Here is a 60,948-nt window from a genome sequence, read left to right as displayed (position 1 = left end):
CACTCACCACTACACTCACCACTTGTACACTCACCACTACATACCTATTCTTAGCTCTTTCGGTAAAGTCACGTTGAAGGGAAACAATAAAATAATAAAATATATAAAACAATAAAAATTCTCACGACGTTTTGACGACGTTTTGACGTCGTGAGAATTTTTATTGTTTTATATATTTTTTATTATTTTATTGTATCCCTTCAACGTGACTTTACCGAAAGAGCTAAGGATATGAATTACTGCAGTCACGAAAGCTTTAAATCAAAATTCACTACATACCTGTCAACCCCTTATCAGTGCCTTCCTTATTACAAACCAATTCTGACCTTACTGATCACCCGTGCCCTTAGAAATCTCAACGTTTATCCTACAAAGTCTCATCACAAGCGAGAAACACAATCAAATAGACAAAACATGTTTTTGCTCGTATTGAAACGGCTGTACGCCGTATGGACCTGAAAATCAAATATCTCTGTAAAAGAATACGGGGTTATAAACCGTTTATCCTCAATCTTGATTTGAAGCTTTCGTGACTGAAGGAATCCAAACTCTTTGGTTCTTTCGGTAAAGTCACGTAGGTTTAAAATAAAATAAATCACGACGTTTCGGGCGCAACACAAGGGTGTTGCGCCCGAAACGTCTTAATTTATTTTATACCTACGTGACTTTACCGAAAGAACCAAAGGGTACGTTTATCCTCAGTTTAACACGTAGGCTTTCGCGACCAATATCATCCATAATAGAGGTTACACGATGTTTATCAGGTATCCCTGTTACAGAGAGCTAAGTTTGAAAGCCACGTGCCCGCCGGCTTTTGATTTTCCCGCCATTTCCTCCTCCCCCCGCCCACGCGCCCACGCCCCCCCAACGCCCCGCCCCCCCCGGCGCCCGCGGTGACGTCACGGCACGAGACGAGGCCCGTCTTGATCGGAGGAGCGCGCTTGTGAACGTTTAAACAGAGACAAATATAATTTTTGTTGTTAAAGACAAAGGTATCGCACGTACAAGACGAATTACGCCACGCGGCACATTTTTTTTACTTTCTGTCAAAAGATTTATGAGGTTCGTGTAAAAACGCGGTGCATTTTGCGGTAAGGGTTCAATCGGCGTTTCGTGAATTAATCATCAACGCGAATAAACTAAAATACCACAGCAAAAGTCATTGCCCGCAACTTTTTTTAGCTTTATCGATTAACGCGTTGAGTGTTTGTTTATAAAGTGTGATTGCTTCTGCGGCACTGTCAACATAATTACAATTTTAGTGTTGTCTTTTTTTGTTTTAATGTCTGAGGTAATTTTGAACAAATTCGTCGATAAAACGACACTAAAATACGGGAAATATGTTCACGGGTGTTGTGGGGATATTTTCGTATGCCACGATGGGAAATTTTGTCTTGGAAAATATATTGCAGCAGTGTTTTACTGGTAGGAAAACCTCCTGGTTACACCACCAGCCCACAGGGGATTATTGTGTCCGTCCGTCGTGCATCCAAAAATGGGAGGGTGGGGCTGGGTGGGGAGGGGCTGGGTGGGGAGGGGCTCGGTGGGGCTGGGTGGGGAGGGGCTGAGTGGGGAGGGTGGGGCTGGGTGGGGAGGGGCTGAGTGGGGAGGGTGGGGAGGGGCTGGGTGGGGAGGGTGGGGAGGGGAGGGGCTGAGTGGGGAGGGTGGGGAGGGGAGGGTGGGGCTGAGTGGGGAGGGTGGGGAGGGGCTGGGCGGGAAGGGTGGGCCTGGGTGGGGGGTGGGGCTGGGTGGGGAGGGGCTGGTCACCCCGTGGTGCCCTTATAAAACTCAACGTTTAACCTACTCACGCCGGCTTGTGCCCGCCCTCACAGTCGGGCATATTGTGCGGAAATACACCACGTGGTGCCGCCGTTGACCCTGGCCATTGACCGAGCAACCCAACGTTCCTACCAGCTCCCTCCGCAGGAATCTGTTTGTTTGTGACGGGCAAAGGAAATGCTGGATTGCATTACAGTATTCATACTTATGCATCACGATTATAAAAACATTTTTTTACGATCTACGTGTTTTTCTCATCGCGGTTTTATTTATTTATGTACATGTTTACAATGTACGTTTAAATATAGACGCTATTTTTACACCGCAATTGGACTTCAGGGCGCGGTTGAGCATTGAGAAATACTTTGAAGTTTAATATTTTTGTGTTAAATTAAAACCCTTTGAGAATATTTCATAAATACTGAGTTTTGTTTTGTTAATACAGCGTAAACATTTTTAAATAACTAGTCCTTTGGATGCAACTCCGATTAGCACGGTTCTCGTACACTGGGCTATCCATGGGAACGTGTAATTTCCACCACTGCCTCTGGGTGGCGCACAATTGGAGATGAGAGCACCAACAAAAGACCAAAGTATTTTAAATGTTAGTCCTAAGACGATGCTGTACGTTAATGGACATTTTCTTCCACAGGTGACATGGATTCAAGGGTAGCTGAGATAAAAGGTAAACCAACGTTGTTTACGTTCACAATGACCTTCATATGTGAGGGGTTGTTCAAAGATTTAAGAGGCCACAAAAATGAATGTGTGTGGGAAATACTTAATGAAATGGCCTCGTACAAAATGTGTGGTGTCAGTAGTTCGTAGGGTAGGTGAACTACAAACGTCATTGTGCGACCCATGATTTTGACCTATAATTTGACCAGTTCCACGGTATATTTTCATGAAAAGTAAAAGAGTTTTCTGCTACATGTATGCTCAGAAACGCACTCTGATTTGCATTGAGGGTTGAACATCAAAGTTCCCATAATGTGGTAAAGTTTCATAGTTTCCATCAGTGGTGTAGGGTGACTGGCATGGGCCCTGGTGCAAGGAATTAAATGAGGGCCCCCTGTCGACCTTCCCTCTCTTTGTAACTCAGTGGCCTTGGCCACTCCAGCCCTTGGGTCCCCCGGTGCAGTTGCACGGCCTGCACACTTGCTTGTCAAACGTTTATTTACCCAGATGAACACTTGTTATGGATACGCATTTTTGCAATGTTTAACACGTCGGCTTTCGCGACTAATATCCACAATAGAGGTCATGTGAACAAAACATGCCAATTTGTTTTATATTTTTATTTTATTGTTTCCCTTCTACGTGACTTTACCGAAAGAACCAAGAATATGAATTTCTGCAGTCACGAAAGCTTTAAATAAAAATTTATTTATTTTCTCGTTCAGTACACCAGTGTGTTGGAGGGTAAACCCACAACATTTACAATGGTAAATGTTGTGGGTTTACTTTCCAACAAACCGGTGTGCTGAACTTGTAACGAATTGGCACGTTTTGTTTACGTGACAACCCTTATTAATTGGCTGTGTCGGATGGTGGCGGATTTAATGACACATTTACGCGATCTAACCCAAAAACCTCATGGATAATATTGATCGTGAAAGCCGACGTGTTAAACATTGCATCTCTAATTAACTGACCGGGTTTGTACGTATGGGTGGTTACAGACCTGATTTCCAGATTGACTGGCACTGACAAACAAGAGAGTGCAGACAAAGATATGATCACATGCAGACTCCTCAGCATGGTAGAGACTCTATCCAGGGCCGAAACCAAGCTGGACAATGCCGACGAGGTAGTGGCTTGGCTTATTTCATCCTTTCACTTGTTTGTAATCGTGTCTGGCCTTGCTAATCTAGAGATAAGCTGTCGATGATGAGGATAGTAATGGTATAGTTGGAGGTATAGATAGAGATGATTTAGTTGGAGGCATATATTAATGGTGGTTGAGATGATACTTTATGTTGAAGATGGTAATATTCTTTCGTATGGCTGATGTAGTTGCAGAGCAACGACTACAATGTCACATTCAGGTGGTCAAGCCCAGATAACCGCGTCAGGAGTAGCTGAGTGTATCGCTGTGAAGTCTCCTTCGTATTTGTAGATCGGGAATTGGGTCGTTTATGTTGTACGGTCTGTTTTGAATGACCACAGTAGCACACTGGAGCGTTTTACATTTTACATTTGTGCATCAGGTACTCGCATCTGCCATGGTTTGTGCAGTAGATGCGGTTTAGGGTGGACCATGAGCTTCGTAGAAGATAACACTCAGGGATCTTCAACGTTGGGTTTTTCACAAGGTGTTTGTTTGTGAGTTCCGTAATGATGTAGGTGGAGTCATGTGCGGTGCAGCTGTGGAACTGGGTGGTGGCCAAGAAGATGGGAAATCAGATCTCGGAGGAATGCAATGCAAAACGTGAACCCCCTGCACATTCCATTGTTTTAATAAAACGTGTTTAATCGGCCATATTTCTGAGGTTAAAGAGAGACAAAACAATATAGATAATGAGAGACCTGGAGATAAGAGCAATTTAGCAGTCACATGTACATACGGTATAAGATCACAATGCCAAATTATGTTATAGTGTATACATGTCACGTGCCTCGCCGGCATACACCAGTAGTATGTGGTCTGCTGGAATATACAGTTGAAGGCCTTACAGTAACACGTCCTTCATACATTACACCACACTCAACTGCCACACATTTAAATCCACCTCTGTGAAGGGAATGGCTGTGTTTGTGAATTTTTGTCGTGTCTCTAACATCAGCCTCTTCCCTCCCATTGTCTCTGTCCTGTGAGTTCGGCACTCGGCCTGCAAGCTCATTTGCCTCATTGAGACGTCCACCCTAAGCCCCACCACAATCCAGCGTCAAATTCTGGTGAGAGGAGGAGGGGTGGTGGTGGTGTCGCGAGGTTCCTGTGCATTTGCTTAGTCCCGTACAGTATGGAACAACCTGCTATGCATGATGGATACCCTTCCAAGAACTATGAGATCAGAGTATTTTCTGGATGTGAAACAGATGGCTATGAAGACCGCTCACAGTTGGTTGGACTGCAAGAAATTCAACCTTTGTGAGGAGTTTCTGGACTCCGCCGAGAACGTAGGTTTGCACCCCTAAAGAAAAAGTGGAGATGTCCGTATGCCAAAGACATTGTTAGTAGATGTGGGTGAAGCCAATGCTTAATCAGAGTGGTGTCAGTCTCCCTACTAGCAACAGATTTCATCCTTGGGTCATATGTATATACGCGCATAGTGTGGAGCGGTGGTACAGTGGTTAGCGCACTGCGCTAAGAACCCGAAAACCCGAGTTTGATTCCTGTTCACAGACAACACCAGTGATGATAATCTGAACCGGTCCTGGACTTGTAGCTCGGCTCAGCCTCAAATTAGTACTTGGTGCAATGCGTAAACATCGCCACTGGGGAGACAAAGGTGCCTGTGTGTGGTGCTGACTACACCACCCCTTCGTGCACCATCATGCCAACCTTAATAGATATGCGTTAAAAGCGCCTGCAGCAAAAGTATCTGTAGGATATATTGGGGATCTTTGTCTTAATGTACGTATCGTGTGTGCTTGTGCATGTGTAGTGTGATAGGTCTCTTCTTCCTTCTACTCGAGGCTTGTGTGTGTGTGTGCGGGTGGCGAGAGTCGCGCACACACTCAGTCGGTTACGAGGTAGTCGCAGGAGGCACCGTCCTTCCCTTTTATTGTGTTCACGCCACCAACACCGGCCCCCTCTCTCACGATCACGCTGCCGTACGACCCGGCCCAGACACGACCCATGTCCGTATTGCATCGACGGCGTCGACCGAGACAGCCAACTACTGTCCGGACGCGCAATGATCGGCGAAGGTGGTAGCGACGAAAGCGGCGATGACGACATCGACGACGAGACGAGTCCACTCCCAGAACAGGCAGCCCGGAGCTCTCGCTCTCCGCTGCTTATATTCCCCTTGGCCTCTATTCTCGAACCCACCATAGGGTTCCAGGGGCTTCCCCACGAGGTCTACCGTGACCCTTGACCCAGTTCCTCCGCCCTGCTGGCACACCCTTGCAGTTGCAGCTGCTGTAAAACAGTCAGCACTGTCACTACACATGCCTTCATTTATATGTGTGCGTGAACTTGCAGAACGTTGGTCACCTGATGAAAGCAAATGGCGTGCTGCCGGCGGACAGCCCTGAGCGGGTGGATGTGCAGATACACCTGTTCAAGGTCCACTGCCTGCAGGCCGAGCTAGTCAGTTGTGTTCAACCACGACACCATTACTCAAGCCTGCCACACTCACACTCACTCTGACAGGAGTCCAGTGTGGAGCAACCATTTGGAATGCAATGATTCAGCACTTCAAATCATTACGCGATTTCATAAAATTACACGACTTGCAGTTGTTGGTTCGATTAAATAACCAATTATTTTTCTGTCTCGTTTGAGTTATCAACATCACATGTTCTACCTCATCCGTTCTCGGTTGTGTATTGCATTTGGCATAGAAGTAATAACAGCATTTAATTATCATTAATATTACGCATATGTTTTTGTTAATTGATGATTGATACGTGTTTTTTTTTTTCTTTATTGTTGCCCGGCTCGAGTAGGCAGTGAGCCGGGGGCAGCACGAGAAAGGCAGTGCTCTCTTCTTCAGGTGTAGGGACATGCTCCTGAGCCTTCCCCAAGAGGTACCATGTCTGCAGTGGAGCTTATCCTGGGAATGCCAATTGGTTTGCTGATCAAGCTGTGCGGCAGATATTGAGTGTTTTCCCTTCACATGATATGTATCCTTCATTTCTTTCTCACACATATATGTACATAAACACACCTGCACTCGTACACACACACACACACACCTATACATATGGACACACAAATAACCACACGTACATCTACGCACACATACACCTACAATATGTATACACATGCACACACACAGACGGCGTATCTGTCCATGTTGTGCTACAACTTTGGGATTGAGACATACGAGCAGAAACATTTTGAAGAATCCATCTTCTGGCTCAGGTAAGCTTTCTGCAAAATGTGGTGATGATGATTGAAGAGGTGGCCAAGTGCCTCAGGGAACTAAGACTACATCACTAGACTTGATAATGTCTTGGTTTGAATTTTAGGTTTCAGTCGAACATGATTAAACCGAGTTCTCACGTGTAGCGAGTAGTAGGTCTTATACTGGTCACCAATGAGCCTATCATTTAAAATATGGTATTTCACTCGATGCATCTTCTCCCAGCTCAAATAATAAAAATGTGATAAATAATCTTGCAGGGCATATGAAAGGTGTGCCCCTTTTATTCTCAGTGACATAACATGTGTTTTTATTATATATATTTATATGCACTAAAGCAGAAACTTTATCGCAAAAAATAGCAATTGAATGCTGTTGCTCTGCTATTTTGTGCAGGAGGTGAGGGTTATTATCTTTATAATTTTGCAGACAAAGTTATGACACTGGCAAGATGAACAGCAAGTACAGTGCCAGCTCTACTCACCAGGTGATTTGTGTTCCCACACACACCCCTGTGTTTATTTAAAATGTCAGTTTGCCTCCCTGCTCAAATGAGCATGTGCATGTAGTCCTTTTGTCAATCCACTGCTGGATGAGGGCCACCCAACACCGTGCGGGTTTTGGGGGGTAGTTGACCATACTTCACACTAGTCAGTGTGGGTTGGCATGGGAGCACGAGTAGAATTATTAATATTGCAACTGGCTTTTGCTGCCCACAACATAGCCCCATAGCCTATAAAACGTGTTTGGCCATGATTATCACCTGTCCAAGCAATGTCCAAGCTGTAAACTGATTAGCTTAACAAATCAGACAAGTTCTGGCGCATTCTGGTTATTTGCTCATAGGGCACTGGACTATTGCTTGTATTTAATCAAATGCCATTTACTGATTTGCCAACTGACTGAACATGGATGTCTGTGCTCAGGCCAAGTCACTGCGGTTGCTGGCCAAGGTTTATATGGACTGGGATGCGATCAAGTACTCAGAGAAGGCCCTACATGCCCTGGAGATAGCCACCACTGTGAGTGCATGCTGATATGGTTGGGAAGGAAAGAGTAACAAACTACATTTTTATTGGTGATGGACCATGGATGCAGATATTACAGAGCTACCACTGTAACCTCTGGGGGGCAGCACGTTACCACCCACCTACTACCGAGAGTAAAGATCATCGCATGACAACCAGACTGATATTTTTTACGCAGTCAATTGTAACTTGTTTTATTCATGGGCGATGATGTCTATGTGGGCAGGAAGAACCACACTGGGAGGGTCTGCTCTTAAAAGTGAAGATTCTGACTCGATGCAAAGCATCAGAGACCGCCATTCTCGAAGGTGATTGTATCTGCATTCATATTGTGCATCTGATTTATAATACAGTACATATCTGGTCATTGGTAGAAACATTTATTATAAATCCAGCATGTCCTAAATGCTCCAAATTGTCAAAAATTATTTTCATTAACAATGTATAGTCATTGGAAAAGAGGCTAAAGGGTCTGTATTCTTAATATAAATGTTGTCAGCATTTTGTTATGGAATAATAATTGAGCTATCATTCCATGATATAGTTATTTCAATTACGCCTAAACTCTTAGGAAATAGGTTCGCTAATTTTGATCCAACAGCTGGTCCCACTAAATTGACTATGTTGACAGTCATTCCGTCTGGTCTGAGAGCCTTCCCGTTTTACATTCTGCAAAGTGCAGTGCTTCTTCAAGCTTGACATCTGGAACCTTCTTATCTTCATCTGCAAAAAAAAGTAAATGTTTGATACATATTTTTTGTTGTAGAAATCAGCACATAATTCCTCCACAAGTATCATGGTAATGTTTGTATTGTGTTTTATGGATTCCATCTTGTTGCCTAAGAGCTACTATTTCTGATTTGTCCATCGTAAACCGCATTTGTTCTGCTTTCATGTCCACATTGCTTTTTATGACATCTTCCATCATTTTTGTGTTGTGCTCTCAAAATGTTTCGTCGCGTTTTTTTCGTAGCTCGTTATATATTATCTCGTTAGGAAATTTCATCAATTTTTAGACCTTCATTTTTCTTCAAGACACTTTTATGCTTTCAGATAGTTTGCTCTCTGTTTTCTTTTTAACAGTGCTCCCATTTAAGGTGCACCTGCCATTGCAGTGGTAGTTTGCTTGTTATTGAAAACATTAATTTAGGTACGGTATTGCATTAACTGAATGTCAGCTGCTTGAATAAGGCACATTGGAACAGATGGTCATTGTGCTGTTCGTTGTGCTGGTGATGTTTTAACAGCTGTGGAAGACCTGTTTAAGCAGGATAAACCGGTAACGCATGCACTGGCTGCCTTGAGAAGTCTCTTGCATGACAACAGGTACTTGCAGGCATCATTAATATATCGTGAGAATTATCATTAGGGATGCAACGATTAATCAGTTCTTACACCCCTCGTGTTCATCAATGCTTTGAATGATATTGAGTGACAGGAAGCGGAATGCTTTGATAAAAGAATAAACACAACGTAAAGATATGATATTGAATTATTAATGTAAATGGGCTTAGACAGGGCATGTTGCTTGAAGGGATTATGGATAGTGGTCAAGTCTGACGATGGGCCTGGACAGGTTTATTTGAATGTAAACCTCTCGCGTGCAGGGAGTCACTGTGTTCTAGCTGCCTGGAGAGGCTGAGCAAACATACGCAGCACAGCCTGGAGTTCGGGCAAATCCTTCTCTTCAAGCTGGAGTTCCTGTTACATTTTGGGCACGAGTCACTGGCAAGGCAGCACGTGGAGGATTGCATTACAGGTGACCCATAGAATCAAAGTTGCCCTTAGATGGCTGGGTGACTCATAATGACTGTGTCAGAGGTACTGAGCTGGCACCACTGAGGTCCTGGGTTTAAATCTGGGTTTCAACCACCCCTGATTAAAGTGGGTACTCAATTTTTATAATAAATAATTATGATCATTAAAACCCAGGCCGCTGCCTGGATTTCAACGCAGGATCTCAGCGGTTCATTTTAAAAGTTGAAAATGTGGTGGTGGTGTCAATGTATAGGTCACTACACGGGCAGGTCTCTCTCTGACAGCGTGAAGAAACTCTTCCAAGCCATGATTTGGGAGCAGGCGGCAAAGTTCTATGAGGTGTGACCATCATCGTCGTCATCATCATCATCATCATTGTTAATATGATTATTGGCATCATTATTGTAATCACCATTGTCATCACCTTAATTGTCACCATCGTTATCACATCATGATCGAGGAACAGGCAGACAACTATTTTGAGGTAATACCATCATCATCTTTGCCATCATTGTTATATTTCTTAGCAGTATCATCATCAGCTATGGCAGGAACAATATTCCATCAGCTACCCCCTCATGATTATTGTCATCTGCAGCATTTGTCACACAATTTTAACATGTAATGTATCATTTTTATTACCATCATTAGAAACCTCATCTTTTTATTAGATGTTTCATTAGTCTTACTTTGGAAAATTATCAGATAAAATCAGGGGATAGAACGCACGATACTTTGGAGACCAATGACCTTTTTTCTCTACGTCTTCATGTAACCCGCTCTACTTTTCGATTGTCCCCTTTGTCTCCCATTGCATCCCTCTATCTCTGTGCCCTCCTTTGCCTTCCCCGTGTTGTCTTGTGCCTTATTTCGTTTCACTTTACCTTCTCGATTCTTCCTCTGCCCTTCTCTGTCTCCTTGTGTCTCTCTGTGCCATGTGTCTTCTCGTAGTTCCAGGTCTCTTTCTCTCTCTGCCTCCTTGTAGTGCCTTGTTGTCTCCCCCATGCCTCCCTGTGTCTCCCTGAGCCTCTGTAAAAAAATAATGCCGAATCTTTGCCGTTTGCGTGTACGTTCAGGCCACCGACTATGCCACCGCGCTACAGTGGTACAACTGCTCAGCCAGTCTATATTCACCGGGCTCCAATGACGGGAACCTGGGACGTCTGCATCGTAACCGAAGTATCTGCTACCAGCACATGCTGCAGTATGAGCAGGTGTGTGGACGACACGTGCCAGCGTGTACCATTGTTCACCGACACATGCCTGGTGTGTGCCAACATACTTAATAAAAAAAACATACTAATGCTGGCAACATGTGCCAACCTGGGCCAATGCATAGTTGTGTGTAGAAACTCATACCAGTGTGTACCAACAGTATGTGCAAACATGTGCCAGCATGTGCCACCATACAAAAGTGTCTCAATGCGTAATTTAGCATCTTTACATGCTAACATGTGCAATTTTATACCAACACAAACTTGCATGAGATGGCGTGTCAGTTGTACGTAAACATGTGCCAACATATTAAGAGGGTGCCAACATGTGTTGGCATACGCCAACTTGTGTAAATCACGCCACCGTGTGTCAGTGTGCCAGAACATGTCAATTTTTGTGCCAATACATTTTACATTTTTATTCAGCGCAATTTGTGCATTTACATTCCACCCCAGCCCAAGCACATAAGCTTAGGTATTTACTCTTTCTATTTGGTCATGTGCAAACACATTTTTACCTCAGGTCTTGGGTCTGATTTTGGATTGGCAAGCTACAATAATGATTATGCTGCACATTCGAAAACAGTTTGATCAGATGTCCCGTTCACCAATAAAATGTTGACTCGGCTTACTTGTAAACTATTTTTCCCACAATGACTAATAAAATCCTTTAGATATCAAATTATTTGGTTCTTTCGGTAAAGTCACGTGACTTTACTGAAAAAAGCAAAGAATATGAATCCCTGCAGTCACGAAAGTTTTAAGTCATAGATATCAGATGCAACTTGTGATATCTGCTTCTGCAGGCCATTCTCAAATACAAGGGGTTGCACTGCACTGCGAGAGATACGTGGATACTTTGGCTCATGATGTAACACCAATATAACTATTTGGAGAAAATTGGAAAAATTATAATGTATTTTTGCATGCGTTTTGTTATTTTGCAGGCCATGGAGGCAGCCAAGGAGGCCCAACACTGTGATCCAGACTCCATCAACACTAATTTTGTAATCTACCAACTCACTTTGTCCACAGGGAACATTCAGGGTGGTCAGTGACGTCCGTTATTGTTTTAAAATAGATTTGCACGTGTTGTTACACAGCTTAGTTTCACCATTCACCTTGTAGCACTCGACTGATGCCACTCACCACTTACCAGACACTCACCTGATATGACTCTATTCACCAGGCACTCACTATTCACCAGGCACCACTGACCAGACAACACTCACCAGACACTCACCATGCAGCACACACCTAGTCATAATGGGTTGACACGGGAGAGTGTCAAATCAGCCATTTTTTAAAATTTCACACTGGACATAAAAGTCACTCAAATCAATTCTATATATTTCATAAGTCACATTAGTATCTGTCCAAAGGCTCCAAACAAAACATTACATTTCCTACCTCGCATCATATCCTTTCTGTCAGCCACCTTGCGCATTCAAGTGAATTTTGGCAAGCCGAGGGTGCGGCGCAGGTCACGTGATGTTTAGGGATGATGGACCAATACTGGGGAATGTTCTGATTGGTCAATGATGAAGGGCAGATGAACAGTAGCATTTTAATTTGTAGATATTATGAGCATATGATTTTCACATGCAAGTTTCCACATCCACTGTTGATCTGAGTATGGATTACCGGGTTGCTCTACAACTTCAGGAGTTGAATGAGGGGAAATAATTAAATGCCTGAAGATTCCCACAGCAGTGCGTGGAAAAAGCTTGAGAGAAGAAATGCTCAGCAAACAGCTTAATCCTGAAAGCTGTACTTGCAGTGGTCTAAATCCCATAAATTGTATGCATCGATACATTGTTACTTGACGACAATGCATGCTGGGAGACACTTTGCATTAATCTGCCAAGTAGACAGGAGCCACAATATGACACACAAAGTGCCATTTTTTTGCAATTTACAGAAGTTGATTTAAACTGCTCCATTGTCTTGGATATTGTTAGAATTAATAAAATATCTTCTAATTGAATTTAGGGTTCTGTCTGGAAACAGGAGATGGCGCTCTGAATTTGTAGAGTGTTTATGATTTCAAGTTCTCGAAAACAAATTTAGCATAATTTAATGACAACTTTTTTCAAGAGTCACCTATTTTCAATGGTTAGCCAAATCCTTGTGAATTCATATTTACGTGTGGGAGAGAACTGGTGTACAGTGATCTTGGTGATAATAACGGTGGGTCCTGCTACATTGGGATGTTTGGCCAAACCATTAATAAACACTGCCTAGGTTTTCTCGGTTGTGCTGGATGGCTCTCATATGTGTTTTCAGGTTGTACTGCGTGTTATTCAGCATGATACCCGATGTTTCACCTCACCTGCTTGGAGCTTCTTCAGGAACTGAATTGAAACACGTGAAATGCTTACTTGCTGTAAAAGCTCCCGGTACGTGGAGTGAAACGTCGAACGTGTCACACAACACGTGGTACATTCCAAAAACAAATTGGAGAGCCATCCGTTAATGTATTCAGCTTCATTTGAAAGGAAATCAAAGAAGCTGGAGCAACCCACCATTTATAACACTTTAAGCTTACAACCCAAAGCTACAGTAACGTAATGTGATTTCCTAAACAGCCTACTCCACCTGATGATCATGATGTTAATGATGGCATAGTTTGACCATATTGATAACAGTCACAGTTACTGATGATCATGATGTTAATGATGGCGTAGTTTGACCATATTGATAACAGTCACAATGCTGATAATCATGATGATGATGACAGTAATGATGTCCAACAGCCACAGAGGCCCTCAGCAAAATGGAGATGCTGAGCAAGTCAGTTGAGAATAAGGACTTGTGCCTGGAGCCAAACTCCCTCTCGGAGCTGCTGGAGCTTGCAGCACAGCTCGCCCTAGAGGTAGGAGCTATGTGTAAGGCATGGGTAATAAAATCTGGGAGAGCCCTGGGTTTGACTCCCAGCCATGGCAAACATGGATGAGTGATATATGCATCGGTCATGGGTATCTGGTGCAATGTGTAAACATCACTAGGGATGACGGTTGCACACTGCACCAGCCGCATCTGAATGTCATTGGGCCGATGCGCACATTTCCTTTAGAAAATGTAACATTAAAGACAAGCCACAGTGTGATTGTGGACATGCAACCCAAACTGTGAATCAAAGTGAGACATAAGTCTGCGCTCTTTCAACGGAGGAATAGAAAAACTACAAGAACTCTCCTGAAGCCCTCTTGTGGAAGCAGACCTCAACATTGGCATTCAACTTCTAATCATATTTCCATACACAAGAACAGCTCACTAGGTAGACAAAGGTGGCTAGGCATGGTGCTGCCCTTAACACTTTGTAGTCCACTGTACTCACTAATAGCACTTGTCCCCAATAGTTTGTTGAAGGCTAAATGGGGGATCTCTGCCTGTGTTTGTCTCTATGATAAGTGTTTTTATGTTTGTGTCTATATATGTGTGCGCTTGTGTGGGAGCGGTAGTGTAGTGATCATGTAGCCCGCATGCCCAAGCAGTTTGTGTTTGGTAGCATAGAGGGGGGCTAAACGGGCACGACATGCGCTGGAGAAAAGATGGACTGATGCGGTACGGGAGGATGTGGAGGAGGCTCGTGAAAGACGCTACTGGGCAGTTGGAGGCAGTCGCCCTCCAACAACAACTGAGGGCAGAGGAGCGATGCTCACAACAACGAGCGGAGCGCCGGGTGGCTAAAATACAGCAAACTGCCACAGTAGGGGATACAGCTGGTACACCTGCCAGTCATGTCAGTCGGCCAACCCATGGCACCTTTGTCCCGTGACCTGTCAGCGAGCCTTCCATACTTCACGTGGTCTCAAAGCGCACCTAGCCTGACACAGGCGCCGTGGTGACGTCAATATCACTTAGTGGCGAATGGCGGGTGTTGGTAGCGGTTAGCACACTGCAATAAACCCGGCGAGCCGAGGTTTATTTCCGCTCCCAGCCAACACCAGTAACGAATATCTGAACAAGTCCTGATCCTCCCCTAGGTCGACTCAGCCTCAAATGAGTACCTGATGCAGTGTGTAAACATCGCTATTCGGGAGACAAGTGGCTGGCCATTGTGTTGGCCACCCACCCCCTCGTGTGCCGTGCCAGCCTTTATATGTGCTCGCTAACAGCACTTGCCCCTACAGTCTGTTAAAGGCTATATGGGTATCTTTGTTTTGTGTGTGTATCCACAGTACAAACAGAATAAGTTGGCAGCAAAGGCCCTGGAAATCTTCTCTTCAACTTCTAGTGATATTAAGAAAAACCTGCACGCTCTGAAGTAACCATTTGTGTCTCATCCTATGCACTTGTACAATTGTCACATTACGTAGTATGTTTTTTCGATTAATATTTTGTATTGTAATGGGGTCATGTGACCCCTTCAGCCACTAGTGACCGCTACATTCATTACAACGGTACAAATAATTAAGTAATCAAATCGCTGATGTGGGAGGGGGTGAGATGTGGCATCTCTGTTATTCTCTCATATACAGTATATGGTGGTGGAACGGTGGTGCAGTGGCTAGCACACTGCACTATCAACCCAGCAACCTGAGTTCAATTCTTGGCCATGGTTAACATCACCGATGAGTGATATCTGAAACGATCCTGGGCCCCACTTCGTCAGTCCGAATAGACAAGCATGGTCAAGTATAGTCAAATAACTCCCCAAGACTGACACGGATTGACAAAGGGCTATATGTAAATACACTGCATGGGTTTTCTTAGGGTACTGTGGTTTCCAAACGAAACAGTGTTTCTCCCTCAGACTCCGTGAGGCTGTTGAATGTTATCGATTGCGCATGCGCCAACGCGTGTCGTGTGTAGATGCTTAGTGAGGCTGAGAATAACGAGTGATGAAGAGGAAGACAAGCTGTAAGTGGACTTTTTTATATTCATTTTACTTTTGCAAGAAGGGTTGGTGAATCACAAAGAGATTATCACGCATGTCTGACTCCCATGTTGCAGTGTTACGAGGTAGCATGTAGAAAGTAGATCAAAAAGTAGGCTGCTGGTCTAGCTGTTATTATTTTTTTCGAGTGTCCATGGGTTCTCCCTGGGTCTCTACAATTTATTGGAAAGTCAACTTTAGAAAATATATATTTATTATTCCAGTAAGACCTAGAGCTAGAGGGAGACTGAATGTTGGTTTGTTGTGGGACGTCTACACTTGCATTCCTGCAATGATCACTAAAAAACACTTAACCACACGTGGTGGAGGAGACGTGCTACATTTGGATATTGAATCTTAACCGTAGTTCAAACCTTAACAGATATGTGCACGGGACATCATGGAAGATGATGCCCAGCTGGTGTTTATTGCGTTAATGTCCTTTATTTATTCGGGATAGACTTGCTATCTCAAAACTCCTTTTCAGGAGCTTCCTTCATTGCAATGTTTGATCAATTTCATGAATGTTTGCATGTGAAAGTACTCAGATAACTAATGTGTGTGTTGGGGGGCATAACGCTCAATTTCGCACAGATGGACGCAATAATCATTTTGCTTGGAGTATCACAAATTTCTACATTATTGACCAACCCTTGCCTCTAAAGTGCTGGATCATAGGCTTGTACCACAGACCAGCTATGTTTGTAATTGTTTTATTGACTGTTTTATTTTTTTGTGTGTGGTAAAATTTTCTGACCCTGCGAGCCACATACCAAAACATTAATATGACCGAGAGCCACAAGACAGACACGACTAATGGATTATCTAGTCGCTGAGTGAGCCACGTAGTCGCATGGGGTGATCACGCACCCAGTTCGTTCGCGCTGGTTGACTGGAGGTTTGAATCTTGACTTAAAGCTTTCGTGACTGCAGAAATTCATATTCTTTGGGTCTTTCGGTAAAGTCACGTAGATAGGTTCAAAGAAAATATCAAAAAAACTACGACGTTTCGATTGCAACAAAAGCGGTTGTCTTCAGGAAAAAGACTCAAAGAATATGGAGGTTTAAATTTAGAAATCCCTTGTCTGGCTCCGTTGCAAGGGACTAATGTACTTGGCCACTATCACTTCCACATATTTTTTTCGGTATTCATTTTCTATTGAAAAGCAACAACTATTCAGTTACATGTGAAATTTATCAGGCTGCACTTGAACTGTTCCGTAGATGTGGTTCATTCCTGAATTGCATAATAAACATGATGATGAGTGCCATGCGTGGGTTGAACAGGTTACGCATGTAACCTTGTTAGTCATTGTGCTGGTCGGATGTCGTAAAACCACGTCCGTTGGTTTTACATATTTTCGTGTCTGTGTATGTGTGTGAATGGGGGTTTGGACATTAGTAACATCAATTTAATCTGGCACCTTACACAAGATAAGAGGTGTGGCATGGAATATACATGCCTGTTCAGCATTGTCTCTTCATGCCAAGAATGAAACATCTTTACACATGCTACCCATTTAAGGCTGAGTCGATCTCACGGAAAACCAGGCCAGGTACAGATACCAATTTCCACTGGTGTGCACAATGGCCATTGATGGAATTTTGGTCACCAGGAACATAGCCCTGAGTGTTGTAGCTGCAGCCTTTGTAGATGCTCACTCATAGCACTTTCTCCAATAGTATTTGCAGATTATTGGATATTTGTTCTTTTATTTAGAATGTTAATAATTCATTTTAACTATCATTTGTATTTAGGAAAATGTACTGTATTTACAGAGTCTCAACATATATTTAAAGATTACCCTACGGGGATACATTGTGGGCAACAGATGGCAGTGCAACAACATCCATTGTTGTACGGTAGAATGCTCCAATGTCTTTGCTCCTCAGTTTAACCGACCTGCAGTGATCATCCTGGTCAAGCACGTTCAAGTATCCCCCTCGATCAACACAATGGGAGGATGCAGTAATCCTACAGTGGATTGAAAAAGGGTTGTGTGTACATATACATCCTTGGGAATGTGTTGTCAATGCCATATTAATTATGTCATGTTGGGGGAATGCTGGGTAAAAGGCCAAAAGTAAGTCACATTGAAGAATCCATATAAGTAAGTCAGAAACTAAACAGTGGGTCTTGGCACGTTTGTGTGCATTACCACGTTAACTTTGTTATGCCTTTGTGTGCGCACATGCATGATTGTTTTTACAGGATAAAGGACATGGTCCCGATGATCTCCTATCAGCAAACAGGTGAGATGCAATGTTCCTTAGGTTTAAATATTATTGTTGTCTTTTTTCCCAAATTTTGTCGGATTATGCTATTGGTCTCATGTCATCATACCAAGTATCAATTCGGATCTCTCACATTGCAATCGTTTATGTTGTAGCAAGGCTGACGGAAAGGAAGTTGGAATTTATCCAATTTATGTGTAGAAGCAAATGTATTGTTACGATTTTATGTGTGCAATCATTGGTGACCACAGACCATCAACTCACCACACTTGAAAAAGATTGTTTAATCACAGGCGGCTAAAACCTGGATTCAAACCCAGGATATCAGTGGTGTGAACTTGGCACTCTGACCTCTGAGCACATTGTGTTTCAAGTCACATGATGCACATCCCGGTTACAACTCAAAAACATTCAATAGCAAAACTTCGAAACGTTCCTACTTTGTGTGTTTTCTCATATCGCCCATTTTTATACTGTAGTCCAAAACACATCCATTGACGCCATTACAATAAAATGCTCCCTGATTTTGAGTATGTCTTGTAATCCACGTGTTCCTTTTCCTGTCACAGTGTACTTTTCAAGCATGCATTCTTCATGTGTTATTGTACACGTTTAGGTTTTTGTACCATTTTCTCTGTCAAATAAATATTTTATCATGTACTTGTCAATGATTATGTCATTGAATCTTTGGTTACATACTTTTACTATGCACAGAAAATACCCCATCAAAGTTATATCAGAAATAGTTATGTGATATCACCTTGTTCACTGCATTGCTCACTACCGTGCTCTAAGAGTTCCAAAGCACAATGTCGATTGTAGATTTGGAGAATAATTGAGGGGAAAAGTATTTCTATTACACGTTTAAATGTTTTGTGTTGTTTCAGCTCTAGATAAACTGAAGGACTGTGATGGCAAACTTACAGTTGAAGAAAGGAATGCTGATGCAAACTGGTTTAAAAGTATTGGTGAGTCTTTTTGAAGGTATAATTTATGGCAATACAATACAATTTGTAAAGTGTACAAATGTGAATGAATCTCAAGCCCTATACAAAGTCTCTAGCCCCCATCAGTGACTGCTTTATCATTTTATGTTGTGAATGAAATGGTCTGTTTTTCCCCTTTTTTCATTGGATTATGAGTTCGTGTATTTGTTGCTTGTTTTCCCAGCTTGGAACTTTGCATTGGATAGTGAGAATGGTCCTAAAAATATGGAAACATTTTTCATGCTGTCATATCAGGTGAGTTTTAAGCATTTAATGTGTGTGTACCTACACATTGTATGTATTAAGATCATGTTTGTATTTATCATCACTCATTGTCATCATCACAGCTGTCGTCGTTAATGACAATTTACATTGTTATCTGGTGATGCCATGATAAAAATCGTCATAATTATCACTTTTATCACTTTTAACATCAGCACCAGGAGAAGTGATGGGTTGTCTCAGATGGTAGAGCATTGTGTCGGCATTGCTGAGATCCTGGGTTTAAATTCAGGGAGCTGCCCATGATTAAACCAGGTTCTCAAGTTTAGTTATTTAATGGTCTCAACCTGGTCACCAATGACTAGACAAAATAATCATCATTTAATATTTTTTCTGCAGCTCTAAGAATAAGAAATATTGGTTTGATTGTCATGTGACGAACACGTCTTTTTTAAATACCTGGGTGAGTAAACAATTGGTAATTTGAAGAGCCTTCAGAAGTAGTTCTGTGAGCAACCATTTCCGTGGTCTCTTCTGTAATGGGGTGATGCACTGCCACGAGAGAGTTCCTAATGGGTTATTCATCTCACGATGTGATGCCGATAGCACAATTGGGAGAAAATTTGGGGGGGAAATTCCAAAATTATCAAAATCATCAGCATTAACGTGTAATAATAATTGTGCATTTATTAATTTGGGAAAGCCATACTCAGAATCTTTATTTATCCTGGAGGTATCCGATGAGCTATGAAGATTTTTTTGACAAATTTCCAGTTAGCCTCACTGAGTCTTGGAACTTTTGGCAATTTTTTTTTTATCGTCCATCATTATTACCATTACCCACCATTCACCACTAAGTGACGGTGATGTCACTACAGTGCCTATGCCAGGCCAGGTGCACTTTGAAGCCACGTGAAGTGTCGAAGGCTCGCTGACAGGATGTCACGGGAGAGACCCAGGTGCGATGAGTTGACTGACTGAGATGACTTGCAGATGTATCAGCTGTGCCAACTGAGGCACACAAACGCGCACTGTCACCACAGCCATCATCTCCTGGCGCACGCGGTTAAGTTTAGAAAGTAAAAATAAAGTTACCCACAAACCATTTAACAAATCAGCGGCCAAAAATTCCAAAAATTCACAAGCTGCGCAGATCCCGTCAGTTAAGCAAGCCTGCGTGAGAGAAGCACCACCTCTCCTCGGTGTGTGCGCATTTGTGTGCCTCAGCTCTCACGGCTGTGTGTCGAGGACGTGCCCCAACTCCTCGCCCAGAAGACCTGCCTGGTGATGGCAGCAGGGGCGGCGCTGCAATTAGGAAGAGAGAGCACGGGCGACGAACAGGTTTTGTTAACGCAAAGTTGTAACCATTGAAATTGTTTTTTTATTATTAAACAAGAGCCCGGTACAGAGCGCGAGCAATGGGGAGAAAGAGTACAAGCCTGAGGCCAGATGACCTTGGGCAGGGAAAAGGGAAATATGGTTGGGCTCACTGCCCTACTCATATACAAAAAGGGGGGGGGGAAGAGAATGTCCTCAAACAGAACCATAAATAAAATAACATACATGCACAAAGTGAGCCTGTCATTATTTTGGGTCCAGGATTTTATTCAATCATGAAAATGAAATGACTAAATGAATCCACAGACTAAGACTCAATCAAGCATTTGCAGGTGTTCGTTGACTAGACTAAGATTAATGAGACTAAAATGCTGACTGCATTAAGACTGGTGCTGATGGCTCGAGTTATTTTTGTGTCGCATAGTTGGCTCAGCTCACAAGGGTGCTGGAGCACACCGAGGCGTGCCGGGAGGTCGATGCCAGATTGAGGACAGAGGTTAAAGGTGAGAGTCTGAGTGGGAAGTGGCTGAGTGGGCTCAGAGGGCAAATATCACGTTAGAGTTATGTATGTGTGCACCCGCACATGTGTGTGCATGAGTGCTTGTGTGGGGAGCGGTAGTGCAGTGGTTAGCATGCTCCGCTACGAACCTGGCGACCCGGGTTCGATTGCAGCTCACGGTCAACACCAGTGATGATTATCTGAACCGGTCTTGGTGGCCCCCTAGGTCGCATCAGCCTCAAATTAGTACCTGGTGCGGTGTACAAACATCGCCACGTGGGAGACAAAGGCAGATGGGCGTGGTGCTGGCCACCCACCCCCTTCGTGGGCCGTACCGGCCTTCATAGGTGCTCGCTAACAGCATTTGCCCTGCCGACACACCCGCTCACATGCTCACCAGCGTGTGTACTGTTTGTCCACCACAGTTGCCGCTGCTGGCCACCAGCTGGCGCTATTACACTACATATGTATGTATATTATTTGGTTCTTTCGGTAAAGTCACATAGATAGAAAAATAATAAAAATAAAGTGAATAAAAATAATACTGTAGCCTGGTTCTTAATCAGAGTGAGTGTGCTGGCAATCTCTAATGTAGAATGTAGCCTAGTCTCCATTATAGACTGCTAGTACGCTCACCGAGGTTGTATACATTATAGACTGCCAGTACATTCATCCAGCTTAATAACTATTGCTACAGTCTACATTATAGACTGTCAGTACACTCACTCCGATTAAGAACCAGTATTTTTTTCTTTTTTATTCACTTTATTTGTATTATTATTTTTCTATCTACGTGACTTTACCGAAAGAACCAAAGAATATGAATTCCTGCAGTCACGAAAGTTTTAAGTCGAAGTATGTATGTTGAACTTCTTTCTCACCATACAAAGCCAACCTTGCCAATCTGAGATGTGGGGAAGGACGGCAAACTAAATATGAAAAGCAGTTTTAAAGAAATTAGTTTTTCAATCTAGATTTAAAAGTGCATAGCTCCAGTGGCTTCCTAACATTGGAAGGACGAGCATTCCAGACCTGTTGCTATTTTTAAGAATTAGCACCAAGGAGACAATGGCAGCAGGCTACCGTGGTGTTCGCCACAACACCCCCTCGTATGCCATGCCTACTGTAATAGCTGCCTGCTAACATCACTTGCCCCAGCAGTCTGTAGGGTTGTACGAGGATACCTTCATTTCTCTTGTATGCGTGTGCATGCACGTGCTCGTACTTGCGTACACTTGTGTGTTTACGTGTGCATTTCTGGTCTGGAAGTGGGGCAGCCCCAGCGAGACCCGTCCAGTGCCCTAATGCGTCTCTACGAGCTGGAAGCAAAAGCCAAGCTGTGCAGCCTTGAGGGTGAATGCTCTGACCGCACAAGTGTGGCAAGCCCAAGGTTAGAGGAGGCCCTGCAGTCCCTGTTCGATTTGCCTGACGTGGAGCCCCATGCTCTGGAAACTGCAGCAGGTAACAATGAGTGTACAGCACCAAATGGCATTGCACTGCATGACACTCGGTTGCACTGTACTGTTTTTTTTCCCCCTGTACTAATTTGTAGGCGTGTTATGATTCACCTAGCCTTAAACCAGATCACCCAGAATGTGCCTAGTCTTATCAGATCTCAGAAGCTAAGCAGGTATGGGTCTGGCTATTGATTGGATGGGTGGCCACCACGCATAACAGGTTGTTGTATGCTGCTGTGATGGGTAGCAGAGGGCAGTGCAACAAAATCCATTGTATTACCATCCTCTATATTTCATGATGAAGATTGTTATAATGGTGATTGTGATTGTGTCTGCAGCACTGCTGATGGACCCACCTGCCCACTACCTGAACCTGAGCAAGAAAGCCCTCCGTTTCGCCTTCTCTATGCACCTCAAACGAACTCCAGTGAACACAGAGACGTGCAGGTGCATGTCCGTCCATTACCTCTATGGTTACTGTGGTACCACAGTGTACTTCTGTTATTTCCTTCAGTTTGTATTATCCTCACTTATCCAACAAGCTGGTGTCAGCTGATCTTGTGGTTTGGATGATTTTTTTAAATGTATACAAGAGCTTCATAGCTCATTGGATTCTCCAGGATAAATAAAAAATCTCCATCTTATAGAATAAAAACTTAAATGTGAAAAAGCACGGAGAGGTACATCATTAAATTACACAGATAGAAAGAGGAACACATGGTTCAGGGAACATACACAAGTCAGAGGCGTCATTTTGAGTGTTAGAAAAAGTAAGTGAGCTTTGGCAGGAAACATCGTGATAAGGGATGATTATCTGTGGTTGAAGCTAACAAAACCACAATGTATATATGTTGAACTTCTTTCGCACCATATACGATTTGGAGATATTGGACGGAACGTACTTGAGGCGAAGTCCATCGTGAAGGTAGAGCAATTAGATGTGAAGGCGCTCGATGTATTGTTGCATCACAAGACAGTGTGAGATGGTGACAACTTGGGGAGCCCCTCGTCTTGACTGGATAGACCATGGTTGATAATTATAATTATGATTTAAAAAAAATATTCCCAATTCATATTGCATGTGTATAGCACTATAAAGTACATTTTATAAATTAATACCAATGTTGTACATGCACCACAATGTCAAAAATAAATTGATGTGTGAGTCAAAGCGTGAATCCAAATCATGACAATTGAATTGAGAAGGAAGTCTATCATTATATGCATGATTATCATCATTACCAATGTCACCACTATCATTGCTGCATTTAGCCATCATCCATAAGTGGATTGGTCAAGGATGATGATGTTGAATAGGACTTGTCATGTGTGTGTTTGTATGAACAGTAAGATCCTACACAGCCTCATACAGGCATCCTTGCCCCGTGGGGTCATGGAGGATCCCGATAGCGATGAAGAGGCATGGGGCTACTTCCAGGACGCCCTCTTCCTGCTGGCCGACAAGGTACCAGCCCTCACCATAGCCTTAACCAATACACCAGCCCTAGCCTTATCCATAAAACCAAGGTGATAGGCCTAACATAATGGTTGAAATAACCAATGCACAAGCCCTAACCATAACCAAAGTGATAGACTGAACCTTAACCAGGGTGATAGCCCTAACCCTGACAACAATTCTAACCCAATATTGTTTGTTTCAGAACGTGTGTATGTGTGAGGAGCACTGGCACTTTATTTCAGGTCATGGCTATCATCATTGGCAATTGATATCCAAACTGGCATTATGCCTTCGACCTACTCACCCTCAAATGAGTACTGGGCCTTATGCTTGTGCTGGTCATTGCACCATGCCCAGCGACCACACTGTCATGCACCATGCCTATCTAACTAGGTGTTTACTGACAGCACTGACGCTATCAGTCTATAAGTCTACACGTGGGGCTGGTGGTGGGGGGGGGGGTTTCTGTGTGTGGGCGATCGATAGCAGGACGGCTACCCCGAGCTGCAGGTGCTGTGGCTCTTGACGACGGCGTGGAACCGCGGCGTTGCCGTGCTAACCTACGGACGCGCCTCGAAGGTGGCGGAGCGATGGTGCAGCCTGGCCATGCGACTGCTGACGCACCTCACCTCACTGAGGTCCAGCTATCAGCAGAAGGTGCCAGAGATATTGCCTGTAGTCATTCACTTGCTCGCTCGCTCACTCGTTCACCTGTTTTATATGTGCATGTGTGGCACTTTTTGTCATCGCACTGCTGGAGGAGGATCACTCCACCGTGGCATTTCGAGAGTAACATATATAAACGTGTAACGGTTCTCTTGCCGTCATTCAATTAATATCGACGATTTAAAGCAAAAACTGATTATTTCTGTTCTATCCCATTTGAGTTGTTTGATGGCGATTTTGTTATGTCATTGGTGACCGAGCAGAGGCACTAAAATTGCTACGTTTGAGAAGCCGGACTAGAACCCAGGATCTCAACAGTACTGACAATGTCTGCGACACCATGTTAGACCCTTGTGACACTCAGTCTCCTCCTATGCCCCCTGTTTATCTTAACATTCCACTTCAAGGGCTGTGGTTTGGCCAGATATTTTGTGGGTGCTTGTTGTGCCTATGAAACCTAAATTGTTGACTTTGCCTTTTGCAAATGTCACAAACACACACGCACGTATGTGTCACACATCTGTGCTTCTCGCCATAAGCCCACACTAACCAGCATGCTGATGTACGGGCAACTAACTCCTATGACTTGCAAGGCATGGGGAGGTCCTCATTCAGCAGTGAAATTACAAAAGGGCTGTATGTGTACAATCCAAACAGCTCCTGTCTTGTAGCTGCACACCTAGGCTGCATGACTCCATTATTGAGGAAAAAGATACTTTAAATTGTAATTTCAGGCTTTCCACAATAGCACTGTGGTGACGTCACTGATGATCTGTTAAAAGTTACAGTGGTCAGACTGCACAGTGGCATCATTCAGAGTGCTACTTCGGCATTCATGAAACTCACTTTAAATTCATTGTTGTCATTAACGAAGCTTTACATTAATTTCGGACAGTCCAAGACACATAGATGAGGGTTCGTCACCTATATTTTCTGGCAGAACACATACAAAAAATTGGCGTCTGCTGGCTGGCTCCATGGCATGTCACGTGTACAGACGTCATGACATCACGATGTCATGTGACATCGTAACGTCTGTACATGCAACTGCAGATTTGTACCTCTTATCGCTAGGTTTCTCATCTCTTGTAAATTTCGATTTCATCTCACTCATCTTTATATGTTGTCTACAGGCCTCTGATCTCTATGTCTTTGTTTATATTTCTTTAATCTTTTGATGGGCCACTCTGAGAGGCTTCACAGGCCACATCTCGCCCATTGGCCATCAAATGAAGAACCCTGGCCTAGGCATATACCCACACGATAACAACTGTTATGTTTTTGGACTGCTAATATGTAAATCAGAATTGGAATCAGAATATTTGTTTAAACTAGAGGAATCTGTTGAGCTATAAATCTATTTTTCACAGATGTCTATTAGGGACGGGTAAGAACATGACAACAACAAACAATACAAAAGCACGATATATATGCAGAAAAGCAATCTCTGTCTCCACATAAAAAATTTAATATATTTAGTCCATCAGCCTATTGGCTTTCCATGAAGGATTTCAGAGAAATGAGCAAGCTCCCAGGTTGATTGCAGCATTTGTTAGCAGAAGAGGTATTTTCTATGACAGTGCCACCATTTGAGTTGACGTTCGGCCAAAAGCCCAGTGGTGTTGACACATCGCTGAGAATCTCGATGAGAGTGCGTGTATGTTTGCGCGTGTCCTGCAGTTGACACCACTGTACACGGACATTCTGGAACGAGTGGAAAAGGCAAAGGAACATGAGGTCAAGGAGGAGTGAAGCACGGCCCACACATAAATAAGTCTGTCACTTGATGTTTCTTTCAGTGAACTTGACTTATAGCCAGGTGACAGTTAATTTGAGATGGAAGTCTATTTCACAAGGGAGACCTGAGAAAGTCATCGTCCACATCATCCACAATCTATCCACCACAAGATGGTCTCCCGAAGTCATTGCCATCTCATATGTCAATATGAGAATATGTCTAGCTCCTGCTCATGAGCTGATATCATTCAGGTAGATAGATGCAGTGTAAGAATATGACATCAAATACCACAAATATTAAAGAAAGAATGTCACTAGTAGAAATATAAGTATACATTACAAAATGTGCATACACATTTCCTATGACCAAACCACCCTGAATACCCCCGATCTTGTTACTTATCAGAAGCCAAGCTGGTTTATACTTGCATTGGAGACTGCTTTGGAATACCAGGTGTTGTAGGTTTGAGCTGCGAGGTGGCCAGGACAAAGCAGGCCAGAAAAGGATTGAATCAATCTGTGGAGTTTTGAGTATCCTCTGCTACGCATATTTTTTTTCACGATACCTTGGTCTTCTCTCACATGCCAAATACAATTGAAAGGAATTGGCCAAGCATCCCAGTGCAGGATCCTCCTGAAAAGGAGTCTTGAGACTAAGCGAGTAATTCCTGCATACAACATCGAGAGGATGACTTGCTCGACAAACAAAGGGCTTGGATAGTGATACCTTTCATTACTGTTAAAGCTAAGTGCTATACTTATTACTATAACTCAAAATAGCAACATGCCAACACATGGTTCACAAATACCCACTGCATGTGCATCATAAACGCCCACACACACTCATCTTAAAGACAAAGATCTCCCTGTGTAGCCTTGTTGACTGCCAAGGCAGGAATTTTGCACCAAACACAAAGAAGTGGTCGTGATGGCAGTGGGTTTCACATCACACATATGCTCGGCCATCTCTGTTGAGTCAACCTTGGGGGAACACGTGCAGGATTAAGTACCTCGATTAGCCACTGGTTATTGGTTATGTTGTTTGTTGTGGTCAGGAATTGAATCCTGGTTGCCAGGTTTCTAGTCCAGTGCATTTAAATGTTGAAAAAGTTGCATTAAATTGTTGTTGGGCAGTTTCAGCAGTTGTTGGCATTTTTAAATGATTAATTACAGTATGTGGGGGTTTCACAGCTGTGCTGGTTAGCTCTCCGACGTGTTTTGGGTTGTACTATGTGTTCAAGTTTATTTTGTTTAACCAGGGGAGAACACAAGAGATCAGCATGTATGTTGAACTTCTTTCGCACCATACGTAGCCAACCGTGCTAATCAGAGGTGCGGGGGAAGGACAACAAACCAAACACAAAAAGCAGCATAGTCTCACTTCCGAGAGTGACGTTTAGCATGGGTTTGCAAGTACGGGGCATTGATTGTAATGTATAACCTCAATTGAATACACTTTTGAACGACTCAATTCAGTTCCTGAAGATGCCACCAGAACATGGAACGGAACCTCGGATATGATACCAAAGCAACACGCAACACAACCAAAGAGCACATCGGAGAAATTAACAGGTTTAAATTGTGTTCATTGTTAAACATTACATTGCAAACGCATAGCTGGCAAACGCGGTTCTGTTTCATCAGCACCATGGTGCACACCCAGTCTCCGTTGCCCTTGTTGGATTTCAACTATCAGTGAGAGTAATTGAGACTTTGACAACCCGTAACAACTCCCTAATCCACAAGTAGAGCTTTGTTGCAGAGATGGTGGATTACTTTGAAGTGATTGGATGATTACATATATGGTGGGAACATTTTTCCATGAAAATCTAAATTAGGGTTGTCAAATGTTTCAATAAAGTAATTGTGGGTTATGTAATGAACAAATGTTAAATGTAGGTTATAAAAAATTTTCTGAACACACCAACACATTTTCATTAAGGTTACTCGTTCTCTGTGTCAGGACAGCATATTCCATTGCTACTCGTTCAGTGAGCCATGTTGATTACTGTGCTTTTGCTATTTGTTGTTAGCAGCACTGGAAAGATTTGAGTTTAATGGTGCAATTTAGTCGAACATTGATAAACATAGAATATAGGTAGTGCTAATTGAGAATAAATAATTCTAATTTTAGAACACTTTAATACAAAGGGGCCTGATTTATGTGTTGGCAGAAAGACCACAAATATTTGGCATCTACCCATTCATAGATGAAAACCGATTCTTGCAGTCATGATCCGTGCATCACATCGACTGTCAAATAATTAATTATATGCGAATGTATCATTAGGCTAACAGAACAAACACGACATACTGTACAAATCAGGTAACAGAAGTGAGAAAAAACTGATTATTCAAGCCAATTCTGACTCCAAATTGAGACAATTTCTCAAAGCATCAGGGAAATGGGCTTTGAATCATGACATTGTCATCAGTCAATAAATCCACTGCTAGTTGAAAGCCTTCCCAAGCCGTCGCCATCTCTTCTTATCCTGCAAAGTAATAATATACTGAGCACCTGCACACGAGCTGATTTCATTGCTGCATCTTCTCGATGGACGTAATCACTGGCGCGTTTTGTTACAAGCCTACTATTTAATGCCGATTTGACCGTTTTCTACCAAACAATCGGTCGTAATCATTATATATCCGCCAACGTGTAGATGAGGCTGAAGGTTGACCATCCGATGGGGAGACATTCAAATTTGATAGCACTTTCTTGTTTGCTGTAACTCCGTTATAAAAATGATGCTGAAACATTTTTTTCTTCGTGGTTTCACCACCTGTTACTGAGGCTCAATAAAATAATTTGACGTTCAATGCTTGGAATTACTGGACTTTTATTAACATTTCACAATGGTGCAATATTTATAATTTCTAGCCCTTTTGTTTATCAGCTGTTGTGCGAGGGCCTCCCCATGCCGTATGTCATGGGCGGTTGTTTGGCGATACATTTCCAAGCTGGTCGGTGCAGATTGGTAAAGGTTGGGGAGATGGCATCTACTCATGACCAGTTATCATACCACTTACCACTGTTGTTATCACAGTAGGAAATCAAAATTAAGGCCACTGGGTTCATAACACAGCATGCCAAACACTGTGCCACTGCTTCGAATATATACTAAAATAAAACTATGTTGGTAGTGGCAAAAAAGCACAAATTAAATAATATACCACATTTTCTTTGGTTCTTTCGGTAAAGTCACGTAGAATGAGAAGAAAATAATAAATTAATAAAATAACACTATAAAATTCTCACGACGTTTCGGCCACAACACAAGTGCCCTTCATCAGGTGAAGGGACGAGACTGTCTCGAGGACAGCGCCAAGTTGTGTTGTGGCCGAAACGTCGTGAGAATTTTATGGTGTTATTTTATTAATTTATTATTTTATTCTCATTCTACGTGACTTTACCGAAATAATCAAAGAAGATGAATCCTTGCAGTCACGAAAGCTTTAAATCGAAAAATATACCACATTTTAAAAATTAACATTGGCATAACAGACAAAATACATTGCTTACATTGGATAATTTCCTCTCTTCATAATCAGTCGATAGACTGAGGGACCCGTCTCTTATTGCATCTAAATCACATTATCGTTAAAATGATGAAATTCTCTAAAAAATATTTGTATATACGTATGTTTGAAACAATTTTTCTGTAAGTCTAGGTGTTGAGAAACACCAAAACACTTTATAGTAGTGTAAAATACACGGGAAAAAAATCACCCAAGAATGTGTTTTTTACTCCAGAGTGTAATTTCACACTTTTGCAAGACATTTTTGTAAAAAAAAGGTACAATTGAGCACTTGTTCTGTAAAAACTGCATGGGTACAGTTGTGCATTTGATCAAGTTCCTGATTTGTGTATGTGTATGCATTTCTGCGTATGTCTGCATTTTCGCGGAATAGTATGGCACTGCGCTACAAACCGAGTGACCTGAGTTCACTGCCCAGCCACAGCCCACCTCAGTGGTGAATGGTATCTGAACCTGGTCCTCCCCTGGGTCGAATTCGTCTAAAATAAATACATGTTGTGGGGTCCATACTCTTTGGTTTTTTCGGTGACTTTACCGAAAAAAAAATGAAAGTTTTTTTAAATTAAAATTTTCTACCTACGTGACTTTACCGAAAGAACCAAAGAGTGTGGATTCCTGCAGTCACGAAAGCTTCAAATCAAGAATGTTGTGGGGTGTGTAAAAAAAAATGCAGTGTGGAGACAAACGTGGTTGTTGGTGCTGGCCACACCGCCTCGTGGGTCATACTAGCCTTAGGTGCTTGCTAACAGGACATGCCCCAACATTCTCCATATATTGTATAGAGTGTCTTTGCATTTGTGTACATTTGTGCATTTGTCTGAGTTTGTGGCTGCACCAATCTGCCTTTGTGCGAGGACCTGGATTTGTGGCTTTGTGTGTACGTGTGTCACTAAAGTGTTCTCATTAATAATTAACATTTTGTCACTAACCATTAAAAAAAGTTCCCTTGAGCCAGGTATGCATCAACAAGAGAGATTATTTTTATGGACTCTTAAAGGCTCCCACCTGAACCCACATGCACACAAGTGCTAAAAAATGTGAGTTCACGTCCGAGCGTTTGCCCTTGTTTTTTAGCACCTCTCTTGCATGTTTGGTGGAGGCAAATATTGTGAATGTTCCTGAAGTTTAATCTGAACCCAACTACATACACTGCCAACCCACCTAAGACCTAATCTCATAGAGCAGAGCACAGTTATGCAGGTAGGTTTTGTCTTCCCAAACCACAGCGTCTTCATTCGTTGTAATAGATTAGGGGTCCCGATGGCCAATGCTGGAGATACCTCCACACCTCGCTATTTTTTCCTTCTGCCAGCTGCCACAACTGTTGTTGACACCTGACCAACCTCCAAGCACCACTTTTAGAGTTTCATCACCATGGTCATCTCTGACTTTAGCTCTTCTCTACTCCTTCGTACACACAGGTGATATGTCTTGACTTAAAGCTTTCGTGACTGCAGGAATTCATACTCTTTGGGTCTTTCGGTAAAGTCACGTAGATAGAGTTTATTCCTGCAACAGCAGTCTGAGGCAGGAAGAAATATATTATACTAGCTGTACTACCCGGCTTCGCCCGGGACTTGGATTCACCACTCACGGCCGCCTTTGTCTCCCCAGTGGCGATGTTCACACCACACCAGTTACTCGTTTGAGGCTGAGTCGACCTAGGGGAGGCCCAAGAGCGGTTGAAATAATCGTCACTGGTGGTGGCCGTGAGCGGGAATCGAACTCGGGTCGCCGGGTTCGTAGCGCAGCGCGCTAACCACTACACTACAATGCGTTATGCTTCCACATGCCGGGTCACATGACAGATTTGACGTCACAGCTCACTTGCCGTGCAAAAAATAATAAGCATTATTGAGCTCCCCCCCCCCCAAAAAAGTGTATTTTTATACATTTTGCATGGTGTACAGTCTGTAAAGTACCCACATGGTAAATTTAAAGTTTGTTGCATGTCAGGAAGTACGCTAAACATTTTGAACAGACACACATTCACAACTTTGCCTTTTATATATATGAAGATTTCTTCCTGCCTCAGCAGTCCGCCTGCTGTATTTTTCACCTGAAGACGATTGCTTGTGTTACGATCAAAACGTCGTGATTTTTTATTTTATTTTTCTATCTACGTGACTTTACCGAAAGACCCAAAGAGTAGGTGATATGTCCTTCAAGGATCACTTTTACGATCTTTTGTCAGCTTTGGTTGCAGACCTCTGGGTGCCACTCCTTTGCCTGTATCGATCGATAACATGCCCTCATCCCTTCTCCACGTGTTCCACCCATCACAACCACGTCTTACTGATATAAACTATAATTATTTTCTGCCATGTTCTATTACAAACTTCCACGTTGCTTACTCTAGCCTGTTAGATGTTAGTCAACTGCATTCACATTATCTCCCTGCTCAAACAAGTGTAGGGCAGTTGTCACGGCCTGTAGCTGCTCACTGCTTCGCAAAGGCCTCCCCATTAAGTTATTTCCTTAGTTTTTGTCCAGTAGCGACCACCAAATCCTTTTGAGTTCACCTCGCTGCCATCTCTTCCACCGTCTGCCGCTACTTTTGCCTTCTCTTCGTATTTGCTCTGAGCCATTATGGGAGAGACCAGGCTATCCGTGGAACAACCACTGTTAACTTATCAAAGAATGGTCGTCATTTTCACAACCCTCAATGGATGAGAGAGCTGAATGCATCACCGACTGGGATTCAAGCTCGTGATTTTCCGATTATGAATTCAGTGCACAGACCACGGTCTATGTATAGAATTGTGGAGTTGTCACATAGAAGTATTTATTTTAAAAAGCAGTACAAAATATCCCACAACTGTGTTACAAAGATACTTGTATATTAGTAACTAACATCAATAACATCATTAAGTCCATAGTATATTAAAAGTAATGTTTGATGACTGTTATACTGAACTCTTCGTTTACAGGCCTCTTTGCCCACGACTGGATGAGGGCCTCCCATCGCCCTATTGGTCATGGGGGTTGTTTGAACTTTGCCACGCTGGTCGGCACGGATTGGTGAAGGCAGCTTCCAGGATCGTTATCAGGTATCAATGGCCACTGATGTTAGCCGTGCCCGTAAATCAAACTCTAGTTGCCAGATTCATAGTGAAGAGCACTTAACCACAAGTGAATCGCTGAAACCCAATGTTGTCTTACAGATGTCAATATCTGGACATACTCAAAAGGGGTGATTAAAAAAATATGTGAACTCGCAAGCATTTCACACTCCATGCAGTTTATACGTTTCACTTCATCCACAAATATATAGCGTATTTAATATAAAATATAAGTAAAAGTTACAAATTAACTAATATTCAGCTCCTGTCCTGGAAAACGTAATCATGCACAAAAGTTAAGAGTAGGTGGATTCAGTCGATGGAATGGGTGAATTAAGTTAATAGTTTTGCATTCTGTGGACAGATGCTATTAAAACTATCAAACAGGTGATTGTAAAGTCTTCCAATGAAGCTAACATGGCTGTTCATACTGTAGAAAAAAGTGTGGCTGGCTGGAAGGAGGGAGAGGTCCAAAGGACGTGCAGCCCGCTGTTTTCAAAATATATCTACGTGGGTTATCAAGTTTTTCTAAAGCTCCCCTCAATTGTCACAATTTGGAGTCAATTCCAAGAAACAATCGACTATTCTTCGTCTTGTTTTACTGCTGGGTCTACCCTATACGACATGCAGTCGGTGTTGGATATATTCGCAGCCATTGGCACAAAGCACATGTGCTTGTAGCCATGGTGTGCTTGTATCAGAAGTACCCCTTTAACGCCCCCCACCAGTATAATGTAAGGATGTGTTGCATGTATGAATAATTTACTTATATAAGTTGTGCTTATATAAACCTTATACTGTATTCTTTCTTTTTGTTTCACTTTCGTATTGTCTGCCTCGTTTGTATATATTTTGTTTTATTTTCCTAAACACATTTGCATATCATATGCATACAGATTTTACAAGTCATAACGCATCGATTCTCACGCACGCGATCCGATGCACATATCGTAAGCGTAGGAATCGACTTTAAATCGACAAATCGTTACATGCCTAGTGCACGGCCACTAACGTTACATTTCATTCTAAGTGCAAAGAATACATTTGATGAACGTCGTTTTAGGTGTGAAAGGCCACGTACTCGTTGAGCCACGGCAACTACGGTGACGCTTAAGAGTCGTGGGGGAGACGAGGTCCTATGGGTCGGTGACGCGGCCCATGAAGAGGATGGAATCTGAAGGCACATTCACACTCGGTTATAAATATATAATTATCACCACAATTACTATGCACAACTCCCAAAGTCTCCAAATGCCAAGTGGCCAGCAAAAAATAGTGGCGTTGAAGGAGTAATAGTTAAAAAAAGGCATGCGTTTATTGAATTGAGCAAAGTTATCATAAGCAGCTATGCGACATCATCTTCCATGGTAGTTCTCTTGCACAGGGTGGTGCAGTGCTCGCTATAAGAGTTCCAAATTACGTCTTTATTTCATTACAATGTCACGTTGACAGCACAATGGGAATACAGTTGGGGAAAATGAATACATGTATTAAAAAATGTAAAGAAAAAAACATTGATAGTTCACTAATTTATAAGTGATGGTTCGTAGATTGAGCAGTGATGACTCACCTGTGTGTTTGTGAGTGATGATGAAGAGGAATGGCCGATCGCAGGCGAAGGTGGGAATGAAGGATCGTAACAGGGCGACTACACCTTCATCACACAAGCACACACGAGACACAACAACTCAGGAAGGCCTTTAATTTAAATATTTTTCAACGAACGGAGTCATGACTTGAAATGTCCAGTGTTGAATCAGATGGCTGAGCTGGGTCGTGCTATTGTCATAACCCGATAGGATATAGAGTCATGGGATGCAACTTTAGCCCACACCTGGGATAGGTGTTGGCTAAAGGCTGACTCATCAGCCTTGCCTGCTTCCCTCCACAGATGATTGTTTTCGAGGGAACAAAGGCAACCACCACTACCACCATTCCTCACCTATTGCTCGGGAGGCGAGCCTACAACAGCCTGGGACCGATTGCCTTCCACACCTCACTGCCATGCTATACTCCCAGACCTTAATGGGTTTTTTATTTGTTTATGAAAGTAAGCCACTCCCTGTTTGATGTTATGTTGCCCCGATTACAAATCTGTGCATTCCTTGTAGTGACAGGAGCCTCACGATCAGACACAGATCAGCAGTTAGGAATTTTCATTTTTCTGGAGGCACTCAGAACGTGAAAGTTTTGTCCCCTGGCTCCACCAACTGGAGATTGGCCAGGGGAAATTACAGATGTCTGTCGCTTAGGGCTTCATGCCCATGCTTGTTTACATTTTGTTTGCATGGTTCTCCAGTTATTAACTTTTAATGGGGGAAGTTGCCAGCCACTCGCAACCACCCAGCACCCTCATTAGCCAATGTCATGGATGTGAGCTCACCATCAGGGTTATCAGCGGACTGAAATTAGCTTTCCCCTCCATGGCAACGCTCTCCAACATAGCACAGCGTAAACGTCTGGCACAACGAGGAGGTAATGGTTGTATCACCAGACATTGCGTCTAGCATGACTTCACACAAAATATTCCCCATGTAACTTTTTCCCCGCACCTCCAATTAACACGGGTTGGCTACGTATGGTACGAAACAAGTTCAACATACATTACATACATAAAAAAGACGTTTGGGACACTGCACTGTCACTCGTCCTTCTCGTTGCACACGTTTACCTGTGGCCGAGACGGCTCGCGTTCCCTTCTCGTCCACCTCTACGCGCGTCTGCTGCAGCACTGTCGACACGTATAGCTGCTCCCGGGCTTCACGGAACAAAAACAGGGCAGTGGGGATGGGGCAGTTACCATGGATACATGTACGCAGAGCCTCATAAGACGTGCTGATGTGGAAGCACAGCCGTGTATGTCTGTTCTCGGCCAAACTGCTTTTTATCTTCATCGACCGGTTAAACCCTCATCAGTGCTTAATTTCAGCTGGAACGGTCCGCCAGGAATTATTTTGCCACACGACCATCCATCTTGCCTTATTTTGTCCTCATAATTCGTATAAAGCTGGACATAGAATTTTCAGGATATAGAGTATAATAATATAGGATTATTAAGGATAGCCATAACATGTATGCTAGTAGTGGTGCATTACGCCGATAATATAATCCCTAAGTCCAAGCCAGCGTAGCAGCTTACCCGAGAAAAAACACAAATAGGAAATGAAGCTCTGGGGTCAATTGCATATAAAATGTAAATCAGTGTCAACTCCGAATAACACAGTTGGCTAAGAACGGTGTGAAAGAAGTTCAACATACAAAGAAGGGAAATTTTCACTACAGGTGTTTTATGCAGTTGGCCACTGATGCTCACAGTTTTCAATACTTTATTGCATTATTTTTTCAAGGCTGTGCCTGGTGTATTTTTTTATTTATAAGGCCTCTGCATGTACATTCCTTCAAAGTGGCCCATAGGCGGAGGGAGGAAACCCCATATCCAAAGCTGTGGAGGTGTAAAAAAGGGTGTGGGTTGATCCACTGCTGCCCTCTCACCCGTGATGCCCTTGAAGTTGGCTCTTCGCTCGTCAAACATTTCCCTGAGACCCAGGGACTGCAGTGCGGGCTTTAGTTCCAGCTTGCTCTCCACCGTGAACCTGATACATGGACAAACATACGGGTGCCGGTCAGCATGCACGCGCACACACACAAGTACTATCTGCAGGGCATATGTACATGTATAACCATTTTGTCAGTCTATTACCGGATGAGGGTCTCCCCACGTTGTGTGTCGTTTTGGGAGAGTTGTGTAATAATACTTCACCATGCTGGTCATTGTGGGTTGTGATGGTGAGGAGTATGGACTTGGGAACATAGGAAGTACAGTGCAACAATGGTGCTGCACTCATTTCTGTTGTGTTCCAGGTAACATATAAGTCATTGATTTCCTTCAAGAGAATATTTTCTGGCCCACGAATTTGCCAAAAGAAACACTCAACATGTTCACAACTAAAAGTAAATACAGAACAAAATTTTAGCTTACGGTGTTTTTTTGTGTGTAATCATTGGTGATTAAGTTAAGACCATTGATTTACTTCGCTTGACGACCAGGCTTAATCACAGGCAGCTGCCTGGATTCAAAACCCAGGATGCCAGTAGTGTCAGCTCAATTGTCTGACCTCTGAGCCACCCGGCCACCTTTGATCAGGTTACATAGCTACAACAATGCACGAACGATTAATCGTTTCACAAATCAACAATAAAATAAAATAAAAATTCCCTTTCTGTAGAGTATTGCTTGCTGCATTATCCTCAATATAATCGTGAGTAATATCATCACCGTCATCCGTCACGTTCAATCCACTTCTGGATGAGGGTCTCCCCACAACGTCGCCATCTGTCATTGTCCAGCGACATAACAATCCATCCAGCACCTGCACACGACCTGATGTCACCACTTCATCTTCTTGGTTGATGTCCTCTCGAATGAGTTATATTCATTGACTGTCACTCCATTATAACGACATTATCTGCCTGAGCACAATTATCTAAAAGTTTTAATTACGTCTTTATCCTGCATATTTTCTCTAAATTGATGTGGTTGAGGAATTGGTTCATAAGATCTTGTGGAAGAGGTACGTAGATGACACGTTCGTCATCTGGCCACATGGCCGACCAGCTCTGAACCAATTCATCAACCCCATCAACTTTAATCGAAAAGAGACCAGATGGCTCAATGGGACACTGTCTACAGGAAAGCCACCCATACGGATGCTTACCTAAAACCTGACTCCCACCACCATCCATCCCAGAAGAATTCCCTCATCAAAACTCTACACCATAGAGCTCAATGTATTTCCGACCGTCATCACTTAGCTAGTGAACTGGAACACGTACACCAAGCTCTCAAGATGAATGGATATTCAGACTACACAATCCGTAAAGCTATCACCCCAACTGTTGGAAAATAACCATCTGAGGACCCAATCAAAACCATCACCTTGTCACACATAGCAGGGGTCACTCAAAATATTTCCAAAATCATGAGCAAACACAAGATCCAGGTTCGATTTAACATAGTACATAAAATTCGTTATCTGATCCCATCTGTGAAGGATGTGATCCCTGACATGCAATACCCCGGCGTCTACAAACTAAGCTGTGTCTGCAGCAGTAGTTACATTGAGGAAACTAAGAGACATGTCTTGGACCGTGCTTGTGAACATATGGCAGATCTGAAACATGGGAGGGCCAATACCTTGGCCGTGGCTGATCATTGTTTTAATGCGGTAGGCTCACACGAAATTGATTTCTCTCAGATTAAGGTACTTTGCAAGCCCACTGGCTATCAACAAATATTCGTTCATGAAGCCATCCATATATATAGACACAGACACAATTTCAGCCGGGAGGATGGATACAAACTGAGCAATCGTTGGAAGGACGTTATCAACAAGTTTCAGTCATAATTGACTGTGATGTTCCCATCCTACCCACCTTCCGATGTTAGTTGTGCTTTACGCCCACTTCAAACTTGCACTTTCACAGTCACTTCGCCCACCGACCCCTTGGTTGCGGCTCTGCGATTCCCATTAACATGCTAATCTCTCATTAACATGCTAATTTTCACCTGGCAGCCTTTTTATTGGTGGAAAACCAACCACCGTCGGGTTGGCTGCCCACCACTTACATTATCATTGGCTGCTAACATTTGGGCTACGCCCATTTCAAACCCTTATGAACAGTTTGCCTTGGAAGCTAACCCCCCTTTTCCTGAAGACGACCGCTCGTGTTGCGATTGAAACGTCGTAGTTTTTTTTGTTATTTTCTTTGAACCTATCTACGTGACCTTACCGAAAGACCCAATAATATGAATTCCTGCAGTCACGAAAGCTTTAAGTGAAGATTTACATGCCCAGTAGTTATACATGGATGGTTGACTCCATTTTACACACGTCCTCACCTGGGCAACTGCAGGGTAAGGCGGGTTGATCTGCTCTGTCCCTCCCACTCGACAATGGTACGTCCTGTCAGGCTGTTCTCCAGTGCCGCCAGAGCTGAACCATCTTTGTCCGGAGGTGGTAGGGCCACCCACATTACGGTATGCCCATCAGCGTAAGGGATCTCCAAAACTTCGTAAAAGTTACCGTCGGGCAGTGCAAATTCACCTGTGTATGGGCAAACAGAAGAGAGAAGTCATTGCCCTCATGATCCTGATCGTCGTAGCCATAATACAGTCGACCCAATTATCTGATGTAATGGGGCTGGAGGGGCAGCCCAGAGCAAACAAGGAATTGTCATTATAGCGCTATTGCTTAAATGCCTCAGCAACTTATAGCACCTTACATCACATCTCATTTCAACAATTCCGATTCCCTACTAGAGTCTAACTAAGGGGACCACAGGGGCAGTTCTCCCACAGGGGCAGCACTCCCTGTGCAGCACAAGGTGCACGTAGTAGCAGCCTGGTAATGGGAGTCTGTTTTTATTGTCTCTTTAAAGTTATTGTTTGTGGTCATGTGGGCACCGAGTCACTGGCCCTTGGTGAGTGAGGAGCCGCTAATTACATCATTGCACGCGTACAAGGCGTGACTGAGAACGGTTCATCCACAACACGGATAACCCTATGAGCCGCATGGCTCACAGGGTTATACCTAATAAATGAAATTGAAAAACTGAAACCTTTTTCGATTTAAAGCTTTCGTGACTGCAAGGATTCATCTTCTTTGGTTCTTTCGGTAAAGTCACGTAGAATGAGAATAAAATAATAAAATAAAACAATAAAATTCTCACGACGTTTCGGCCACAACACAAGTAGCCGTCCTCAGGTGAAGAAATAGGACTGTCCAGAAGACAGCGCTGTCTGAGGACGGCTACTTGTGTTGTGGCCGAAACGTCGTGAGAATTTAATTGTTTTATTTTATTGTTTTATTTTATTATTTTATTCTCATTCTAAGACAGTGCTGTCTTCTGGACAGTCCTGTTTCTTCACCTGAGGACGGCTACTTGTGTTGTGGCCGAAACGTCGTGAGAATTTTATTGTTTTATTTGATTATTTTATTCTCATTCTACGTGACTTTACCGAAAGAACCAAAGAAGTAAACTGAAACCTGACAACTGTCAGCAGATGCACATGAGAATCAGCATTTGTGAAAATCATGAGGGTGACATGATGCTTTAAAATGATCCATGTAAGTTAGACCGTACACAAACTCATTGTTATAACATTATCAGGCAGCATTTGATTAATCAAGCAAATTGTGGACCAGTTTAAACCTTTGCTTCTCATCAAGTCAGGCTTGTTAAACAATTTCTGCTGGATTACCAGATGTTATTGGCAAGGGCAATGCATATAAACTATGGCACCTCGTTTAACGCAAAAAAGCAATACCGAACGCAAACTTGTTATGACCACGTGGCCGGTTTGGCATGGAGTATTATTGATGAATGCATATATAGGAAGAACAGCGTGCCATTGTTTACAACGAACTCTGCACGAATAAAACTGGTTTATTTTACCAGGCCCACTGAGCTATGTACTTATTTCAGAAGCGGCCTGGCCACATGATAGCTCAACGAAGTGGCTTATCACGTGGAAATGTAACGCAGCCAAATACTCTGAACGCACGTCGATTCTAAATGTGGGGGGAAAAACCGGAGGACCCAGAGAAAAATCCATGCAAACTCCAAATATACAGGCATCGGGGTCAGAATCGAACCCACGACCTGTATACCAGTCGAGGTAGTTAACATCTTGCCATCGCTTCCCTCTCACCGTATCTGTAGACGCCCGTGCGTTGCATCGCCGGTACCATCTTCACGGGCCGCCCCGGTGGGGTGAAGGGTCGCGGGTTGGTGTGCGCGGGGTCGAAGGGCGACAGCCAGACGGCGCGCAGAACCACGGCGCTCACCAGCACGAGGCGAGTGAGGCCCGGGGGCAGCTGATCCGGGGAGAGGAAATCCTTCACGGCACCTGCCCTCGGGACACCGGCAAGATGATTACCATCGTGATAAGCCACTTTGTTGGACTATTGTTTATGGCCAGGTCGTTTCTGAAAGAGAGCTATATGGCTCAGTGGGCCTAAACCTGGTAAAATATTTTTTTTGTGTCGTTGGAGTACATGGTCTCCTTCACAGCTACAACAAACTCAACACATTTGTCAACTCTGTGGCCTTCAAAAATGTATAATAGGCGATGTTTTAATAGGCGATGTTTTGTGCAATGGTCCTTCTTCGAGAGCATGTAGAGTGAGAGGGCCAGAGGTAAAGTGAATGTGGAGTTTTTTTCCCATTATTTGTGCAAGTGCACCACTGCTAACGCAGAAGCAGCAGCATCACTACGTCATGTGCAACTACTGTAGCACATGGATTGTTCATTCCAAAATTGGTTTGCGATTATCAGTGGTTTTGGTGGTATTTTTTTAGCTTTTTTTATTGAGTTGTAGATTTTTATGACATTAATAGCCATATAAGTAACAATGTAAATGGATTAAGTTTGGTCTTCATAGAAAAAAAATGGGCTTTGTTAACAAAACGGATATACCAGGGCACCCGGCCTGAATTATCCCGATATTGCCAGGATGTACTGTATCCCCGTGGGCAACACCGTCACAAGGATCTCTATAATGTGTTACTGAGGCTAGTTTTTAAAAATACTTTCCTCCCAATTTTATCCTGATATTTCTATTGGCATCTTTGCATGAGATAGAGATTCCATTTGGATATCTCAGCAGTTCAAGCCTTTGCGCTAGAGAATGACCCACAAAAGCGGATATCACAGAGCTACTTCTGAGATACCTTCAAGTGACCTCTGTTCCACAAGGGGCAACACTTTCCCACCTGCCCTGCTACTGAGATTAATAACCATTCCATTACAGTAAAACGATATCTTTAACTGGCAGAGCTAGAATTATGGCAAATTAAGTGCAGAACCAAATTTAATAGAATTCTTTTTCTGTCCAGTCATTGATGACCGGGTCAAGATTAATCAGCTGACGACACTTGAGAAGCCGGTGTAATTACAGACCAAAAATACAAAAAAAATATCATCCGTGTTAACTACACAGGCTGTTGGGGCAAGTGCTGTTAGCTAGCACCTATAAAAGGCCAACAAAGCGGTTGTGTGGCCAGGGCCACTCTCAGCCGCCTTTATCTCCCAGTGGTGGTGTTCATTTAAAGCTGGGTCGACCTAAGGGAGGCCCAGGACCAGTTAAGGCATTCATCACCGATGTTGGCCACAAGAATGGAACTCCGGTCGCTGGGTTCGTAGTTCGGTGCGCTAACCACAGCTGCTCACACACCACCACCGCACAACCACCACACGTCCCCGCCCCTCACCGTGCGTGTGGTTGAGCACCCACGCGTTGACCTGTCTGGCTGCAGCCTCGCCCCCGTCCGAGCGCAGGGGTCGAGTCTCCGTGCCAAATACGGCCGCCGAGCGGCCAGCGAATGCGCGCAGCTCCGACCTGCTGCCAGCGCCGGCCACCCGGCCTGCTCCGGCCACCCGGCCCGCTCCGGCCACCCGGCCCGCTCCGGCCACCCGGCCCGCGCCGGCTACCCGGCCCGCGCTGCTCCCTCGGCCCGCGCTGACTTCTTGGGCCACACCGCCCCCGTGTATGAAGAGTGCCAAGGCTCGGGTGAGGAGTGGAGAGCGAAGGGAGCTTGGCAGCCGCATGGGCCGGAGACCTGGGTGTGCGAGAGTTTGTTTGGGACACGGCCAGGGCTGAGGTGACTTTGTGTTTATTTGCCGAGTATTTGTGTCTTCTTGTGTCCGTGTGTGTATGTATGTGTGGTGTGTGGAGTTGTGTATCTGCGTAGTTTGTGTGTACGAGTGTGGCTCTGTTGCTTGTAAATTGCCCAGCGTCGTTTTCCGAGTCTCAGCAGCAGCAGCAGCAGGGTCTTGTCTCGTTTAGACAAACGCTGCCAAATTAATTGCCCGGTATTACAGAGATTCCAGCACCAACACCAGCCAAGCATTGCTCACCCTTCGCGCTGGTCCCGATGACCTTCTCCATCTCTCGCCGCGTGTTGCCCCTGGCTCCCAGTTGCAGACTGCCCAGCAACGGCTCCAAGCCCATGGGGCACATCGCCACGTTGCCCCGCATGGCCGTGCCACCGACCGCGCGATACAGGTCGACGGAAAATTGCGTTGATTTGGCGGAGACTTTGCTCCGTGGGGTCTTTTGAGCGTCGGATAGCACGGTCAGCAGTAGCATCAGCAGGGCCATCGGCAACGGCAGCCGAGACGATGTGGTGGCAAGAGAGGGCATGGTTGCTGAGGGTGTGTATGTACGTATGTCTATGTGTGAGCTGACCTTAATGAGGAAGTTGACAGTATAAGGTGTCGCTAACAGCACTTAACACTGCCCTAGGGCTAAACGGGGGGAGCTTCAAACTTGTGTAATGCCTCGTGTGTAAACCACTCGCCAATTATATTTGCAGAGAATATACAATGTGGACTTTGATGTAACCTTTTATGTGTATTGTATAATAATTGTGTGTGTAATGTGTTCGTATAATTTGTAGATACGTAGTTTGCGTTTGGCTTTTATGCAAGTATATACTGTAGTTTGGTGGTGTGTGACTTGTATATCCTAAACCAAATGTATTGAACTTACGTGCAATGTGTGTGTACGTTATGTCATGTGTATGTGTGTAATTATGTATATGATGGGTGCACGTGTGGTAACTATGTTATGTAGCACAGTATATTAAGTTATCTGCTCGTTTTTTTTTCTTGTATCTGTAAAGTAGCTTTATTAATTATGGAGTTATATGCGTGTGTTTTCTGGATGAGTAACTTTACAGATTGAGCTCTCTATCTGCAACGTGTAATATTTACTTAGAATGACGTCCGTTTTACTTAGTGTGTTTAAATCTTGTGCCCAGTAGGCTATGTTTGTGTCGTCGGTATTTTCCCCAGAGCTGCGCTCGTGTGATGTGTCTAGAGAGCAGACATCGCGAAGCTGCAACACAAATTACGGAGATTTTGTCAATGATCAATGCTATAATCGAACATGAATTCTGTACATCGTAACACTGGGGCGCTGTGCACGCCTTTAATTAAGCACAGTGGAGACGAGGCTTTAAAGCCCCCCTCCCTCCCAATCTGTAATGTTTATTTAGTGTAAGCGGGTGAGAACTCAAGATACCGTACGTCTCTTTTGCAAAAGAGGCCTGCGGCATTATTCTACGTTATGCTCCAAATTCAAGTCATTTGCGAATATTTCTAAGAATTTGGACCCTCGCATCAACCACCACAATTCTATTACTTTGAATCCAACAACACCACCACCACCATCATCAATACACATATACACTGCCCACCAACATCCTTTACAGGAATCTTTAACATCCTCGGTGAAGCAGACGCCGCGTGGTTTCACTGAAAATTACACAACCCGCAGCAGCAATAATAACCAGGGCGGGCGCTGGATTCGAACCGTGAACATCCGCAACGAATGCGCTGCCGAGTGCTTAGACCGCGCGCTACTGCTGCATTCTCGATCACACTGAACAACCACCATCATCCATCGCACACCGCAGCAGCAATAATAACCAGGGCGGGCGCTGGATTCGAACCGTGAACATCCGCAACGAATGCGCTGCCGAGTGCTTAGACCGCGCGCTACTGCTACATTATCGATCACACTGAACAACCACCATCAACCATCCCACGCGGCTTCACTTACCTGTTCATGACGCCGATGAAACACGGAGCTCAAAGGGAGAGAGACACACCTCGTTCACGACGCTCCTTGCGTGGTGCTGCTTTGGGGATCTTTAAAGGTTCAAGATCACCTCCCTAACGAACTTTGCTAATAACCCCGAAGCAGGCTGGCACAAGTTAACTCTAGAAAAAGACGTCAACGTTTAGCAGTTTAAAAGACGCGTCGATAATTCACACTTCACACACAACAACGAGAGGAAAGAGAGAGAGACACGGAGAGTTCGTCTCTCGAGCGTGGCTCGTGGAGAAGGGGCGCACGCGATCCCGCTCGCTGCTGGGGCAAGACGCAGCAGTAGCAGCAGCAGCAGCAAATCGACGATTAAAGGCCGCGTTGTGCACTTTTAGTCACACGCCTCGAGAGAGAGAGATATATAAACAACGTCTCGAGAGAGAGATATATAAACAACGTCTCGAGAGAGAGACAAACAACGTCTCGAGAGACGTCTCGGGAGACGTGTCGATTACCGGGGAGGCGTCATTTATAGCGAGCGGGCCCCCGTTTCGTAGTGAGCGAGGGGGCGTGCGTTCACGATGCCCGATGCGTCAGAGTGTTGATGATGAATTGTAGCGAGTTGAGGTTGTTGGTAAGGCGATTCGCCAAGTTTCCAGAGGAAACGCGCCGCCTCGAAACGCCACACACACGGACACACACAGACACACGGACACACACGGACACACGGACAGACACACACACGGACACACGAACACACAGACACACACACGAACACACACACAGACACACACATGAACACACACACACAGACACGGACACAGACACGAACACACAGACACACACACGGACACACACACGAAGACACAGCCACACACACGGACACACGGACCTCGCCCTCTCTAACAAACTCTCTCCCAACCACGACCCGGATCAACAGCAAAATAACCGCGTTAGTTTAGACGTTGTGTGCGTGTTGTGGTGATGTGTGTGCGTGTTGTGGTGTGTGTTGTGTCTGTGCGTTGTGGTGTGTGTGTGCGTGTCGTGGTGATGTGTGTGCGTGTTGTGGTGATGTGTGTGCGTGTCGTGGTGATGTGTGTGCGTTGTGGTGTGCGTGTCGTGATGTGTGTGCGTGTGTGCGTTGTGGTGTGCGTTGTGATGTGCGTGTTGTGATGTGTGTGCGTGTCGTGGTGATGTGTGTGCGTGTTGTGTGTGTGCGTTGTGGTGTGCGTGTTGTGGTGTGCGTTGTGATGTGCGTGTTGTGGTGATGTGTGTGCGTGTTGTGTTGTGTGTGTGTGCATGTTGTGGTGTGTGTGTGTTGTGTATGTGTGCGTGTTGTGGTGTGTGTGCATGTTGTGGTGTGTGTTGTGTGTGTGTGCGTGTTGTGGTGTGTGTTGTGTGTGCATGTTGTGGTATGCGTGTTGTGGTGTGCGTGTTGTGGTGTGTGTTGTGTGTGTGCATGTTGTGTGTGTTGTGTGTGCATGTTGTGGTGTGCGTGTTGTGGTGTGCGTGTTGTGGTGTGTGTGCATGTTGTGGTGTGTGTTGTGCGTGTTGTGTTGTGGGGAGCGGTAGTGTAGTGGTTAGCCCTACGCTGCGCTACGAACCTGGCAACCCGAGTTCGATTCCCGCTCACGGCCACCACCACCACAGTGACGATTACCAACACCACCACCACAGTGACGATTACCAACACCACCACCACAGTGACGATTACCAACACCACCACCACCACCACAGTGACGATTACCAACACCACCACAGTGACGATTACCAACACCACCACCACAGTGACGATTACCAACACCACCACCACCACCACAGTGACGATTACCACCACCACCACCACAGTGACGATTACCAACACCACCACCACCACAGTGACGATTACCTGAACCGGTCCTGGGACCCCCCCAGGTCGCATTTGGGTTACCCCCCCCCTGCCCCCCTCCACGCGTACGTGCTGAGCGGATGCCCCCCCTAGGGGTCAACTCGAGGGGGTCGGTGGCCCGAACCACGCCCGACGACCTTTGCCCTGCGATGTTTTACTGCAACACTGCACCAGGCACTCATTTCAGGCTGAGTCGACCTAGCAGAGCCTCAAGTGAGCGCCCCCCTCAGCCTCAAAGGTGTTTGGTCACCAGCCCCCCCCCCCCCACCTCGTCATGTGCTGTGGCGGTCTTCGTAGGTGCGACTCGCTCACCACACTTGCCCCTACAGTCTGTGAAGACTGTACGGGGGATCTTTGTACTCATGTGAGTGTGAAAATCCTTCTGTGTACGTGTGTGTGTGTTGCGGGTGTGTGTGTTGCGGGTGTGTGTGTGTTACGTGTGTGTGTGCACGTGTGTGTGTCACGGGTGTGTGTGTGTTGCGGGTGTGTGTGTGTTACGGGTGTGTGTGTGTTACGGGTGTGTGTGTGTTACGGGTATGTGTGTGCACGCGTGTGTGTGTTGCGGGTGTGTGTGTTGCGGGTGTGTGTGTGTTACGTGTGTGTGTGTGCACGTGTGTGTGTCACGGGTGTATGTGTGTTGCGGGTGTGTGTGTGCACGCGTGTGTGTGTGTTGCGGGTGTGTGTGTGTTACGGGTATGTGTGTGCACGCGTGTGTGTGTTGCGGGTGTGTGTGTTGCGGGTGTGTGTGTTGCGGGTGTGTGTGTTGCGGGTGTGTGTGTTGCGGGTGTGTGTGTTGCGGGTGTGTGTGTGTGCACGTGTGTGTACGTGTGCCCAGCCACCGCATGCCTAAACAGCTTTTGTTAGGCCGGATCGATGGGGCTAAGCGGGCGCGGCACGGGCTAGAGAAGAGATGGAGTGATGTGGTACAGGAGGACATGGAGCTGAGTGGACTTGCCGATGACTGGTACCAGCGGTGTCAAGATCGGCCTCTGTGGAGGAGGCTCGTGAAGGACGCTACTGGGCAGTTGGAGGCAGTCGCCCTCCAACAACAACGGAAGGCGGAGGTGCGACGCTCACAACAACGAGCGGAGCGCCGGGTGGCTAAAGCACAGCAGGTTGGCACAGTAGGGGGCACAGGTGGTGCACCAGCCAGTCGTCTCAGTCAGTCGACCCGTGGCACCTGGGTCTGCCCAGTGACCTCCTGCCAGCGGGCGTTCGACACTTCACGTGGCCTCAAGGTGCACATAGCCTGGCACAAGCGTCGTGGTGACGTCACCGCCACTTAGTGGCGAATGGCGGTTGTTGTTGTACGTGTGTGTTGCGGCTGTGTGTGTGTGTTGCAGGTGTGTGTTACGTGTGTGTGTGTGTGTGTTACAGGTGTGTGTTACGTGTGTGTGTGTTAGCTCGTTAACAACACTTACCCCAACAGGCTGCGTAGGCTACAACAAGGCGGATGGCAGTCTTTGGTACTGACAGAGATCATCAATTATCTGGGGAGGGGAAGAGGGCGAGCCGGATTTAAAAAAAGCCCGATAATCACTAAATCACAATTTTAAAAAGTTTATTTTCGCATTACACGTGTTGTTTTTTTTAGCTGTTGCTTGTGTGTTTTTGTTCGCGTTTAAAAATAAATATCCTACCGTAAAAAAAAAGCTTAACCGTATTCACTGGACCGTTACTTCGCACATCAACGTCGAAGACTGTGCACGGGGTGATGATGGACGTAGTTACTACTACGACTACGCTCTTGTGTCAACAACAACAATAACGATTTAAAGCTTTCGTGACTGCAATGATTCATCTTCTTTGGTTCTTTCGGTAAAGTCACGTAGAATGAGAATAAAATAATACATTGATAAAATTAAATAACACAATAATATTCTCACGACGTTTCGGCCACAACACAAGCGGCCTTCATCAGGTGAAGGGGCGAGACTGTCTGGTAGGACAGCGCTGGAGGCTTAAAGGCCGTGATCTGAACGTGGCTCTTTCACTCCAGCGCTGTCCTACCAGACAGTCTCGCCCCTTCACCTGATGAAGGCCGCTTGTGTTGTGGCCGAAACGTCGTGAGAATATTATTGTGTTATTTTATTTTATCAATTTATTATTTTATTCTCATTCTACGTGACTTTACCGAAAGAACCAAAGAAGAACAACAATAACAACAACAACAACAACTTGTGTTTGACAATCGCAGGACTGATGCATCCGATAGAGGCGGTGTTCCAGCGAACTCCGAATTAGAACAAAGCTCTTTTCTCCGAATCCGCAATGCTTATCTATAGTCTTTAAAAAAACAACAACAATGGTCTTATTACTGTAGATATACAATTTTGATTTAAAGCTGTCGTGACTGCAGGGATTCATCATATTCTTGGTTCTTTCGGTAAAGTCACCACGTAGAAGGGAAACGATAAAATAATAAAAATATAAAACAATAAAATATTTTTATTTTTTTGTTTCCCTTCTACGTGACTTTACCGAAAGAACCAAGAATATACTGTAGATATCAGTCGTTAAAAATGTACGTATATATATGCGTGCGGTATTGTCATTAATTTGCATGTAGTGTATAATGTACCATCGATAATACTATATTTGACGCTGAGATCAACCGTAGCTACGACTCCGATGTTATGTTTAGTGACCCACGTGCTGCCGGTGGCCGGACTGCTTCACGGCCTTTTGGAGAGATTTTCCCGCATATAACCCGCGGGGTATACCACTTTTTACACACAAGACCCTGCGGGGTATATGGAGGTGCGGGCTATCCCAAAAATATTTTACACGTGTGACATGTCATGACTCGTTTATATTTTTTCATGGTAGGACTCTACACTGTGCAACACTTATCTTTGACTAAAGCACCGCTGAATAAACCACTCACACTAAAATTGGCCACGTTATCACGATTTAAATTATTCGAATTGTTCGTGCAATTAACCGAAAATGTTTGAAGTGGGCGCACAACGGGAGAGCTGGGGGGAGAGAGGTGGGGGTTGGGGGGTGGGGCAGCTGGAGGGAGGGAGAGGTGGGGGTTGGGGGGTGGGGCAGCTGGGGGGGGGAGAGAGGTGGGGGTTGGGGGGTGGGGCAGCTGGGGGGAGAGAGAGGTGGGGGGTGGGGCAGCTGGGGGGAGGGAGGTGGGGGTTGGGGGGTGGGGCAGCTGGGGGGGGAGAGAGGTGGGGGGTGGGGCAGCTGGGGGGAGAGAGAGGTGGGGGTTGGGGGTGGGGCAGCTGGGGGGAGGGAGAGGTGGGGGTTGGGGGGTGGGCAGCTGGGGGGAGGGAGAGGTGGGGGTTGGGGGTGGGGCAGCTGGGGGGAGGGAGAGGTGGGGGTTGGGGGGTGGGGCAGCTGGGGGGAGAGAGAGGTGGGGGTTGGGGGGTGGGGCAGCTGGGGGGAGAGAGAGGTGGGGGTTGGGGGGTGGGGCAGCTGGGGGGAGAGAGAGGTGGGGGTTGGGGGGTGGGGCAGCTGGGGGGGGAGAGAGGTGGGGGTTGGGGGGTGGGGCAGCTGGGGGGAGAGAGAGGTGGGGGTTGGGGCAGCTGGGGGGGAGAGGTGGGGGTTGGGGGCGTGGCAACGGCGTTACCGTAGTGCCGCTATAATCTGCGCAGTGCGCAATCTACCAGTGCTAAAACTGTACAGTACTTACTAATCGACCAGTTATGTGTTACTTATTTATTGGATATTTACTTTTGTTACTTATTTACTGTTTTAAGTTCACTCGTTTCCGGATAGTTTGTTTTCTTTGTGTTTTTATGATTTTAATGTTAACAATTGATAGTGGAATGTATTACAAATGTAAACTTCGTATTAATATGATGGAATTAAGCTGCGGTAACGACGTTAAAGATATGAATGCATGCGGGGTATATGGAGGTGCGGGCTATCTGAAATTTGTTTTACACAAAACGCTATTTTTGCGGGTCATATGCGTATGCGGGTTATATGCGTATGCGGGCTCGATGATCAACTGCGCGTCTGCACACGTGCCAGAGAGAGGCAGAGCGCAGTGATTATTAAGCGCACTGCGCTACGAACTCGGACACGGCCAACAATATTGGCGAATTCCCTTTTGAGCTCGTTCTGTGTTGCCACCAACTCAGTGCCGGAGTATCCAAGTAGCAAAAGTAGCTTCGTATGTAGCAGCTACACATGCTACGGGCCACGGCACTTTCAAGGGCCCCGCGCTAAACGCATTCAAGCTATCAATTCCATTATGAGACCTCCTTTGCCAGTAACAAGATATAGAAATAGGTTTTACCCTTTTAACTGGCACAAAAAAACTGACACCTTTATTCAAGGCATCATGTTTGCAATAACCACAACACAAGCAGTCAAAATGCGAACAAAAAGACAACTCTGATAATAATATGCACCGTCCTTGAATTTGATTGGTCCACACCCGAGACAGCTTTTCTTCGAGCCTAGTCTCCACTGGTGTTGGACCAGAAGACGCCAAAAGGCGTACAACTCAAAAACAGCACCAGTGGAGACTAGGCTCTAAGAAAGCCGTCTCGGGTGTGGACCAATCAAATTCAAGGACAGTGCATATTATTATTATCAGAGTTGTCTCTTTTGTTTGCATTTTGACTGCTTGTGTTGTGGTTATTGCAAACATGATGCCTTGAATAAAGGTGTCAGTTTTTTTGTGCCAGTTAAAAGGGTAAAACCTATTACTCTGTCAATTCCGGTTCAGTGATTCTGCACTTGCTCTATTACTATAGTACTATACTGCCTTCAAATTGTATGAACGACCGGGTGTTGAAGGTTAGCGATTTGTCGTATTATGTCTGTATAGCAAATGAAAAAATACAATTACTTTATTACGCAAGTTAAACATTTATGTTTTTTTTTATATTTAGGACCCCTTCATAACATATGCTAAAGGCCCCGCACTATCTTCATCCGGCACTGCCCCAACTCAACTATAAACGCACTTCGCCACGACGCAGCTCGGCGTGCCCACTCTTTGCGATGGGAAAACGTTCCTCCAGTAGATGGCGTTCATCCACAGAGGACTGACTGTAGCAACGCAACCGGTATATCAAAGCAGTTGTAGCACGCACACACACACACCCACGAATGAGCTCATACAACGAGCATTCAGAGCCCCAGGGGTAAGGTCGCTTATTATGCTCTGCTGCCGCGGTAGTTTAGAACGCTCTCCCCATTCTTCCCTTTCGACTTTTGCCCGCGGACAAGTCCGTGCACGAGGATTTTAATTTTGTCCCCCCCTCCCGTCTGCCTTTTCATTGACTGTCTCTTTCTGTAAAACAAATGCACCCATTGTGTCTTCCTGTACAGCGTCTTCAGTGGAGATGCGCTCTCATATTTAAAAGTGTTTGTAATTTACCCCTCCCCCCGCCCCATTGTTATTCAAAATTTGTCTTTCGATCGTTGTTTGTGTCACAATCTCAAAATGAAGAATCCTTTCAGATCTCTCTCGGGAGCAGTGGCGGCTCTTCTTCGTGTTGCTGACAAGGGGATAGCAGAGCCCCTCTGAGTTATCGTCCAATGACCTCTGGTCCACTCTGCATTTCTGGGATTTGTCGCATGGCAGTAAAAAAAACCTGATATTTGATTTCTCAGAGCTGGAATGTATCCAAATTTAAGTGCAGATCCAAATATACAATGTGGTGGAATCTTGTGAGAATAGGCTGGCAGACCATCAACTCGCCACACTTGAAGAACCCACTTCTAACACAGGCGAATGAAACCTGGATTCGAACGTGGACCTCAGCGATGCCAAGATCAGTGCTTAAACATTTGAGCTGCCGGGCCACCTCTGACGCAGTTACATTTAGACGCTATATAAATCCACGTGAATGTACCGACTCAAATCGATGCCCATATATTCACACAGAAAACAATGACTGCCTCTGTAAAATGCATATTTCCACTGTTTCTGTAAGTGAAAATCTTGAGACGCTATCTATTTAGACACCGTATAAATCCACATTTTGATTGTTTTGTAAATTGTATTGTATTGCGTAGGTGTTTACGATATGTCACAACTTTCCAGACAGTGGCTTTGACTCATTTCCTTGGCACGGAGCCGGTCACATTCAGTCTGAGTCTGAAGACTCATTGTCACAGTGGCCAGGTAGTTCAGACGTCAGGACGCTGAGCTGGCAACACAGAATACAAGTTTGGAATCCGAGTTTCTGCCACCTGTGATTAAACCGGGTTCTCAAGTGCAGTGAGTTGAATTGTCTTAGCTCGGTCACCAATTATCAAACAACAATAACAAAACCACATTACGTTAAAATAATTAGGTTCCTTACTTAGTTTATAGAATTTCCGAATGTTTTGACTGCCATGCGACGAACTACGTAGCAGGGCAGGTGAGGAAGTGCCGGCTTCCACTGTGTAGAACGTCAAGTCAATTGAAGTGATCTCAGTTCTGTGATATCCACTGGCCATGCTATTACATGAAGGGTTTGACTATTCTAGGAGAGTTTCATCTCATCATGTGGCACCCCTAGCACAATCAGGATAAATTGGGAGAAATACGTTTTATTATTACTTTTTATTGTATTTCAATAAGAGCCCGGTACAGAGCACACACCGTGACGCAGGGCCGGGCGGGATGCAGCAACTCCACGGACATCGGTCCCGAACTGTGTGGCTCCTGGGTTTAGAGGAGAGAGGGGATTGGGTTCACTGCCCCACCAAAGCGAGCGGGGAATACAGAAGTACAGCCGCGTATGCTCAAAGCTCGCGGTTGGCAAGGGATTATTGTATGTACTTTTATGTGGGGATGGGAAGATAAGGGTGGAATAACTTAAGAAGATAGAGGGAGTGGGGAGGAAGGGCGGGGGGAGAAATATATATTTTAAATGTCACGATGTGATGTGACACTTCTCACTGTAAGTGCCCCCAGAAGAAATGTCCTCATCGTATTACGTGACCCCCAGTAGCAGTGGAACTGCTATCGGGTTCACGCAGCAAGATGAGTGAAATGATAAAGCAAAGATGAAAAAGCAAAGCTACATTTTGAACTGAACAAATAAGAAAATCTTGCAAATGCTTGGAGATTGGAACGTTTTGCAACATGCGTTTAGCGTAGGAAGCATTGAATTTGCAATAACGTTTAAAGCTGTACAACATAACCATGTCATCGTAACCTTGTTATGGCAAACAATGACGATCACTTCATCCAACAAGGCACATTCCATTAGTGCTGGTTTGTATTGTCATGTTTTGGATAACTTTTGTTAATTTGTCTGGTTGTGTCAAGGCTAGGTGCCGAGTCACAACACAACTATCAACTAGAAAATAATATTGGATCATCTTCACGATGGTTATCGTACCCCTCGTTACAGACAATAACAGAGCTAATACATTAATGCGTTCAACCTCAGTTGGAAGAAAACGATGAAAAACGTTTGAACTGCCCTGCCCGCGTGACATTTTGCCGTGTGTTTGTAAGCAGTCGCTATCGCTTACTGACACAGTTTAGGACCGGGCCGACTTCATTTCTTTCGCACAAAGACCAGTTTTTTTTTCTTTCCACAGTCTCATCATTTTACATCCATGCAGGCGCCTGGGAACGTTTCGAGATAGGGGGTGCCTAGCCATGGTTTGAGTAGCCAATGTGGGGCCCAAGTAAAGTTATATCATTTAGTTATCTGGGAAAGCCTCATTGAGCCTAAAGACTCAATGAGGCTTTGAGCTGTTTGGGAATATAAAAGTTTAAAGAAGGGGTTTTATTTCTCATGGGGCAGGAGACATCAGAGTACGTGGAGAAAACCAAAGATGGCAGTACTGCGAGGGGGTTCATTCACTGCATCGCGCTTTCAGATGCGCTTCTGCGGCCGTCTGGAACGCTCTTCCTTGCAATATTTAAAAGCCACTGGAGCTATGCACTTTTAAATCTACGTTGAAAACTCATTTCTTTAGATCTGCCTTTTGTGTTTAGTATGTTGCCTTTCTCTCACACCTCCGATTAGCACGGTTGGCGATGTAACGGTACGAAAGAAGTTCAACATACATAGACATACATTCACCTGTCTGCGAATTTTGATTGTTATCCCCTCGTGTGCGTAGAGGGTTTTCCTCGGGTGCTCCGGTATCCTCCCACACACAAAACAGTCGCAATTAAAAAATAATGGAACAAAAATCCACAAGTATGTTCTAATTGTGCTAGCAGCATCATCATGTCATTCTGTAAAGAAATATAGTATCGCAATGCTGCAGCAAGCAATGCATCACCTTGGAAGATGACTTCCCAAAACGACTACTACTTGGAAGTCACTTCAACATGCTTCTCTATCCACACTTGGGAAACCACCTTTTATATGTCCTAGAGAGAGCGTTCATTGCACGTCAATCAAACCAAAGTGAAATCTCAGAACTGGATTTTTTTTTTTACCAAATGAAGTGAACACAACCCAATATAACAAGATGGACTTTTGTGCGTATTGGCGACTGGGGTGAGATCATCAACTTGCTACTACTTGAGAGCCTGATTGACATCACAACTCAGCCTTATGTAAGTATGTGTCTCTCTATGTGATTCCATAGATCTCTGTATTAGTCTATGGGTGTCTGCAAGCATACAAGCGTGTAAGTATCCAGTTCTTTATAAAGGACAAGTCTACGGGTCTCTCTATGCGTGTCATTGGTGACTGGGCACAGACCATAAGTTCACGACACTTGAGAACGCGTCTTTTGTTTTAAAATATTTTCAATGAGAATTTTGCTGCACACTGTGCACAAAGGGCCCTTAGCAGAACGTTGCGTAACGAACAAAAATAACCGTGGCCTATGTAGCCGATGCGTTCTGATTGACGGGGAGTGAGAGACAACCCGCGGGAGAGTGGGGGGGGGGAGATCATCTGTTGTCTCATTTACACAGAAAAATCGCGGCGGTCGGACATTCATTTTTTTGTAATGTAGGAGGATGGCTGTGCTAGGAGTCAGTAAAAGGGAAAAGAGGGGGGAGGGGAGAGAACTTGATGTTTAATCAGGGCCAGTGGAAATCCAGATTTGAGCTCAGGATCTCTGAGCCACCGAGTCACCTCTAAACGACTTGATGTATTTATGATATATTTATGGTCACGAGGATATACCGAAGTACAAACATCGTTTTAAGTGTTGACTACACACCGCTCAGATTATATATATATTTTTTTCTCGCCCGCATGTGTTTCACGACTTCCTGCTCCTGCTCGTCACAGTCCAGGGTACCCAGTAGCGTCGTCATCAGACGCCGTCTTTGTGCTATCATTCTCATCATCAGACGTGATCAATCCACTGCTGGATGAAGGTCTCCCCCCAAGCAACCGACATCTCTAGATTTGAAGCTTTCGTGACTGCAAGGATCCATACTCTTTGGTTCTATTCGGTAAAGTCACATAGGTAAAAAATAAAAACAAAAATCACGACGTTTCGGCCACAACACAAGCGGCCTTCATCAGTCTGGTCCCTTCACCTGATGAAGGCCGCTTGTGTTGTGGCCGAAACGTCGTGATTTTTGTTGTTTTATTTTTTACCTAAGTGACTTTACCGAACAGAACCAAAGAGTATGAACCGACATCTCTCCCGATCGTGCGATGCAATGATCTGCGTAATGCCTGCACACGAGCTGATTTCATCACTTCATCTCCTCTGCGGATATCCTTCTCGGACGAGTTAAATTCCTTGGCTGCCACTCCAACAAAAAATTGAACGAATCCCAGATGTGTTATTAGTGTACTGATAGTGCTAAGTCGAGGAGTTAATGCTCTTGCTCGTAAAAATCAGGGCATTGACAATGCAATTTATGTGGTCAGACGTTACTGAGAAAACCTGCTCTGTCCTGTACACTTCAGGACATCAGATATAAAATATATTTGTAAACAGTTTTAAATAACTTGTGTCTCAATGGTACTATCAGGCTAACAGAGAGAGTTTCAATGTAGGGTCTCCGACACGACCATTATGAACCCTTTCAAGGCAGATGCCTAGCCGCTAGGGATGGAACCCAGGGTCTCAGTTGCGGATATACCATACAAAAATTATGAACTCAACGGACATGATGATCTCTCACTGGTATTATGAAACCCAGACCTAGGGCTTGAACCTGAATTAGTTTAGTACTGTTTGTTAATTGATAACAAGGTTAAGTCAACTCACTACACCTGACAACCTGTTTTAACCAAAGTGGACTGAACCCTGGAATCAAACCCAGGTCTCGGAAGGTGTTGGGTTCAGTGTCTCTGACACGGCCAATACGGCCCCCCTGAAAGCACCCAGACCCAGAGCTCACAACCTCAGCTGTGCTCACAGCCGCTACAAACTGAACACGGCCATTATGAACAACCCTGCCACAGACAACCCCAGACCTTTGGGACCCAGAATCTCAGCGGTACAAACTCACTGACCCTGTCTCTGACGGACGCGCGCGCACGCACGCGCGGATGCTAATAATGTCCCAGCGACTGCAGCATCTGGTGCCAGCGTTCGTGTCCCCGCGTGACCCCAACCTAACACGCGGGGGGGGGACGTGGCCCCACGCACGCGCCACGCGCTCCCATTGGCCGCGTTCTCCATGGGGTCGCGCCGGGCCACTTCCCACGTGCGGTGGATGTCCTGTCTGCCTCTTCCAGAAGAGGGCTTTTTACTGCCCTCCAGAGGATGTCTGCCGCCACGAAGAGGGAGATAATCCCCATTGAGCTGACAAAAAACTTTTTTTTATTTTCCATAAGTCAGGGTTTTTTTTGGGTTAGATCGCGTAAATATCTAAATGTGTCGTTAAACCCGCCACCACCCGATACAGCCAATTAGTAAGGTTTGTCACGTGAACTTAACGGGGGGGGGGGGGGCGACGGAGCCGGGGGGGGGGGCAACGGCGCGAGCAGAGGGAGTCGACACTGACTTTCTCATACATCATACACTGACTCACACCATGCACTGACTCACACATTATGCACTGACTCGCTCATCATGCGCTTACTCACTCACACATCATACACCCGCACAACTACTGACCCATTCACTCATCATACACAGGTTCGCTCACCGTGTGCTGGCTCACTCGCACATCATACACTGATTCACTCATCATGCGCTAACACATCGTGCGCTGACTCGCACATCATACACTGACTCGCACATCATACACTCACTCACGCTGCTGCTGACTCACTCATCATACACTGGGAGTGTCGTGCTGCCAGCTATGGCTGCAGGTTTTTGTCGTACGTGTTATGTATATCGTTTATTGTTAAATTTAAAATCACAGTTCCTATGATTACTGTTGTTACATTGTTTTTGTAGCTTTATTTTGGTCTGGTTGTGGTGTAATAGTTTTCTGCAATGTAGATTCATATTTTGTTTGTTGCGGTTGCACCCGACTAAAGAGCCGCATGGCTCACAGGGCTATACCTCATAAATGAAACTTGAACTTGAAAAAAAACTTGAACATCGGTGTGTTGGAGAGCAAAGCCACAATAAAAAAAATATCTGAGTACAATATTTCGCCACTAATTACAAATAGCTTCAGGCGACAGCCAGCTTTTTTGTTATTTTACTCGGTGAGGCCCACTGAGCTATGTTGCTCTTTTTTTCAGAAGCGACCTGTCACAAATGAAAGCTCAACGAAGTGGCTTATCATGTAGAAATGTATTGCAGCCAAAGACTCTGAACGCGTGACGTTGATTCTAAATGTCTGGAAAAACCGGAGAACCCGGAGAAGCATCCACGCGACCACGGGGAGAGAGACATGCAAACTCCAAATATAGAGGTGTCAGTGGTCAGGATCGAACCCACGACTTCGTGTATACTAGGCGAGGTAGTTAACATCACACCTCCGTGGCGAGATTTTGATCAGCCTCTCGGCTTTGCAGACCCATATTATCCAGCAGCACTTGTTTAAACAAGCCAACTACTCCCTGGTGAACACGGAATGTTGGGCCAACATTGGTTCCAACCACATGCCAACATTGGCTCAACCTTGGCATATTTAGGGGGTTTGGATGGGTTTCGGTTGGGCGGTTGTTTTGATGGATGTTGTCCTTCCTGTACACGTAGGTTTGGACCGATTAAGAGATCATTCTGTCGCGAATGAAATCAGCATCGAATTGTGCGTGTAATGATCGATTATTTACTCGCTGTGCACATTCTATGCTCGTGTCATCAGGTTGAATGCCCTGAATAATTATTTAATAATGCTCTTCTTTGCATTCCTGAGCCAGTGAAGGAAATTCCACTTTATTATGTGGGCGAATCTATCCATTGTACTGTACAACCACTGTAGACTTTGCAATAGTGATTTTCATTTTATCCACAACCAAGATTTGAACTCGCGCCCTTCCGATTGTGCGACCCATTACTAAAAGAATGAAAAAAGAATTAAAGGTTTCGGGCGATGATCATATTTTTTAAATCAAAACGTGTACTTTATTGATACTGGACAAACTCCCGCCATAGGAATGTAGACAGACCTAGACATGTTTTAGGAGTCGGTGTATTGTGGATGACGATGATGGTTGTCACGGGAGGCTCGGGTGTGAGAACCGTGGGCTCATGTGGGGTCCTCCCGACCCTTGCCCTCCATTCCATTGGGCTCTCATTTGTGGGCAGGTCGCTTCTGCATAAGTGCTATATAGATCAGTGGGCCTTACTTTGCTGATCTTGTCATCCTCGCAGCGGCGGAATTTGGCTCGCCCCCGAACAAAAACGGGTCACCGCATCGCGCGCCTTCAGATGCGCTTCTGCGGCCGTCTGGAACGTTCTTCCTTCCAATACAGTATTAGGAATACACTGGAGCTATGCACTTTTAAATGATCTAGATTGAAAACGAATTTCTTTATTTAAACAGCTTGTGTTTAAATCTTGATTATTTTAAGCTTTCGTGACTGCAGGAATTCATATTCTTTGGTTCTTTCGGTTAAGTCACATGGTAGGTAGAAAAATAATAATAAGAGATCACGACGTTTCGATCGCAACACAAGCAATCGTCATCAGTTGGGACAACTACAGCAAGAAAAAACTGCCTACTTCAGCAGTAGGCAGTTAAACAAAGTGTTTTGTAAGGTCATCTTTCAGAAGTCGTCTTCTATTTCCCAAACAAACGGGAACAAGATTTCGTTTTAAAGCTTTCGTGACTGCAGGGATTCATATTCTTGGGTTTCACACCTGATGATGAAACGTCGTGAGAATTGTATAGTTTAATATTTTATTATTTTATTATTTCCCTTCTACGTGACTTTACCGAAAGAACCAAGAATATGAAACGGGAACAGAGTTTCATATTGTTGGTTCAAGGGTTTTCAAATGCAGTAGATATCTTCCGGAAGATACAAACCGCTTCCGGAAGATAACTTCTGCTTCCCAATAAAATCCGTAGACGGGAGGGGGGAGGGGGACGCTGCCCGCCCCGCCCCGCCCCGCATGTCCACGTGGTCATAGGAAAATAAATATATAAATAGGCGTTTAGCCGCGGCCGCAGCTGATTGGCCAGAGGCCCCCCCCCACCCCCCGTGACGTCACATCAGCATGGCCGCCCTCAGGGTCGCGTCTTCGTGCCGGTGGGACTTGCAAAGGCACACTCAGGTAAAACGCAAACAGTAACATTTATTTTAAAATCGTCTTTAAACTCTCCAGGTGTTCGTCTCGATGAAAAGTAGTGGCGTTCAACGAATATTTTAAAATGTCTAATAAAAAAAATAATATTTGAAGCGAGCGGTGGGATTTGAACCCTTGTCATCGAGCGCGACGCACTGTAACCCTGCAGCTGATTGTACAGTGCGAGACGTGATGCCTTGGGGGGTTTTTTTTTGAGAATTTTTAACTTGAGAATCTCCTCTGGAGGTACGGGGAAAAAAAATCACCGTGTAAGCTAAAACAAAGTAACACGGAACGTCTGTGTTAGCGGTGTATCAATGTCAACTTTTCTGATATACAGTATTCGATTATTGTAATTAATTTAATTCACAAGTTAAGCGTTTGGCCGTGATTGAATGATCAGCATTGTGAGTTGGGGGTACTTAAACGTGATTTTTTTTGACAGTACAGAAAGTGGGTTGCAGGGGTTGTCCTCTTCAACAACGCGGTTCGCACGGCAGCTCTGTTGTGGGATGGAATCCGCGTATTGCATGGGATTTCTCGGGGCAATTATGCAGTTTCATTCCACATTAAACACCAACACTTGAAGTAGGAATTGTCCAAACATCCGAAGAAAAGCCCTCCTATTTCTACGTGGGCTGGATTGTCAACTTATAAAGACCCTCGGTAACATTCTTGTTGGTGATCAACCAACTCTGTGTCGTGGTCTGTGACCTTTACAATCGTCAAACAGAAGCCATTACCTGTCAAAATCTTAATGAAGAAATTAACAAAATATACATTCCAAAGTCTGGAAAAGGTGACATTGTTCGCCAAAGCTATTCGGTGACGACCTCTATTGTATACGCTTGTTGTCCTAGCCGTGTCCGTTACACAATTCTTAACCATACGTCGAACTCTTAACCTTAAGTTGATTGCTGGCAAGTCACCCTCAAGATGAAGTTTTTTTTCCCCTGTGTAATGATTTTAAATCCTTAACCTAGGTGTCTTTGGCAAAAGGAA

General features: G+C 44.7%; 3 protein-coding genes across 9 annotated transcripts in view; 2 read left to right on the top strand and 1 right to left on the bottom strand.

Moving 5' to 3' along the window:
* The first annotated feature begins 896 nt into the window (after window positions 1-896).
* Window positions 897-29,116, top strand: TEX11 (testis expressed 11). Of its 5 annotated transcripts, none has more exons than XM_032958320.2 (30): window positions 897-1,062; window positions 2,432-2,464; window positions 3,462-3,589; window positions 4,126-4,210; window positions 4,598-4,677; window positions 4,819-4,899; window positions 5,930-6,037; window positions 6,397-6,477; window positions 6,729-6,814; window positions 7,245-7,302; window positions 7,742-7,837; window positions 8,070-8,151; window positions 9,091-9,169; window positions 9,451-9,602; window positions 9,855-9,940; window positions 10,678-10,815; window positions 11,763-11,865; window positions 13,572-13,690; window positions 15,000-15,085; window positions 15,634-15,681; window positions 17,910-17,950; window positions 18,820-18,900; window positions 19,103-19,173; window positions 20,368-20,481; window positions 20,903-20,981; window positions 22,247-22,438; window positions 22,773-22,881; window positions 23,782-23,899; window positions 24,380-24,550; window positions 26,240-29,116. In XM_032958320.2, exons 2-30 carry the CDS (start codon window positions 2,437-2,439, stop codon window positions 26,309-26,311), a joined length of 2,772 nt encoding a protein of 923 aa, XP_032814211.1. In that variant the 5' UTR covers window positions 897-1,062; window positions 2,432-2,436; the 3' UTR covers window positions 26,312-29,116. The 5 variants fall into 5 exon arrangements, with proteins under 5 accessions (XP_032814211.1, XP_032814214.1, XP_032814213.1 ...); XM_032958323.2 differs by having other exon boundaries at window positions 897-1,091; window positions 5,930-6,013; XM_032958322.2 differs by having other exon boundaries at window positions 897-1,091; window positions 24,383-24,550.
* A 3,469-nt stretch (window positions 29,117-32,585) lies between these two features.
* Window positions 32,586-47,936, bottom strand: LOC116944608 (glia-derived nexin-like). 3 transcript variants are annotated; one of them, XM_032958325.2, is made up of 9 exons: window positions 47,823-47,936; window positions 42,818-43,799; window positions 42,172-42,519; window positions 40,610-40,807; window positions 38,798-39,002; window positions 36,391-36,491; window positions 35,570-35,656; window positions 34,469-34,552; window positions 32,586-34,072 (listed from the first exon to the last, which is right to left on the bottom strand). In XM_032958325.2, exons 2-9 carry the CDS (start codon window positions 43,101-43,103, stop codon window positions 34,035-34,037), a joined length of 1,347 nt encoding a protein of 448 aa, XP_032814216.2. In that variant the 5' UTR covers window positions 43,104-43,799; window positions 47,823-47,936; the 3' UTR covers window positions 32,586-34,034. The 3 variants fall into 3 exon arrangements, with proteins under 3 accessions (XP_032814216.2, XP_032814215.2, XP_032814217.2); XM_032958324.2 differs by lacking the exon at window positions 47,823-47,936 and adding an exon at window positions 44,526-45,740; XM_032958326.2 differs by lacking the exon at window positions 47,823-47,936 and adding an exon at window positions 45,029-45,740.
* An 11,891-nt stretch (window positions 47,937-59,827) lies between these two features.
* The window catches only part of PCCA (propionyl-CoA carboxylase subunit alpha), a 29,005-nt gene continuing 27,884 nt past the window's right edge, over window positions 59,828-60,948 (top strand). Inside the window, exon 1 of the mRNA XM_032958327.2 lies at window positions 59,828-59,934. Within this exon, the coding sequence (XP_032814218.1) occupies window positions 59,878-59,934 (57 nt within the window). The 5' untranslated portion in view covers window positions 59,828-59,877. The remainder of the gene's footprint in view (window positions 59,935-60,948) is intronic.

Source organism: Petromyzon marinus, chromosome 21 (genome assembly GCF_048934315.1).
Source record: "Petromyzon marinus isolate PM22_M1 ecotype Great Lakes invasive population chromosome 21, UKy_Petmar_22M1.pri1.0, whole genome shotgun sequence".
NCBI classification, from domain to species: Eukaryota; Metazoa; Chordata; class Hyperoartia; order Petromyzontiformes; family Petromyzontidae; genus Petromyzon; species Petromyzon marinus.
The sequence above is the reverse complement of the archived record's forward strand: the minus strand, read 5'-3'. Positions and strand labels throughout refer to the sequence as shown.

Coding starts and splice junctions, on each gene's coding strand:
- TEX11 (XM_032958320.2), top strand. CDS start 2,437: ATGGATTCAAGGGTAGCTGAGATAAAAG. Junction 4,900..5,929: donor TTCTGGACTCCGCCGAGAAC/GTAGGTTTGCAC, acceptor GTGAACTTGCAG/AACGTTGGTCACCTGATGAA. Junction 17,951..18,819: donor GATCTCCTATCAGCAAACAG/GTGAGATGCAAT, acceptor GTGTTGTTTCAG/CTCTAGATAAACTGAAGGAC.
- LOC116944608 (XM_032958325.2), bottom strand. CDS start 43,103: ATGCCCTCTCTTGCCACCACATCGTCTCGGCTGCCGTTGCCGATGGCC. Junction 40,808..42,171: donor GGTGCTCAACCACACGCACG/GTGAGGGGCGGG, acceptor TCCCGAGGGCAG/GTGCCGTGAAGGATTTCCTC. Junction 34,553..35,569: donor GCGAGCCGTCTCGGCCACAG/GTAAACGTGTGC, acceptor TGTGTGATGAAG/GTGTAGTCGCCCTGTTACGA.